At 35.0% G+C, this 72,089-nt stretch overlaps 1 protein-coding gene across 1 annotated transcript; it reads right to left on the bottom strand.

The window, feature by feature from the left end:
- Positions 1–16,001: 16,001 nt before the first annotated feature.
- On the bottom strand, positions 16,002–67,099 carry LOC145694151 (uncharacterized). Its single transcript, XM_081770262.1, has 2 exons — positions 67,014–67,099; positions 16,002–16,291 (listed from the first exon to the last, which is right to left on the bottom strand). Exons 1-2 carry the CDS (start codon positions 67,053–67,055, stop codon positions 16,025–16,027), a joined length of 309 nt encoding a protein of 102 aa, XP_081626388.1. The 5' UTR covers positions 67,056–67,099; the 3' UTR covers positions 16,002–16,024.
- Between the last annotated feature and the right edge of the window lie 4,990 nt (positions 67,100–72,089).

Genomic DNA, 72,089 nt, shown 5'->3' with positions numbered 1-72,089 from the left:
GTTTAATCATATAAATAATAATACATTATCGAAATACATATTTGCTTTTGGCCTTTATCACTGAATATCTACACATTAAGCCTGTTTCATAATGACACAATAACCTTTTCTTGCACTCTATGTGAGAATTACATTGTGTGATCAATGTTCTCCTACAGGAGTAATGATTGAAGTAGTCACGCGACTTCTTCCTAGAATAGGAGAGTCATGTACAGTTGTGTGGAATCCAGGAGAATCAGGAGTTGCTGTTCTTCCAAAGGTGATTCTTCTGGTAGGAGGCAGTACAACGGGAATGACAGGAGCAGCAACAGGAAGAGGAGCAGCGACTGCAAGAGGTGCTGCTACAATGCTTGGTGCAGCATAACCTACTAGTCCTGCGTTAACTGAGGATAGGACACATACACAGATGAATGCCAGCAAGTACACCTGAAATATAATATTAATAGATCAAATTTATAATTGCCTTTTCGAAATTTCATGTATTCTATGAGCAGAAGGTTATATAAGATAAAGAGTTAAACTCTACATAAGAGAGAACCACGTTTGCATTAATTCTTTTACAGCAAATGTAGAAACTGCGATGATTAGCCCCAAGAGAGTTCCTTCATATATTTATTTGCATGGTATGAGAATGTATGATATGAATATTTCGTAGTCTTTGCATAATGTAAATAGACTACTAAAGAAATGTGTTATGAAATTTAACTCAAATGAAAACAACTTTCCATTTTCATCTTCTGTTTTTCTTTTCCTTTTTCTGGAACGATTGTCACTTTTAAAGCCAGGCTCATTAAATTATTGCCTATACTATGATGTGACATCTTAAAATAAATTAGAAATGATATAAAATCGTGCAATTGTGGTTGCCAAAGTTAAATTTATTTCCTGTTTCTCTTCAAATTTGAAGCTGTAAATTTTCCTATAGAGAAAAAAACTATCCTTATTACATTTTATTTCTAATGCACACTGAATTTACTTAATATTTAAATGACTAGTTTTAATCCAATTCCCAATTTTTTAATTGCTAATAACTCAGGAACAAGAAGCCTTTACTTGATTTAAATTGAAATGATAGTACAACTTGGTGAGCTCAGTAAGCACAATGTATGGAAAATGAAAAGTTTTGATTTACAAGTAATTATTGATCAAATTAGGGTTCTGGAGTTTTCTGAACAATTATTTCACACTCCAACTTTGGTGGCTACTAATTACAAAAACAAAGTACACAGTAGTAATTCATGTGTTTCCTAAGCTTACCAAGAGAAATAGCTACACATTTGGTCATCGATTGCGTAAGACATACATATATTATAGTTGTGCTTCACCTTCTTTTTCCAAGAAGTAAATTAAAAGAACATATTTTATACTTCCAAATAAGTGCTTCTCAAATACAAAATTAATCTTCCAATGTGCTGATTTGTTATATTACTAAATAATATATTCTATTTTCACCAGTTTTTAGTAAAGCACATTTTCTGAACGACAATATTCAGTATTTTAGCAGAAGTTTCATACGTATGTGAAGTATATCCACGCAGGAATCAAATTAGACTATTTTAGGAAGACAATGGGTCTACAGATATTTATGTTGAACTTATCTCAGCGTACAAGATTTCTGATCTATATATTTTATGTTGGAAGTAAAATATTAAATATCATCCTATTCTCCCATTAAACGAGCAATTTCCAATATCTTCAAACGAAAGTGAAGAGAATTCACTTTATAATCATTCTAATATAAAGGCAAGTAACAAAAATCATATGAATTATGTCATACTTACAAACTTCATTCTGCTCACTTTATCTGTTTGTCTGTATGTGAGACAAAATTGGACAACGCTGTGGTTATTGAGGAAGGTTTCTATATTTATACTTTTGAAAGATCTACGTAACAACTTATTTTAATTCCTCTTTAGTCTAATAAGGAAGCTTTTACACTATCAAAAAGGAAATAGATTTCTAAATATTAATATGTAGTAAATTGTGTAATAAAATAGTCTAAGCATAATAACAACATGAAGATACATTGCATTATATTATAAATGAAATAATATTTAAATTTGCATATGCTGCATATGAAAATACAAAAGAAATTCTGTGATCTGTCAAAGTAAGTAAAAGATTCCATTGTCAATTGAAGATTGTGGAAACACCTTACACACGAACCATGACATAACTAACAATTATTAGTAATTCTTAAACCTGATGAGAGAATCAAACCATTTTCATCATATCGGATATACTGGTATTAGTGGTTTACCACAGACCTTTGCTGATGCAATTAATTCATTTAGTAAGACATATATATAGATATAGAAATTACACACACACACACACACACATATATATATATATATATATATATATATATATATATATATATATATATATATATATATATATATATATATATAGATGGATAGATATATAGATATAGAAATAAATATAGATATAGATAGATAGATATATAAAATAGATAAGAAGCTGGAGTTATCTTACAGGGTGTCTAAAAATGTACTCTCTTGTTACTTCCAACAGAATGGAGTTCCTCCTTACTTCCACTGTGATGTAACGGACTATCTCGATGCAACATTTGCACAAAGATTCATATGTCGAAGGCATTTTGTCGAATTCCCTGCTCGTTTCCCTGGACCTCCGCAATCGGAAATAAAGAAGTACATTGATTATGAGCGAATGCATTCTTTGAGGTGTCTTGTACACAATATTCTTAAAGCTGTGGTAGAGTTTCTACTAATTTCAACTCCGAGCAAAAGCACTATTCAGAAGCTACGGAAAAAAAGCATACGCCATACTTTAAACATGTTGGGCCTTATGCAGAATCGCTCTGACACGTGATTAGACCATACTAAAGAGTTCGACTAACATGTTTCCTGCAGTAGTCAGGCTTTAAGTATGACGCTAATCATACTTCAAAACGATTCTGCATAGGGCGGATAGGGTCCAGCAGATCCTAGGATCGTTACTTCTCAATATGAGGAGAATTTTTCAGGTTTACTCGGATTGATGTTAAATTTCAGCTTATGAAAATAATTTAATATTTTGCTGCCGTTATCGTTAAAAGCGCAAGCTGCTAAAGTTAAAAACTAATGGTTATATATTTGGGAGAATTTAGTATCATTCCTTAGACTGTGTTCAATCTCATACAGTCGGCGTATGTATTAAGTCTCAAACAAAATACATACTATGTCTCACAAAAATCGTAGACGTTTTAAGAAGCGTATTCTGGAACATATTATTTTAATAATAAAGTACGTTAGTAATTAGTGACTTCTTTCGTGAAGATTTTATCACAGGTAGAAAGTGTAGTCTATATCGAATGAGTTCTAGAGCGCGTTCGGTATATAGAATTTTTGAGGTTGACTGTTTGCGAAAGAGGAAATCAAATGAACTAGACAGGTTAGAATCATAATTCAGAAATTTCTAAATTACAGTATATTTGTCATATAGAGTGTGGTAAATGATGAATATACATTTGATTTAATTTAATAGGAACAATCTGTATGTTCCATAATGCTTTTCACATCTATTTCAAATTATAAAATAGCTGGCAAAATGTCTGTTTTTGATTTAGAAGGAACAATGTTGGTGGAAAGTATATAACTGGGTAAAAATCTTTTGGGCTTCAAGATAGTTGTTGATGACGATTAGATTTCACACGGGTTACGAAAACTCTCCCAACCATTTTATTCCTTAGGGGCCATATTTCGTAAAGCTTTGAGTTATCCATCAACCGAGGTTACAAAAGGAATAATTATATAAAATGTTAAAGTTATACCCATAAACGTTTAGGAGACTTGCAGTAAAGTAACATAACTTTTAATAAGTTACTTTTTCTTTTTATAGCTTCCATCTTCCAAAATCCAAGTATTATTTCAACTTAGGGTACGAGAATATTATTTCTTTAAACTTTCAGTTCTGCTCCTAATAGTTTCGGAGCTCTGGAGAAAGTCAGCGAAAAAGACTTTCAAATCCATTTTCCACTTTTTAGAAATAGTGTCAAAAACTTCCATCTTGCATGTAATCTACATATAAAGGAGATTGTTTCTGCAAAATTTAAAGTCTTTACTTATAATAGTTTTGAAGGTCTATAAATGATCGAATAAGTGAGTGGTTCATTAGATTTATTTTTAAAGATTTAAAAATTAAACAAAATCATTTATTCTTCATTCAAAACTATTACTATTGGTTAGGGGCATTATATTGATCATCATTTTCGATTTTAAAGCAAGAAACTTTATAGATAATTAAACGAAATGTTGAAGAAAAATTTGAGTACCTAAGAGGCAACAAGGAAATATAATAAACTAGTCAAATTGATTAAGAATATGAAAGATATGTGCAAAATAGAATTGTTTCGATTCTGGAATGAAATATATAAAACAGGGGAAAAAACATTTTTCAAAAAGACGATCATATTGTTGGCTAAGAAATCGAATCAAGAGATAAATATGAGGATTATAGAACTGTTAATCTCATATCGCATGCAGTAAAAAATAATGCTTCGAATACTAAATATAAAGGTAACCAAGAAAGTTTTATCGCTTTTTCACCCACCGACTGCGAACATCAATATGTCACCTAAGACGTACCTGGATGATCAGAAATAGTCCCCAACAGAATCGACGACCTTCTGCCAATGTTCTGGAAGGCCATGGATTCCATCACGATAGAACTTGGTGGGCCGTGAAGCGAAGAAGGTATCAAGTGCATTTTGCACATCTACTAGGAATTTGAGCTGGTTTCTTCAAAGGTCCAAGAAATGGAACAGGGGATATCGGATAGCGGAATGTTCAGGGAGTAAAGTAGATGGAATAGTGTCATCCATTCAAGGCATAGAATGGTGCCCCGGGTTATCCTAGCCACGTAAGGCTTAGGGTTGTTCTTTAACAGTAGGACCCCTCTGCGATTCAGAAGTTCTGGTTCCAAAGTTTTGAGCTTTTCTTTAACACTGCTTAACTGCTGACAGTACACAATTGCATTGACGCTCTGAAAATCTGGTAGAAGTTCCCAGTGCACGATGCAGTCCAGTGCTGGTTTCGGCTGTTTTGAAAAAGGTTCATGGGATGCTAACCAATGATAACAGCGCCGTAGAGTTTTGAACAGGACTCACTTTCCAACACATGTCAATACCCTGTCCAGATTGGTTCCTTCTTCAGACGAGACACCAAAGAAACACTAGTGTCTGCTCGCGTTGCCTTCTGGCCTGGAGTCAAATCATGTGGGACCCATCGACCCAATTTGTAGTGCTTCTCAAGTTGTTGGAGTTGGTGCCGAAAGGTTTCTCCACTGACACTGAATTGCAGTCCCAGTTCCTTACATGTCTGGCCAGTGTTTGCCTGAATTGCTGCCTAAAGATCTTCATTTTGTACATGTGTTGATCTTCCTGCAGGTGTTGCGTCTTCCAGTGTTTCGTCACCGTCCTTAAATTTGTTAAACCACCGCTGCACTGTCCGCGCAGTCACGACACCCTCACCAAAGGCCAGACATATCTTCCGCCCCGCTGCAGCGGCGTTTGACCCCACTTTGAACTCGTATAGCTTACACGCTGTTATGATGTTGTGTGGAGGTCCCATGTTCACTCTGTCGTTACGTAAGTTCACGGTGTAACTGAACTACGACAAGCAGATAGTATGTTAGATAACACCACCACAACAACTGACCTTCGCTTTGTCTCCATTTGCATTCAACTCATGGTGTGGGGGCCAATTGAACAAAGACCTCTTCAAAAAGCGACATAACTTTCTTGGTAACCTTTACAGAAGATTGTCTGAAGAATAAGTTAAAAAGTTGAGAAGTAGTAGTGAGAGTTTAGGAGAGGTAATGGCCCAAGTGATCCAATTTCAGTGTTACGGGTAATCAGTAAAAGGTTCATAGAAAAAGGAAAAGATGTGTATGTTTTCTTTATTGATCTTTCGACTAAGGAACTAAGCATTGTTGTAGGGATTAGTGAAGAAGGTTGGATCGGAATAGAAAAAATTGAAGACTCATAAGAAACTTATATATGAGCAGATATCTTTAATATAGTGATAATATAACAAATATAAAAGTATGAGTGCAGAAAATGGAAGAAGTGACTAGTTTTCGATACTTGGGTAGTATTATTAGTGATGATATGAATTGCGAACTCGAAATAAAAGCAACGATAACAATAACGGTAGTAACATTTAAAAGGAAGAAAAGTCTCTTTTGTGGGATCTGGAATAAAGAGTTAATCTAATTTTATTAACACGTTTGTGTTTGGCAGAACCTTAAAAAATTTCTTATTGATAGTAGAAGTAAATTAATTTCTCCTTTCGAATGTTTTATTAGGATTACTGTCTACTTTCTAACGCTTTTACTACCTTTTTTCCCTTTTAGTGCCTTTTTGAAGTTAGTTCATATTTTCTTCAATACAGTTTTTAATATTTGCTTTTTAGTGCGTTTTGAGTTTATTTTTATTTTTATTTTGGTTTCTGCTTTTAATGCTTTTTTGAGATCACTCATTTTTCTTCTAAGATTTAACTTTTAATTTTTACATTTTTTCTGTTCCCCAGTAGTTTAGTTAGATGCCAAAACTAAATGTAGGGTACAAACGTATTATAAAATGAGTATTCTTACGAAACATGTGTAAATATATACATAATAATTAATTATCAGATTATTGGAACATTTGTTTATATATATATATAACAGCCTTCTTTGGGAATACAGCTCAGTACATTAGTAAAAACCCCAACAAAGTATCACATAGTCTAAACTTTTGTCACATTTTGTACATGAGATGGCGTTGGTGCCCAAAATAGCATGGTATATCAGTTGCAGTGTATACTGCTTAACGTTATTTGACAGCTTATAGTTGAGGTTAGTGGATGTGCGAAACGTACTAAATTCTTAGAACGGTACGTAAAGTATTGCGCCTTGAAGATGAGTATACTTGCCGCAAAACTATGTCACATTTTACTGTTTTATTTCAAGAAAGATTCAAACTGTTTGAAGGTGAGGACCGTGGAGCATAAGGTCTTTTCAGTTACGTCAAGCGACCTGCCCATTATGGCACAATATCAATGATAAGAATTTGATTATTATTATTGTTGAAGGTTATATATATATATATATATATATATATATATATATATATATATATAAGTTATATGAATATTTTTAAAAGAATCCAATCTTTTAAGGATAAAACAGGAAAAACAAGTTTTTCGAGATTGTTCGAAATTTCCGGAAGTTTTATGACATTAATTTCAAAGTACAATTTGTAATAACCCCAAAAAATGTTCTTGGAACTTACAGAATGAATTTGTGTAAATTATTCCGAAGAAATTTCTAATTGTAATTGTATCATAGAGAAACGTCGGACGGACGTATTGTTTCAAGTTTCACGCCGTTTTAGAATGTCGTCAAAAGTGAATATATAACCCCTAATATCATATTCTATTATTACTTTATAACTGAAAGTCAAATTCCATGTCAGTCGCGCAGAAACAAAGTGAATATCTATGAGTTAGGAAACAGCCAATGCTGATATGTTTTATCAGAGTTATTATTAGAGAGACTGCAAGTGCACTTTTAGAACTGTTGTCTCATTTTGCTAGATACGAAACAAATTGTTTCCCTCTAAACCAGGAAAAGTAACTAAAATTGATTTTTAAATAAAAAGTTTATTAATATATTCTATTTAAAATACAGTACAAATTCACTGGAAAATATTTCCATTCACTGGAAAACACAATACAACATACAAGACACTTTGAAGTTTTAAATTAGTAACATTAGTAATGATCCCCTACAGGAGTAATGATAGATGTTGTTACATGACTTCTTCCAAGGATAGGAGAGTCATGTACAGTTGTATGGAATCCAGGAGAATGTGGTGTGGCTGTTCTTCCAAAGGTGATTCTTCTGGTAGGAGGCAATGCAACAGGAATCACTGGAGCAGCAACAGCAACGGGAGCAGCAACTGCGACAGGAGCTGCTACAATACTTGGTGTAGCATAACTAATGTACCCAGCCGTGGTCATGGAAACAGCAAAGAGAACAAAAATAGCCACGAGGAAAAACTGCAAAAAAGATAAGATTTTATTGTATTAGGTATTAATTTTTATTAAATATAAATTTGGAGATATTATGAAGATTACTAGATTTAAATCATTAAATTGTAAACAAATAATGATTTTGGAAATCGTGACTCTTATTAGCATTTTATAAGCTACATTTGTTCCTAATGGCGTACACAAGCAACAAAAAATATTACACAGGGTCGTGTACCGAGTTACCCTTCATACTTTGTTCCGTTTTGTGCAGAATATCTTGTCACTATTTAAAATCATATTTCACAATCCTACTTTGGATAGTTTTCATGACCATAATAATCATATATCATATCTCATAATACTTTCATTTGAAATAAATTAAATTTGGCAAAGAAAATATACATTTCTTCAACTTAACTCCAACTATGAATTGCAATATAAGACTTCTCAAAGAGAAGTTAGTTACCAGATTTCTTAAAACAAGGCTATTCTTTCTTTAGATAGACATGCGGCTCTACTATTACTGGCTAATAAGCACCAAGTAAAGAATTGTTTCAGTATGCAATGTTTTGGAATATACTGTATAATGATGCTTTTCCCATATTCTTACAATAATAATAAAAATCTTGGATTTAAGTTATTTTATCTAATGAATAAAGACACTTATATTTTTATACGTACTTGTTTCATCATGAAACTTGGTTACTTGTTACAGCTCACGAATGATACTTGTGCTATTTCGTCGAAGCCATACATCTTTTATACAGATCATCCATGTAAAAGTCGTAACTATGACTTAAATTCATCCTCATACTTTTTGCTTTCTACAAAAGGAAACAATAAATTTATTGTAGGAAATCCTATTTAATAATTTAAGGAAATGTGAATAAAGAAATGAGTGCTGAATATATTTATTTACATATTAAAATAAAAAAATAAATAATGTCGTCACAATACGTATTTATTTGTAGATACTGTGTTCCTGTTTGCTACAAACGAGTATTTAATTAAAGATCCTTTATTATGAAATACTTAATGCAAATTGTCGTTGTTGTTGTTTCTAAAGTAATAAAATGAGAAGACCTACTTTAATATTAAACAAGTCAGCGTGGTAATATAATAGTAAGTATATGTTAATGCGGTATCAATTGGTTGTTGCTAAATCCCGCATCCAAATCTAAAGGAAACATCAGTATTACGAAACAGCAGAAAGTAACAGACATGTTTTTTGATAGTATGCTAACTTTAAAACATGTTTTATGGTATGAGATTTCAGTTACTTTGTAAACAAATCCAAGTAAAATTTACCAAAATCTGACTGAATATGATCGCGTTTTTTTTTAAAAAAAAATCTTATATTAAAATGTTGTAGGAGTTTATTCTGATGCATTATTTAACTTTAACACAACTCACACTGATAGATTTTCACGAAATTTGTATCTAATGAAAGCATTGTATGTAATGGGTCATTACTTGGTATTTGCAAATAAAGCATTTATTTTATTTTTCCAGATTCCAAGACGAGAACAAAACTATTGCGCATATACAGAGAGTTAAAACAAATCATTATCAATATCGATAAAGGGGAATTAAATTCAGAAGCATTTTCTTTCCAGTTTCTAATTCACTATATATATATATATATATATATATATATATATATATATATATATATATATATATATATATATATATATATATATGAGTGTGTGTGTGTGTCTTGCTGTTTGCACTTTCATATTTTCTCCCAACGCACATCAAACTGAATAAAACCAAACAATTGCATATTGCTCCGAACAGTAACAAAGTTACTTCAGAAGAAATATGGACAAGTAGAAAATCAATGTCATATTCATGTAATAAATATGTATAGGTTCTAGTTTTCTGTGAAGATTTAATTGTTAGAAGGTTCTTCTGAGGCAAACAAAAAAATCATAATTCGAATAACAGTGACCACTACGGATTAGCATTACACAAACTGACGAAGTTCAATATATTTTGCAGTAAACAATTAAGTAGCAAATTTGGATGGTAAGTACTAGATTTCGCAAACAAATCTGTTTTCTATTTATATTATACACTTAAACTGTAATGCAGACAACCTAAGTTTGAAGCAGTTCATATCCTTCGAGATACAGAAATATGGAATCCAGAAGAGAATTTAAAGGACATTTTGCATCAAGGGAAAAATATATTGTATGTAGTATTTTAAAGTAGAGACTAAAATAGTAATTCCTGAAAATGAAGTAACAAAGGGTGAAATATAATTTATTTTATCTATCAATTAAACTAATAAGTGCAATCTATTAATGAAACTAATAAGTGCCATTCTTAACTACTGCTTACGAAACAGGATATAGGAACAGAAAGAGCAAGGGTTAAAAGTAGAGAAAGCGAAATTTTTTCATACTTTCATATATTGGTATATTCTTGTAAATACTTCTTTTTGGAATGGTCTAATGGGTAGGTGCACGGCTGTGGTGCACGTAGTACCGAATTCGATTCCGCATGGAAAAGCATTCATTGCATTATGCTTGATCGGATCGCATACTTGAAACTTTAAGTCCACTCTCATATAGCCTCGCTGTTGAAAAGGAACACTATACTTCAACAAACAATATCTATATTCTTAATTAGAGACACTAAGTTAGAAATAATACACAGTATCGTTATTAACTCCTCACACCGAAACAATTCCCTCGTAGCTATGCAGTTAGCTTACGCACCTTTGACGTGGAGACCGGGTTCTATTCCTGGTGAGAGTCCATGTTTTTTTGGATTCCAGGTTAAGCTGTAAGTTCACATCTCATATAGCCTCAATATGAAAGGGACGCTAAAAATCAAATTCAAATCATTTCGTATTGAATGTACTAACGAAGAAACTAATGCGAGAGGGACAATGAATCTGAAAGAAATGTAGGTAGTACAATGAGAAAACTTCTAAGTTTCTTTTCAGATTGTTACACTATGATAAATTTCCGAATTATGCAAATTTAATACTGAACCCGGAAGTAGTAGGTCTCTAGTTCTCTGTTGGAATAGAAGAAAAACAATGCTTCGATTATATCGCTGAATAGATATAAAGACAATTTTTCGCTACCTCCTACAAGTATAACTATACAGAAAGTAGAAAGTTCGGTGAATGTGTATATATTTTGAATGGTGACCACCCTTTTCGTCCAAAGATATTTCGTCTAAAGAACATTTCGTCCAGAGACGTTTAGTCCAAAGACATTTGGTCCAAAGGACAATTCGTCCAAAAGACAATTGGTCCAAAGGACATTTCGTCCAAAGGACAATTGGTCCAAAGAACAATTCTTCCAAAAGACATTTGGTCCAAAGGACATTTCGTCCAAAAGACAATTGGTCCAAATGACATTTCGTCCAAAGACATTTGGTCCAAATGACATTTCGTCCAAAATACAATTGGTCCAAAGGACATTTCGTCCAAAATACAATTGGTCCAAAGGACATTTCGTCCAAAAGACAATTGGTCCAAAGGACATTTCGTCCAAAGACATTTGGTCCAAAGGACATTTCGTTCAAAAGACAATTGGTCCAAAGGACATTTCGTCCAAAGACAATCGGTACAAGAAACATTTCGTCCAGGGATGTTTAGTTCAAAGCATATTTCGTCCAAAGGACATTGGGATCCGGGGTTTGCTTGGGAGTCCGGGGTTTGTTTCTATTAGAAGAGTAAAAAGTGATATCTATAACATTATGACTCAGTAGCTTCTTATTTTTAAAGGAAATTAGAAATAGATATTATTCCGTAATTTTCATTTCGATAGAACAAATATATGCTGAGATATTCGGAAAAACGTAAACGCCTGAAACCAAATGGCCAAACAACAAGAATGAGGGAAAGGTTGGAGTGTGAAGTATGTTGCTGCAATAACTGCTAACGTGACATCTAAAATTTTAATGTTGTAAATGAAATAGTTTTAAAATAAGCTCCGATAACTAAAATTAATGGAGTTTAAAAGTTAAATATTAGGTATTCAAACTTTTGTGTTAGAAAAGTAAAAAATAATGTGTCAAGTTTCTTTCAAGAAATACTGACTAGGGATGATTCCATATCGGGACCAAGTACCTGGGGAAAACCTATATATCGTCTGAAAGCTCTTGTCATGAGAAGTACGAAACCGCTTTCAAATCACGAACAAACCCACAACTTGACCCTATAAGTGTCCGATTTGTTGTTGTTTGTGACCCTATGTATGGCATATTCGATAGAATAGAAATGAATGTATCACGCGTAAGCGCCTGAGCCCATCATGTTCTTTTCCGGCTCATTGCTAGAACGTGACTTGGGCAAAAGTTTGATAATATATCTTTGATCCCTGACGTATCCATTTAGTCAATGTTGCCAAGGAACTGTAAATACAATCCGGAAGATGGTTTCTGTACCACTCGATGTATATTCATAAAACGGGGAATAAACATCGTTAGTCATTGAAGAAAATATACTGTAGACGTATTCCTCTCCCAAGTGCTCCATTTTTCAATATTGCCAACCAATTGTAAAAATGAGAAGTTGTAAAACAGGTTCCGTACGATGAGACGTTTATACACCAAGCTTGGCAGAAACATCACACGACACTATAGCAAAAAGACGTTGAGTATTACAGTCTCCCAACCATCCTAGGTTATCATTGTTTTCAACCATTCTAAAATACAATTTCTCGAAAGGTTGCCTCACAATGTCATGACGAAGCTCCTATGACGAGATGTATGCATGACTCATCTAATCCTTTCTTTCTACATGAGCTTCTAACCAGTACCGATCGTTGCTGCATGATCAACAGTCATGTTCCATGATATATGTTCAGCCACATGGTCACATTATTAGACAATATAAAAATACCGCCAAGCTCGTATATTGCTATTTGAAGAACTTTCATATTGAAAACGTTAGCAATACTGACAGACAGGTGCTTGGGGAATGGTACCAACCTCAGTATGTTTGCTGTTGTGTCAAATGATGTTTATTTCAAGTTGTCTCTATGCTTGCAATGGTCAGGCAACCTTTCGAGAAAATGTATTTTAGAATTTTTGGAAACACTGACACTATGAATGCTTATGGGTTTACACTAACATACTACAAACTACTATGGGTTGCAGTCTAATTATGTCCGCCAATGCTGTCGACTTCATGTGAAAATATTGAATGTTCGTATTGGTTGGCAATACTGCCAAACTGTTTTTTTTTTCTGCTAGACGGAGACATTCATTCACACTATATTTTCCATTGTCCAATACTGCAGCTGTCGCATTTATTCTATGTTCGTTCAATGGCACACTATTTGCATCATTATGATGTTTACACTTAGTTGGCAACACTGACAACCTAGGATGGTCGGGAGACAGTAATACTCAAGGTCTCTTGCTATAGTGTTGTGTGATATTTCTACCAAGTTTGGCGTATAAACGTTTCATTGTAGTGAACCTGTTTTACACCTTCTCATTCTTTATGGATGAGACCTCCAGAGTAAAAGAATACCACGAGCATTGTTTTGATGCGGGATTTCTCACTTCGCACTTCCTGTTTTTCGGCGAACCTGGACCTCACTACTCCATACTTTGACTTATCCTTCCAAGTCGTATCTCAGGCACCACGTCTAGTCGTCAGTGACAATAGTCTCTACAAATTCGAGTCTCTATCTGCTTTGTCGATGAGGGTTGCACAGGTGTCAATCCGAAGTTGCATTTTTTTTCCGGCTTCAAAATGTAGGGTATGAGAAAATCTTGAAAAGAAGGAAGGAAAGCTTACACTTACACAAATACTGGGTGATTATATGGTGAACCGTCTCATGACAATTTCTCACTCTCTCTGTTATTTTTTGAACTATACTCTCAGACGACAATCCTGGGACAAACAGTTCCTTCACTTTGTTCCTCGTTGTAGAAAATGATTGCAGTTGCAGACCGGCGAATTCGGGAGATAGCTTCTACGTGTCATGGTGTCACAAGTCTTCTCAGACAAGTTTAAATTACTCATAAACACGTTTCAAGATAAGAGGACGTTCTTCGTAAACTCTTGTCATCATTTCATGATTCATTTTTCGTTGATTTTCCAAGTTTGACACAGAATAACATACAGTATTCGTTCGCCTCTCCATTTTGGTTATCATTTTTTGTTTCGACCGAGCTCATACATTTTTACTCTACAATGAGCTGTTTACCTACGATAAGCACATTCGTAATGCCGCCGCCCGAGAGCTTGTTCAGAAATGTCTTGACGAATCGTAACTTCACGTAAAACGTTTGCTGATATTTATTATCATTTCTACTCTTCAATGTTGGTCATTAATTTGAAACGGTAAGACAAGTGTAAAAACAAAACAAAACAAAAACTAGAATGTATGAAAGGAAAAAAGAAATATTCCAGTTTCAACTGCAGGATTCCAGACGGGGTCCAACTCAAAAGTTTCAAGTGCCAAGAGAGGTAAATAGGCACATCATGTGAAAGCTCGTGTTAAATAATACAGAATTGGACATTGGACAAGTCTCGACTGTCGATAAGTATTGCAAAAAGGCACAAGTCATTTCCTTTGATACATTCTAGTTTTTGTTTTGTTTTGTTTTTACACCTGTCTTACCGTTTCAGATTAATAGGAGTGGCAATAGACTTTTCATCAAGAGTAGAGACTTGTTTCCTCTTCTTTCACTTAACATAAGCTTTCATACGATATCCAACTTGTCTCTTTCCATTTCAACATTTTGAGTTGGATCCCGTCTGGGACCCTGCGGGGGACCGTGGGACAATTTATTTTACTTTGATACGTTATACTTTTGAAATGATGAAAGACATGTTTTTCTGTTTTCATATTTGTCTCACCGTTTCAGATTTTTCGGGCTTGAAATGGACTTTAAGACACGCTTAAAGGTCTTAATAAAAATGAGTAACGTGCTGCCCTCAATCTAAATGCTTGAGACCTCCCAATTTTGGTAACCGGTTTTGATCTTACCTTGACCCATGCTTTCAGGAAATATATACATCACCCTCACTTTGTGGGTTCAGGTTCAAGTACATCCTGTGTTAGTATATTTTTCTAATAGCTCTACAAACATTTAATTTAAACTAGAAAATCCCTGCATCCACTAATTTCCCCTTTTTCTATCCTACCAAATGATTATTTATTCTTAATTATTGAACTTCTTCAGGATAAATAAGTGGTTACTGGTGTTATAATGGGGAAAAAAGACGGAACATACTGTTGTTTTTTCATTAAAATATTCAAGAGAATTGAAATTTTACCAGACAAAAAGCTCTGAAAAAAGCTTCTATTAAAAAAAATGTTGTTTCCCAGCCTTAGCATCTCTCGTTTTGATGACGTATACTAACAGATAAACAGAGTGATATCCAATGCGGTTGAGTGGAAAAGTAGAATCGAATGTTGCAAACTTAAATTGTATCTAATGCTGCAAAAAGTTACATTTATGAATGTAGTGGTCAACGCTGAAACTGTAACATTAACTAATAACATTTCTTACACGTAACAAGTATATATTTTATCTTTCCACGAAATATATTCGATAACACAAAGTTTGAATACATAAGGTGAATTACGTCTAATTATCGTGCCAAGAACGGAATAGTTTAGTATTCGACTTCATATGAAATACTACGGTTCTGATTTCAACGTCAGGTGGAAGTGAACCAATATAGCTTTATGAATAAGGAAAGGATACAAAAAGGTTTCTCTACTGCAGTTTAGAAGTAAGAAGAAACAGAAAGTAGTAAGTGTCCCCCTTGTAATATACTGGTGAAGGTAAGTACAATTGAACGGCAACGTTAGTGGGAGTAATATAATAAAATCTCTCTGTATGATCCATGGGTTTAAAGTGGATACAAATTCCAATTAAACAGGGAGAAAAAATATCCTGAGCACTTTGTTATTTATAGATAAAATGTCAGTGAAAAATCGACTCTGAATAAATTAAATTTTTATTGTGTAAAGCTAATACAGTAAATGAATTACTTAATATTCTTCTACAGGAGTAATGATAGATGTTCTTACATGACTTCTTCCTATGATAGGAGAGTCATACACAGTTGTGTGGAATCCAGGGGAATGTGGAGTTGCAGTTCTTCCAAAAGTAATTTTTCTGGTGGGAGGCAACGCCACTGGAATCACAGGAGCTGCAACTGCAACAGGAGCTGCTACAATACTTGGTGCAGCATAGCCAACTAATCCTCCACTAGCCACAGAAGCAAGCAAGACAATTAAAGTAACCGATACGAAGAACTGTAATGAAAACAAAAATTCGAGTTCAGTATCATTTGAAACTATTAGAAAGTAAATTAATTTAGTAATTTTAACGTTTTTACTATATTTTCAGGATTGGCTTCATTTAGAGAAAAATAAATTTATTGTTACATACTTACACGATTCATTGTGTACTTTTCTTCTAGTACTGGTAAAATCCAATATTATGTTTAAATTACAGTACTTTATGTTATATACTACATTTGTGTGGCGGTATATATAAGAAATATTCATTGACTTCCTTGTTCCGGCAAAATTTTAAGCAGCATAAAAATGTTAAGTAAAAATTGTTTTACTATTTTATTGAATGCCTGTTTTGAATACATTAAAAATAAATGCTGATCCGTGATTGTGATTTATTCAAAATAAACCACTGATTATTTGAAATAGGGAAATATTACTACGTAAATGGTTTCCTTCCACTAATATAAAACATCATTATTACTTGAATGATAAGGCGCAAAGAAATAGCAAATAATTAAACATATATTCGTTTATTTCATTAGAATATAGAAACAAAACAACATTCTTATTATTGTCAAATACATATTTAAAAACCTTATAAGAGTTAAATGCCAGAATTTAAATAGTGTACAAATTATCTGATATTATGGCAGTAATCATATTTGCATTACAAATCCGTGAAGCACGAAGTATTCTAAAATGCATTGTTTTCATGAAAAAGAAATTGTCATAGAGGAATTATTTTTCCTGTATTATAGGAGGTGATACACAGTCACTTCTATGATTGTTTCCTTATGTGGTAACTATATATATAAGATGCAAGGCGAGTTTACTTATTAAATTGGTACTTAGGTTCCAAAGCAAACGAACTTACAAATATCTACAATGAATACCGTAAGTATAGTACATTTTAAATTATATAGAGATATGATATTTGAATGTGTAGAGGGATTATCCTATAATTATACTAACTGAAATACTAGGCGTTGCACGGGAAGGATAATGCTTTTATACAATATTTGGAATTAAAAAAAATAGTTGAGTAAATAACTACGATCAACGCCTTTGGCGTTGCCTCCATTAATACTTGTTTAATTTACATGCGCAACTCCTTTGGCGTTGCCCCTGTAAGTTCCCAGGCCAGTCGTAATACACGTTTTTGCCTAAATTTGGAATTAAATGTCATAGAAAGTGTCACCTATCATCTTAGCAATCTCGAAAACTACAGATTGAATACTAGTCTCGGTTATTTTGGATATTTATTTTCACACATAGAAAATTTAAATATTGATTTAATGTGAAGATCTGTCTTCTTAAGACTGAACAATTACCTTTTTTTGAAATATGGTTTATGTCTAGGGAACACGAAACTTCTAAATCCTTCGTTTTGTTCTAAATCCTAATCCGGTCTCAAAATATGATGAAGATGGATGGCATCCGAATATTAAAATACCAAAGAGCTCGAATCATACTTATTGCTATAAAAACACATTTCCAACACTGACCGTCATTCTCAACAGAAACGAAGTATCGATTTTCTGACTTACACAATATACGTTCTAGTTGCATTGTGTTAGCGGAGAAAATACTTTCTGGAATTACAAAGTAATTGTAAGGACGGTTCAGTAGACATAATACTCCCCATTGAATGCCTTCCTCAGAAGTCAATTACTTGGTAAGCCACAAATAAGAAAATTTGGGAAGTGAAATTGAAAGTCTTCTTTTCTCCGTCAAATGTAAATATTTAATGTTTAATAGTAAAGTTGAATATTCTCATAGCGTTATATGCAATACAGTCAGTGTGTGAATTCAGCGGTTTCTATAGGGTGGATAACATGAATATAAGAACAGATTTTCTTCCAAAAGACTTTGTGTAGAGAAGGGCTAAGTCGAATTCTGAGGGGTTACCTTGAAACGTTATTTTGCTGGAAAACCTCGAATACCGTAGATTCAAATTTTTCTCTAACACTTATTTTATTATTACGTGTTTTTACGAGGTAGTGAACAGTTTATCGTATTCGCTTTTTTTAAAAAAATAATCAAATATCTTTTTAGTAGTTGCTGGTTAACAGCATATTTTGCTATATATAGAGTACAAATATGGATTATTACTACACATGAAAATTTACCCTCAAATATTTTTTTCTTCTTTAGTTCGATGTCTATTCGATTCACGTATTACATTTAAACCTTATTTTACTTCAACAGATGTCCAAATTAAAGACTTAATGATAATTTCAGGCTATATATCACTAACCGTATTCCATATTGCTGTTTTCTCTGTATCTAATGAAGATCTTAATGAGTATGTACTTAAATATGTTTCACCTAAATAAGTGGCATCCTTCTCGTAGAACAGCAGTTTTTAAGTATACAAATTAATTGTTCCTTTCTCCATGTCCTCGAAGATTTCGCTTTTATATGCATGTACATCATTACGTTTAGTTGAATTAGATCTATCAAATGCCATATGTCTCATCATTTGAATAGTTATTTTCCATTAAATGATACTAATAATGTAGAATTATTGTTGAATACGCCTCAAAAGTGATATTTTGCATCAAAATCAACTAAATGCCTTATGCAAACATTCCTTCATATCCATTTTGGTCATTAGAGCTCCTGGGATTTGATGTACACGGGACACTTCTTCGTTCGCTACTTCTTGTTTCTATATAATATTGCATGAACTATGAGTAATCTGAATTTGTATATTTTTCGTTGCATGTGATGCCTCCTTCCTGACGTCAAGATACGTCACTTCCGTGCATGTAATTTGCAGACGACACGATGGCTTTTGAAGAAGCAAATAGTTATTATAAATACGGGACAAGACATTTAACATAATAAGTGATTTTATTAATTTTTAAAACATAAATAAGAAAGATAACTTAGCAGTCACTTTGTTGCACATATTAATATGAAACTTCCTTCAAAAATATATTCGTAGTTCACACTTAACGTATAAGTTAATTAAGATATAATCTATGCATAAGATATACATCTAACTGGGATATACTTTACAATTATATATCCATTCACTTTGAATCCATCAATTTTTACGTACCATGTCTGTCTGTGTGTCCGTCTGTTTAGGACACAAAATAGTTCAAGAACTATTTTTTGGTACACTATCAATTTTGACCAGGATGAAGAGGATCAAAAGTTCGGAGTGTAAATAGTTGATGAAAGTATCCATCCAGTTGATCCAAAGATATGGTGTCATGCGCATTCCTATAGGGAATTATTATAGATTAATTGTTCGTTAGTAGTACGTATTGAACCCAACTGGCAACTTGATTGCAGAACATTCAGTCATTTTGAATAATCTAACCAAACTCCATCACTTGTTGTACATGCTACATGTGGTGCTGCTACTTTCTTTTACGCTCCTAGTGTCTAAAATAAACATTTCTGGTCCCATGTTACGTATTATTATTATTTTCCCACAGGAACTCCTATATGTGTTATTATGTAGGGGTTTCCCTGGCGGTATTTTGGCTTGCGGTTATTGGCCTAACAAGATGTAGTCCAAGGCGTAATTTTCACCTCGTGGTTTCGATCGGCTAGGTTTCAACCAGAAGAGACTTTGCCCCGCTGGATCGAGGACAACGATGTATCGCCATGTGTCTTTATTCGTATACATCAATCCGTATTTTGTTATATCATTCAATTATTTCTACATATTTCATTTTTTTTAAAGCAATCTTATTACATATGGAGATGTTTTGAAACAAACGCTTTGTGCTATGATAAACTTTTTGCTTTTCCACGAGAAGTAAGAACACATAAATAAGTTCTGATAATATTAAAGGTACAAAAAAGAGAAAGCTTATGATGAGAATATTATTATATGTAGATTAGTTAGTATTAAATATTATAGAAATATATATTTATTTGCTCATTTTTTCTTTCTTTTTTGTTTCAGATAATTTTACTAACTACTTTGGTTCTCGTTGCCACTTCTATTGTTGCTGGAAGCCTTGTTGGCTATGCTGCACCAAGTATTGTAGCAGCTCCTGTTGCAGTTGCTGCCCCTGTTGCTATTGCTGCTCCTGTGATCCCGGTTGCATTACCTCCTACCAGAAGAATCACCTTCGGAAGAACAGCCACACCACATTCTCCTGGATTCCACACAACTGTACATGACTCTCCTATTCTTGGAAGAAGTCATGTAACAACATCTATCATTACTCCCGTCGGAGAACATTGAGGGACGCTAATCTTATTAAAAATGAGAACATACAGTTTTGTATAAGTAACTATGTTTATTTCATACTGAAATACATTGTATCAATATGATTTGTTAATTAAAACAATACTAAAATTTCACATAATCTCTACTGTTTGATCAGCGCCTAGGCCAAAACCCCTTAAGCTAGAAGCTTGAAATTTAGAAAGGACATAGGATTTGTGAAAAAATGTTCTACTAAAGAAAGATCTTTGGGAATTCGACAGGAAGTGGGAAATAGGGGTACTTTCATTATCTTAAAATTACCATATCTCGCAATCTCTAAATGACAGAGACATGGAATTTTGTATATGGACTTCATCTTTCAACGTTCTTTGATATTTAATTTAGAAGGGCAGAGAAGGGGAAGAGATCAAAAAGAGAGTGAGATTTACAATTAATGTAATAAAATGTCCATATCTCGGTATCTCTTAAGGTTATAGATATGAAATTCGGTACTTACATTCCTCGTATAAAATAACTAGACACGTGTTTCACCATTGTTTAAAAAATATTTGCCCTGAAACAGACGGGAATAAAGAAAGTTGGGTTTAAAATTCTTATAATTGGAAAGCTATATCTCGAAATTCGTAAAGGATAGAGACATGAAATTTGGTATATAGACTTTCAATTTCCCCTAAAAGGAAACGAAAATGTGGAAAGCAAAAAGGTGGAAAGAAAAACTTCGGATTGCGATTGGGAAAAGATGGCCATATCTCGAAATCAGTTATGGTTAAAAGCATGGAAATTGGTCTTCAGGCTTTTAATCGAAAATGATCAAAGCGTTTTTTTATGTTTCGCTTAGGCGAAAAAATCAAAATTAATTTGATTCAACTTTTTTGGTTTAGCGTCCCTTTCAGCAGAGAGGTATATAAGACGTGGACCGACAGCTTAATGTGGAATTCGAACCACATGAGCTCCAGCCAGACATCGAACACGGGTCTGCCACGCCAGAGGCATGTACGAAAACCACTTAGTCATGACGAGGCTGAAAACGCAGGAAGAAAGAAATATGTGGGGTTGTAATTGTTAAAATAAGATTACCATATTTAAATATCCCTTAAGAGTAGAGACATGGTAATTAAAAACGTGATTTAGCGTTTCTTGATATTTTTCTTAGAATGATGAAAAGAGGAGGGAAGAGAAGAGAGTGTAGGTTGCATTTGTTATAATGAGGTGGATATATCTCGAAATCTCTTAAGATTACATATATGCCAGGGATATGAGAGGTGGTGAGCAAATACGAGGGCTGGTGTGAAGTCGTCAACTAGCCGAAGGATAGTTTTAATATAAAATTACATTTCGTTGAGCATTATTGATAAAATATTGTAATTGCAAATATTTCATCCTTGATAGAATTTGATGCTAATAATGAAATGGAATGTGTATGAGAGCGGAAGATAATATAAGAACTGCTATAAAACGAAGTACATGATGCGTTCACCTTAAGCAAACATTTTCTGAGGTTGATCAAGGAATCCTTCTCTGCAGAGGGGAGAAGAATACGGATAAACAACAGACTTCCTATTGAACAAGCTAAACCCATATTCTTTTTTTATTACAGAAAATAAATTTAATACGTAATAAAATCAATAATATTAAGACAGTTTACGAAACTTACGAAAATTAGAGATTGATTTTACACTTAAATATTCAAACATTGAACGAGTTTAATTGAATTTATCACCTCAGTTAATTTCGTACAACTATCCTCTGGATACAAGTGTTATTAAGTTAGTAACATAATGAAAATTTTGAGTTGAATAAAGGTAAGAAGTTTTACAGTCAGGTTTTATGTTTAATTACTCTACATGACTTTATTTGAATAAAAGGATGTACTACATAAAACATTAAGAAAGTTTTGTCAAACTGTATGTTACTTTTGAATATTGGGGGATACATTTAAATGCCCTGTTATATGAACTTTTACCGCCAAGAAAGATTTTTCCGTAGAAACGAAAAGTATATATTCGTTTATTTTATGTATATTGTCTTTTGTGCAGTATTGTTATTATCCTGTATATATTTTACACACTTCTGAATTAACTTCATTATCAATTTCGACATTTTATGATTAAAACTTCAGACGGGCCTCTGCCCATCCGACCGTTTTATCAAGGAAAATATGAAATAGATATAATATGTCTGCCATAGCAGATGAAAAAAGAAATGTTCTCATTCCTATCTCTTTAACTTTGTGAGCAGTAGTCTTCCAGAGCTTTGGTGCTACTGTCGACTGTTATCAGTTTTTCGTGGAGTCTGTGAGAAGCAGTGGTGAAATATTTCAAATTAAGTTGGTTATTAAGTAATTTTGTGCGTTACTTGTAGTAATTTTCCACAGTGCTTATGCTGGGTTGTAAAGCGGAATACGGCGGGAAGATTGCCGATAAACATTATTTTACCACGAAAGAACAATGATGAATTTTGAAATGGGTGCAAGCTATTTCAAGGAAATACAGATCAGTCGCAAGACAGGTGGAATTTATGACACATTTCTCTGCCTTTTCTTACACAAGGCAAAACAAGACACAGTTCTGCTCATTTTCGCAGATCTTAACCAGTATTATCGACACTATCAGTCGTGGGAAACACCAAAATATTGCAAAAAGAAAAATCTTATGCAGAAAGGAAGAGAAATAGTGCCTCATCAAACAAAAACATGACCCATTCCTGAATAGCTGAACAATATCAAGAAGCAGAGGAATGTGCCAAGACAAGTTCTCTGGCTGGAGCCGTCGTATTTATATTTACATAAAGCATTTTAGACATTTTTGAACATCCATAATTTCGTTTTGCGTGAAGATGTATAACAAATATTGACTGTTCACTATCCTGCACCATGACATGTACTACAGAGAATTTCAATGTTTTATCTCAAACCGTTTACGCGATAGAGGGTAACGAAATCCACAAAAATACTTCAAATTTTGGCACTTCCTGCAGGGCACTTGTGGAAACTTGAAACTTCGCACAAGTATAGGGTTTATGGTTCAAGTAAAGGAAACATATCGAGATTGAAAAAAAGTTCTCCCTCTAAGGAGGAAATTAGGGGGCACGCAAAGCCTATAAGGTACTTCCTATATACATAGAAATTTGAAATTTGACATAAATAAAGAAATTGTAATACTAGTAAAGGAAAAAAAATCGGGAAAGTAGAAATTCATACCTCCAAGGGGGAAATTAGGAAGCAAGGGCAAAATTAGGTCTCTTGATTCAAAGCCTATAGGGTACTTCTTGTAGAAATAGAAACCTAAAATTTGGTACAAATGTATAATATGTAAAACAAGTAAAGGCTAAAATCCGACAATTGGAAATTGCCCCAACCAATGAGAACAATTAGGGGGTATGGGCAAAATTACGTCACTTGATTCCATGGTTATTGGATGCTTCTTATAGACATGGAAACTTGAAATTTAGCACAAATGTAGAATTTGTGATACAAGTCCGAAAACTGTAAATTTTCCCCTTCAAGAAGAAAAATTAGAGTGAAGGGGAAAATTACATATAATTACGTTATTTGACTCAAAACCTGTAGGGAACTTCCAGTAGACATGGGCATTTGAAATTTGGCACAAACGTAGTGTTGTTGATACAAATAATGAAAAAATCCGAAAGTTGAAAATTTTCCCGTCTCAGAAGAAATGAAGAGGGAAGAGCAGAATTATATAGAGTTACGTTGCTTGATTCAAAGGATATAAGGTACTTTCAGTAAAGATTAAAATTTGAAATCTGACAAAAATATAGGACTTGTAATACCGAACATAGGGAAATTCCAAAAACTCGAAATTTCTCCCTCCAAGGAGGAAGATTACGAAGCAAAACTATATATAGTTAGTTGAATCAAAGCCTATATGGTACTACCTGTAGACACGAAAACCAGAAATTTGGCACAAGTGTAGATTTGTAGTACAGGGAAAGGAAAATGTCCGAAAACTAAAATTTTCCTCTCTAAAAAGGAAACTTTCGGGTATATTCAAAATCACATATGGTTTCGTCACTTTTTGGAAACAATTCAAATCTATAGGATATTTCTTGCAAATACGCACACTTTAAATTCAGCTCAAATCAAAGACTAAAGCTGTAAGTAATTTTTTTAATCCAAAAGTTCTGAATGTCTCTCTAAGGTAGGAGATTAAGGGGCAAGAGCTAAATTACATATTAAGACATCTTTCCTGTAAATATGGGAATATTTTTACCTGAGTCATTCAAAAATATTAACTTAAATACATGCAAAAAACATTTCCTCTAAACAAAGAATTTATAACAACTTTACCAGATCATAGGTCATGATAGGGTCGCAAGCAGGGGTAAAAGTGATGAGTAACACGGGGGACGCCGTCCTCCCGCTTCCAGAAATTATCCATGGCGTCCCCTCAGTTTCTAAATAAATACAATGGGTAAAGATAGGTACTGGTGACAGCGTGACGTCATGTGTCCCCTTACCTTTTTAAATCCATTTTTCTCCTAATGGCAAGTACGTTAAAATTTAATATTGGGTCCCTGAGTTGCTGTCACTGAAACCCAATGAAAACTTATAAAGTGTTTCCTATAAACGAAAAAATCTGGAACTTTATAAGGAAATATAGGTATTAAATATTTATCACTATCACTAATTAATACACGTTATTTACTGTAATACACGGTATTATCAATTCTCCGCTTTAGATACTAGATAAATCATTGTAAAATCTTAACAGAAAGTTAAGTAGTGATATCCTACCGAATCATAAATATAAAAAAATAGGTGTAGGATGAAGCTCTAGTGCATTCACCACTGAAACGATTCACCTCAAGTGAATGATACAGGAAATAAAGTTTCACTTCTGTACAGAAAAACTCTTAAACGTATTCATAAAGTGATAGAAGTGTGTGTAGTAGATTTTAGATTAGCGTCCCTTTCAGCAGCGAGGCTATATGAGACGTGGACCTACTGATTAACGTGGAATCCGAACCACAGGAGCTCCCGCTAGAAGTGTGTGATTTCGTACATTGATTATGTAGTTAACTCACAAGATCATCAGAACGTTTTAAGGAAATTTAGCAAAATAGAAGTCCTTTCTATCTGAAATGCCAACAGTCTTGCAGTACTTAGTAACAAATGATTTCCATATCGCCAAAAACTACTGAATTATTGTAAACGGATATTTCTATCTTGTATTTTACGCACTAATTGCTGTTTTTGTAACATCATTAGTTATATTAAAACTTGATTTCATAGTGAAAAGAGAAATAATATAAATGGAGTTGTAAAAATTACAACAATCTAACTTAAGCTCATTGGAAATGTAACCCATAGAATATTACTCCCGGTTACTTACTTTGAATGTGGTAAACATGTTGGTTCCCAAAGACCTCATGTATATTAGCGGGTTGTATCTTTTTGCTGATATTTTACATATACATTTGAATAAAATGTGTATATTACATTAACATTTAACATGACTTTGATTATAATTATACTATTTTTCTTCTGACTGCTTACAACATTCATAATTCCTAGTGGCGTATTCTTGTGAATCTACATGTTTCCATTAATGAATTTACTTAAATAAAATACCTTTTCACTTATATGGAGATATTTATATCCTCTAATTCAATTGTTGTGTTTTCCACCATAAACAAATTATTTACACATATTTGAAACTGTTCTATTTGCCTTGTATTGAGTAATAACATTTAAATAGGGTGCTTTCAAAAGTCGATGTTATTATTCCATACTCCACTCTAGTTCTTCCCAATAGGTATATCGGGCAGCCCCAAGAAGCATGTCGCAAAATTTTAAAATAAAATAAAATATAAGATAATTCGTGTCATCCAGAAAATGTACACTTTTATTTCCACCTTTAAATGTAAGTTAAAATAAATATTGTGAAAAGCTGTTCCATATTTTTACCTTTAAAGGTAAGTGAAAATAAGTGCTGAGACAAACTGTACCACATTTTATCTTTACAAATTACTTAAAATAAATTTTGGGTCAATCTGTACCATATTTTTACCTTTAAAAGTAAGTAGTAATGAGTTTTGGGACAAGCTCTACTATATTTTTATCTTTAAAAGTAGTTAGAATAATATTTGGGACAAGCTATACCGTATTTTCACCTTTAAAAGTAAGTTAAAATAAATTTTGGGACAAGCTGTATCAGTCAATGTTTTCAACGGTTAAAACGCATCTCAATTCTAACTTGACATACCAAATTCGTGATGTCGCAGACATACAGAAAATGTTGTTGTCAGTATAAAGAGGGTTTAGAATCACTGCTGTAGTCAATTCCTTTTAAAGCATTTTATTTACCAATTTTCTTATTACTTTGCAAATATTATAAAAGGTCATTTGAAAACTTCTAGTGAATAATTCTTCCATTTATCTTAATAGATTTGTTGTACTTTAATCATTTCGCGACTTATTTAATATTATTAGTTTTGATTATTATGTATTTAACCTCCTTATTTCTTAAGAGCGATGACATTAAAAAAATCCTTGAGTAATTTCGTTCACTTTTATTTCCTTCTCGCCAACGATCTTTCTCCTCTTTAATTCTTTAAATCCACATTTACAAAGACATGAAAAAGATGATGAAATCGTATAAAAATTTAAAAAATTAGATATATAATTCCGTTTTCATTTCAATACTAGTCTTAATATATTTTATTATTTTCAGTGAATATACGTTATATTAGTAGTTTAAATCAAGTATAGTAACGTAATTAAAATTATATTATCATAATTTATCTTTGGCGTGATTCTAATTTCCTTTGTGCAACTTGTGCCTTCCCTTTCTAGAAGGAAGGTATTATTTAAATATATATAATGCGATCCCTTGCTAGAATATATATAGGTTAAAATTTCAAAGAAACAGTACTGAGTTTGCGTGTAGATCTCCAAGTGAAACGAAGACTTGGACACAATGAAGTTTGTAAGTATAATACAAATTTGATTAAATTCTAAAAAAAAAAAAAAAAAAAAAAAAAAAAAAATCTTTTTAACCAGAACCACCATATCTAATTTCGTACTATTCTTAGTTACGAGGATTCGATCTGTAGGCTACGAGGCCTACAACCTTAATCAGCGTTGATCTGAAAACTTTGTATCTCAATACTAAATATATAAAAGTCAGTTATTGGTATTACTTTATTATGTAATAAACGTAAGTTAGAACCTGTAGTAAGGAGTAGCGGACACAGAATAGTGATATTAGTTGTTGTTTTCCAATCGAAATTTTCTGGACTCAGTTCTCACCCACCCATACATTCACTCTTCCAGAATTGTTTGTCATTTCTTCCTAACGAGCACTGGTAATACTTTTGAATATACCTGAACGATTGTTTCTCTTTCTTTACCGTTCGTATTCTTATTATCGTCTGAATGAACGACTCTCGATTTACCAACAATGGAACATGTGAATAACACCATAACCAAAACAAGTATTAAATTTCAATCTTTACTTTATCTTGAACTAGGTAACTCGCGAGAAAACAATTCTTTAAGGCTGTCCAGTCTAGAAAAGACGTTCTGAACGGTCTATTTGGATACGGAAATGTATCTTTTTCGACTGAAAGAGATTTTTCTCGCCTCGTACCTTCTGACTAAAATTCTGTCTTGTCTTCTGTAGTAGGTAACCTTACTTTCAATTTACAATAAGACTGGATGATAACATTGTAAAACAAATGAAATGCAGTTAAAATGCAATATACGCGGAACACAACGTTAGGTTTCCATAAGTGAACATATTCTAATATCTGTATTTCTATTATTCACTTTCAGGTATTTGTATTTGCTCTTTTTACCCTTTTCATTGCTTCGGCTGTTAACGGAGGACTTGTTGGGTATGCTGCACCAAGTCTTCTTGCATCTCCAGTCGCAGTTGCTGCTCCTGTAATTCCAGTGGCATTGCCTCCTACCAGAAGAATTTCTTTTGGAAGAACAGCAACTCCACACTCACCTGGATTCCATACAACTATCCACGATTCACCTATCCCAGGAGAAAGCCATGTCACAACTTCCATTATCACCCCTCACTTTTAACTTTTTCTAATACAAAATAGAGTGTAGCATTGAATAGTTTGTGGAAGCATGAACTTAAATATTCCAAAGACAATTATTGCATTTATTACTTTTTGTACGTTTGATATATAATTTCTAATAAATAAGAAAAAAGGAAAAGAAATGTATTTAATATTGTAAGTCCTGCTGACATTCATAAACAATATCAACCAATAACATTATGTGCACGTGACCGCGGATTGAATTTCTGCCGGAAAAGCATTGAAAATTGAATTTGTGATGATGGTAAAGATTCCACCTGAACATGAAACTGTAGCTTCACGTCCCATACAGCCTCAGTGCTAAAAAGTAAAGGTAAGATTCAATTAAATTCAATAGCATCATCGATCAAATTCAATCACGTCATCAACCATTATCCTCAACATCGTCCCTTTATGAAATTGTTCTTAATCCTATGAAGAGACTGTGTTGAAGAAGGTTCAAACTACACATTTCTTTACTTCTTCAGTGAATGTTCATCAGTGTCGTACAAACTGAAGGTTGTGATTGGAGAAATTTAAGAAAATAGGTCCATCTCGAAGGCAAAAGAATGCACAAGAACAAAGATGTAGAAAAACTGTTATAATCCCTTCAGTTACTATAATCTTTGCGATGAGAATAATTCTTAGCAAATGGTACTGTAGAATTGAGTCACTACTCTCAAGAGTCTGTTAGGAGAGGTAATTCGAATTGGCGTCCAACATTTAAACAACTATTTACTGAGACATGTATAAGAACTGACGGAAGGAAATGGTTTGTGTATTGTAAAACACAGTAAAATAAATATTTTAAAAACTCTCTAGGTTTACAACTTTTTTGAAACTATGATTCTTAACTTTCAATTGCCTAAAAAAAGTGATAATTTCGATGACATCAACCTCTTACTTGCACACAATTAATTTGCATCTTAAATTAATTCTATTTCCAGTTTTTAAACTGTGTAAATGCTTCTTAATATTTTATTTTTGAACTTCATTTAAAAGAATACGTAAGAAAACCAGATTCAAGGAATTATTAAGAAAATCGCAAGTAACTTACAGACATAATGATTTAGAATACTCAATTTTAAATATACAGGTACAATAGCTAGATATACATATATGGAAAACATTTGTGCAAGTGCATAACAAACGTTTAGTATGACCATGGTTATTGAAATATAAACTTTGGTGCAAAATTGATCCATAATTACCAAAAAAGTATGTTCAACATACGACATAATGTTTTTGTTCTATATTTTCTTTTCAGTATTTATTTTCTCAGTCTACAAATATCGATATTAGAATGATTATACCAGTATCAGTACTTAGTATGAAATATCAATATTTGTAAAGAACATTATGTATTTCTGAGTAAAGCCCCTCTCAAATTTATTTTCTGGATCCGCCACTGCTTGTAATTTATTTTCAAACAAAAAGTCCATTCCGGTATCCACATAGATGGTGCATTTACTTAAAATTAGAAGGCAGGAGGTACCAGAAGTAGTATTTTCCTATCTACATTATCTTCGGTAAAGATTCCCCACTGACTGAAGACGCCCCTGCTTTAATTGCTCAAGCCCTGTGACTCGTGGTGAAAGTGTACACAGTATTAAGCAAATATATATGGAAGTTGAACCGGAGAAAGAAGCTGCTTTTGTTCAGGCCCAGAGATGGGCACCCTCACTCATTTTTGCCCACAAGAGAGCCGCCCTCACCCTCACTCACCCTCATTTCGGTAGATGAGGGTGAGGGTGTCTGAGGGTGAGTGTGACAGATTCCATTGAGGGTGAGGGTGTCTGAGGGTGAGGGTGATGGGGTCGACTGAGGGTGAGGTGTCTGAAGGTGAGGGTGGGAGAGTCGGTTGAGGGTGAGGGTGGTTGAGGGTGAGGGTGAAGGCGTCGAATGAGGGTGAGGGTGGCTGAGGGTGGCGGTGAGGAAGTCGATTGAGGGTGAGGGTGGTTGAGGGTGAGGGTGTAGGAGTCGACTGAGGGTGAGGGTGGTTGAGGGTGAGGGTGAAGGATTCAACTGAGGGTGAGGGTGGCTGAGGGCGAGTATGAGGAAATCAACTGACGGTGAGGGTGGCTGAGGGTGAGGGAGTCAACTGAGGGTGGCTGAGGGTGAGGGTGAGGCAGTCGATTGAGGGTGAAGGTGAATGAGGGTAATGTTGAGGGAATTGATTGAGGGTGGGGGTGAGTGAGGCTAAGCGAAAATTCCCATTACCAGAATGAATTCCTGAAGGATGTTTGCTTGAAAGTTATTTATTTGGGAAATGATTGAAGAAATAGCAGTTTCCTGCGAACTTCAAATAGAGTAGGGCCGCGCTGGCTCAGTGGTAGAGCGTTCACTTCTGGTGCTTGGGGTCCCGGGTTCGATCCCAGCCTCCGCCAAGTTAACTTTGTGGTGGACAATCACCGTGTGCGTGGGTTTCCTCGGGGTTCTCTCGTTTCCTCCCACTTTCTTCATTCCACCATTTCATTCATATCTCATCATCAACGTCTCCTTTAGGCTAACCGGCATAATCGTGGGACGTAAAACTCAAAGATTTTATTTCATTTTTCAAATAGAGTAGCAACCTGTTTGGCACAGAGTCACGTAATTAGGCCACAAAACATCAGTTGGTGCAGTGTACGAATTAATGGGGATGGTGAAAGGGATATTCCGTGTGACAAAAATTTAATTCCCTCCCAGAAGAACATTTTAATTTTTTCCCCTCTCTAGTATTTTTTTCGAGTGGTCATATAGCTAGAAAAGAAAACATATTTTATGTAACCAAACAAAAACATAGTATTTATGTCTGACTTAAAAGAGGTTATTAACATTTTCGCAGTCGTTAGAATCACATATTTTGTTTCTTGGAATAGTTACTTACTCATGCGGAAAACACATTCTTTTTGTCAGAAGCAAATTATAAAGGCTCGAGAGGGGTGGAAAAGTCACGAAAATTCTGTAATTCTTGGAAAAGCATTCCTTGTAAGACGTGTCATAGTCACAGGTTCTCATAACATTCGTTGTAACGGATGATCTATAATTTAATAGAATGACGTATTAGCTTCTACATGCCTGCTTAGCAGTATATATATATATATCGTTTTCACCACTGAACTTAAAGTATTTTAAAATTAATTGATAAGTTTGAGATTTGGTTGCCTGCTTAAATGTACAGTACACATCATGTTTTGCCCCTCCCATACAGAAACATAATTAGTGGTTAGTTCAACTTTAAATAATACAAATTTAAACTACTGTTACTTATTTTCTAACTTTCCCCATCACAAGTCTAGTGGTTAGCGTGTGCGCCAGTGATGCACAGGGTCACGGGTTCAATTCTCGGTGAGCGAACAGAAGGACTTAATTTTACCTTTATTCATTTGCATTAGTCGCCTGTCTCCTTTAGAATAAAGGGCATAGCCGTGGAACCTTAAACTACTCATTCTAATTTCGTATTTAAGGAGCTTGGCTTACCAACACTTCTTGAGGGTAAAGGATGGTGCATGAGCGTGGCTGAGGGTGAGGGAGACGATTGAGTCGGGAGTCGGCCGAGAGAGTAGATGTACTATTTGTAATGTGTTATAATTATCCACTTGAAGAGTGTGAGACATTTGAGGCTGGTTTTGGAAATGGAAATGTTTTTTCCATAGATTTTCATGAGTGATGTTTGAGGCTGGCATTTGTATTTGTTGTCTAACTAACAAATTCCATTGCATCTTCTTTTTTTTAACATAAACATCATAGAGTAAGGAAATCTCTTGAATTTACAAGGTAGGAAATTTATATAAAGTCTTTTTTCGAAAGCTACTCTGAAACAACGGTATGTCGTTTCCCACAAATCGATTTTGGTGTAGTTTGTCACAATATTTTTATTCAGGATATAACAGTTCCTATTCCAGTACAGATTAGCACATATCTGACGAAACAGCTAAATGTTGCCGGGAACTTATATTCGTATTGATCCCTTGCAAAAAAGTGGTGAGTGTTCTTGCCTTCGGGACGAGATAAGTCTCATACAATCTTGCTGCTGAAAAAATATTTAGCTCCAAATAAACACGAAACATCCTAAATTTCACGATAACTTCTCTTTTAACGGAGTCATTTATATTAACTCATTTTATATAGTGTACTTTTATATACTTAAAGTAATGTATAGATGAATCGAAAAGTAGAACCACATTATGCTTATCATTCTCAAATGTATTACACATAACTTTTAGACTCAATGTGGTGTTATAACGTAAATTTCATACTCACAAACATCTTACTTGAGCTTTCATTAACTTTAATATTTGTTCTTTTAGCAAAATACAGGCTATAAAATTGTAAATCAACTGTTGTAAAAGATCCTATAATTGGGGATGATCGTCCCTGTTGGAGTTAGATTGTTAAATAAATAAAATAAAATAAAATAAAAATATAATCAACTCGCCCTTTCAAATTTTCTATTCTTATATTCGGATTTAATAAAGAATTGTTTATATTTAACGTATTCTAGCAGGACAATGTGTTCTCAAGCACATAATTAAAAATAGAGGCTGCTCTTGAGGGAAGTCACACTGGTAAAAAAAATAGTTTTCTTGCCTCAAAGTACGAGAAAGAAGATAATCTGATCCAGTTAGAAAGTGCAGAACACAATTCGGAACAATATTGCGGTGTCTCAGGTTCCCAAATATATATAAGGAAGGCTTGGTGCAATATAGTGCGAAAACCTTTATTGTTCTCAGAAGAAAATAAAAATTCCAACTGTACTACCATACTAATTAATGAAGGCAATAACAGCACTTATGGTATTTATTGGCATCTCATCATCATCATCACAGGTATTCTGCCTTTATTGGCAGGTCACTTGCCGCAGCTGAGAAGCTTCCATGCTCCACGGTCCTCCGCTAACCTTTTCGTCTTCGCGTATGATCTTTCTGTTTTAATATCATCCATTAATTGTAATCTCCTTCGCCCCCCTCCCTCTCTTTCCCGCCACCATACCCTCTAGGACGTCCCTCATGATACAATCTCTTCTTAGGCAATGTCCCAACCAGTTTCTCTTCCTCTTCCTAATAATATCTAAAAAGTGTTCTTTTCCCACCCACCATTTCTAACACTCTCTCATTCGTTTTCCGCTCGACCCAGCTAATTCTTTCCATTCTTCTCCACACCAACATTATTGGCATCTAGTCTCCTTTTTTAAAAACTTGTCAACAGCAACGGGTCATATGATATCCAAGAATACTTTTTTTTTTTTTTTTTTTTTTTTTTTTACAAATTTGGCTTAGCACATAGGTAACCAAACTTTCGAGCAAGCCACTCGCGCTCAACTGAGCTCGGGTTCAATAATTAAGAGCGAGCCCGAATCCTAATAAAATAAGTCAGAGCAAGCCGAAATGAGTGCGAGCACAACTGACCGAAGTGAGTCCGAGCGAGTACAATATAACATAAAATGACTATCTATTTAATATATATATATATATATATATATATATATATATATATATATATATATATATATGTAATATAAATAATAATATACCGAAGATATAATGTATTCCTATCTATATTATAATATATAAATTTCAATCACTTGAATGAGAATCATATTTAACCTTACTTATTGTTTATTAAATACATGAAGGTAACTGTATGAGGGAGACGATTGACGGTGAGAGTGGCTGAGGGTGAGGGTGTTCGATTGAAGGTCAGGGTGAGGGTGGGTGACGGAGTCGATTGAGTCGGGAGTCGGGCGAGAGAGTCGATGTACTATTTGTAATGTGTGATATTTATTCACTTGAAGAGTGTGTGACATTTGAGGCTGGTTTTGGAAATAGAAATGTCTTTTTCATAGATTTTCATGAGTAGTGTTTGAGGCTGGCATTTGTATTTGTTGTTTTAGTAACAAATTCCATTGCTTTTTTTTTTTTTTTCATAAACATCATACAGTACGGAAACCGGTTGAGTTTCCAAGGTAGGAAATTTATATACTAACAACTAATGAACCCTTGCGTTCATAGAAATATCTAGCGAAATAGGTATTATTTTAATTGTAGGTTTTATAAATCCCAACAAACAAGAGTAGCACTTAAGTGTGTTGAATGTCGACAGCATCATGGTTTCTCAGCCCATTAACTTGTATGATTAAACATTCTATTTATTCTTTGAAATAAACGAAAATTTTAGCAAGTTAATTTTACTGATTTCTTCTTGACATCTTTAAATGTATACTACGCAAAATGTTACTACTGTATGATGTAATTTTAATATTTATGAACAGGAACGTACGCAGGAATTTATTTCGGGATGGTTCCAGAGCTTCTCGGGGAGGGTCCAAAAATAATTTCAGGCTAAATTATATTAAAAATTGTAAAATTGCCCCTAAAATAACACTAAATTTACAAAAAAGTCAGATTTCGGGGGCTCCGGACCCCCAGGACCCACCCCCTGCGTAAGTCCCTGTTTATAAATAAAAATTAAAGCAACCTAACATTATATATAAGAATACTTTTAAAGCAAGGGACACCAAAATAGGCCAGAAGGAGAAATTAAAAATAAAAAAATTTAAATCACGAACATTAAAAAAGAATACTTTCCCTTAAAACAATGGGCTAGAAAAAAACAGAAAGTGGCAAGTGGACATCCTAGAAAACACACACACACACCCTTTGTTTTATTAAAGTATTTTTTCGAAAGCTACTCTGAACCAACGCTGTGTCGTTTGCCACAACTCGAGTTTGGTGTTGTTTACCACAATACTTTTATTGAGGATATATCAGTTCCTTTTCCAGTAAAGACTCTCACATACCTGAAGAAACAGCTAAGTGTTCCCAGGCACATATATTCGTATTGATTCCTTGCGAATGAGTGGTGAGTGTTCTCGCGTTCAGGACGAGAGAAGTCCCATACAATCTCGCTGCTGAAAAAAATGTTTAGCTCCAAATGAACACAAAACATCCTAAGTTACACGATAGCTTCGTAAATTGAAAATTGCATTTCTCTTTTAACGGAGTCCTTTATATTAACTCATTTTATATAGTGTACTATTTTTTCGTTATATTATGTTACTTTAGAACCGGTTTTTATATACTTAAAGAAATGTATAGATGAATCGAAAACTAGAACCACACTATGCTTATCATTCTCAAATGTATTACACATAACTTCTAGACTCAATGTGGTGTTATGACGTAAATTTCATAGTCACAAACATCTTACTTGAGCTTTCATTCACTTTAATTGGTGTTGTTTTAGCAAAATACAGGCTATAATCAACTCGCCCTTTTAATTTTTTTTAATAATTAAATTTGGATTTAATAAAGAAATGTTTATATTGAATGTGTTCTAGCAGGACAATATGTTCCCAAGCACAAAATTAAAAGTAGAGGCTGCTCTTGAGGGAAGTCACACTGTTAAAAATATTAGTTTTCTTGCTTCAAAGTAAGGAAAAGAAGGTAATCTGATCCAGTTAGAAAGTGTGGGGCACGATTGGTAACACCATTGCGGAGTCTCAGATTCCCGGTGCAATATAGTGCGAAGCCACTTATTGTTCCAAAAAAAAAAATTCAACTCCACTACCATAACATTTTTTTAAAGGGGAGAAAAGCAGTTATGATATTCATTGGCATCAAAAAAAAAAAGAAAAAGAAAAGAAAAGAAAGAGAGAGAGAGAGAGAGAAATATTCGAAGGTGCACACACACTTGATGCAAAATTTTAATCTTGCTATCTTGAAAACTAAGGTTTTTTTTATTTACCTCACCCCTCCGCCCCCACTTGGCACCGGCAAGTTTACCATCCGGTTCCGAAACGCATCTGGGGTCCTCTTTGGTCCATGCTTGACTTGACTAATTAAAAAAACGGGTTCAATACGTGTTATATGAGCTTAATAAGCGTTTAAACACAGCACTATTCCATGGTACCGATTCGTACCATAAATTCCCAAAGGGTTAAACACTACTAAGCAAATACCTGTATTTTCGAAGTGACGGCTGTATCGAAATGATTAAAGATTGGTGTGACATGCTCATACGCTACAAGTCTTTCCTGGCTTTTGTTTTCTACCTCTTCCTGTTAACAAATTTTCTTCAATTTTCTTTTTTATCTGAAAGAAAATGAAATAACGAAGAAATATGTTTACTTTTACCCCGTCCCTTTTTTTTCTTCAGTAGGTTGAGGAAAAACTACTACTAGTACTAGCTGCTGAGTATTTATCGAAATCAATCGCTCCTTTCTTTCATGTCAGCTGCGGCTACAAATGAACACTACTAATCCGAGGTTCGCTGTTGTATTCGGTGGTATTCGGAACGACGGTGAATGCTTCAAACTAGACCAACGATAGGTCAGATGTTTTGTTATTTTTGTGGAGGCCAACGATTTCTTGGCGCAGATACATTCATTTAATTTCCTCTTAACTCTCAAAGGAAAGGCCACATTTTTTTCGGAACCTCCTTCCGCGTTAAGAAAGGAACTTTTTCTATTCCATATTGGCTTGCTTAAATTGTATCCAATCGACAGATTTTGAATTGAATTTGGAATTTGGAAGGTAGGAACAACGCATGTGACATCTTGAGGAAAAATCACTGCATGTTCAGAGCGCTGCTTTCCATTATAGAAGAGATTCTAAGAAAATTTGATTCCCACACCCCGAAAACGCAAATATTTTAAAAGAATTTAGACATCATTCGCGGTAACAGCCTGACGACCAGCTGTTTAGTGAGATATTTTTGTTTTGAAAATTTCGTGAAAAGCAGTTGTTGTTTGTTCCAATGAAGTGAGTATACTATTGATCGAATGTAGCGTATACCGGCGTACTTCCTAAATTTTAGGTGGCTATGCGATAGTTTCCAAAAATTAGAGGTGGGTATACGCCGTATACCGCGTATACCCTCCATTACATCCTTGAAACTAATACGCTCATTTATCCTCAAAGTTGAGTTTTTAATAAATCCTACGGTCTACTACAACGAATCTTTCTTGACACCTAACATTCCCCACACCGAGTTTTCCGTACACCGAAGTTTCCTGCTCCCGAAGGCTTGGTGCAATATAATGCGAAGCCACGTATTGTTCCCAGAAAAAAAGGAAAAAATTTCAACTGCACTACCATACTAATTAATGAAGGCAAGAACAGCACTTCTGGTATTTATTGGCATCTTGTCTCCTGTTTTTAAAACTTGTCAACAGCAACGGGTCATATGATATCCAAAAATCCTAAAAATAGTAAAATCTGTTTTTCTTTTTTTTACTTTACTTGAATGAGAATGATATTTACCCTTACTTATTGTTTAGTAAGTACATGTAGATAACTGTGAGTGTAAGGGAGTCGATTGATGGTGAAGGTGGCTGAGGGTGACCAGAGTGACTGACGGTGGTTGAGGGTGAGTGTGAGGGAGTTGATTGAGGGTAAGGGTGAGTGAGGGTTAGCAAAAATGCCCATCTCTGGTATGGACCATGATCCTGCGATAAAGTCTCGACGAAATAACTGCTTGACTGAAAGTCTAAAATTTACCTAAAAAAAGCGTAAGTCTCAAACGGTTTAATAGAAAATATGTATTATGCAGTAATTCGACAAAGCTGCTGCAATTGAGTATTTTAATATATTTAATGGCAATAATGTATTTTGAACTGTGTACAATACAAAATAATGTATACACATATTGTGGAGTGTGTACTCTCTATCATTTTATTGTAAATTAATAATATTTAAAAAACACTATTGCCTTTGTTTGGCATGCTGTTTTCTATGACATGCTGAGATTTGCCACCACGATAGATTTTTCAGAAGGTTTAGAGGTTCAGACCCTCTGTAGCAACGGCGCTGATTATTATTAGGTTATTACAAACATAATTTTTATCATTGTTATAACATAGTTTGTTGTAACATAATTGTGTTATTTACTGTGAGTTTATGTCCGGCTAGCTTTTGTCCGCTTCTGCATCAACATAGGTGAGCTTATGTCCACGATCCGCCACTACACGCAAGAACCACGTCAGGATGGAAAACTTGCTAACTTAATTTCAAAAATGTATATGTTAAGGTCCTTCAATAGGCACTCACGCATCTGGAGAATTTTGTTGATGGACGAATGCGCCACGTAGTGGCACTTCGTGTAACTCACACAAATACAGCAAACACAGCAAGAGTGCAGGTCAAAACTCATCCGGCCTTACCCCCTGGAGTCACAGATCTTGTCCCTGTGCAGAGAATGGTGGTAAAACAAAAATTCTTGTCCATTATAAAGCCTCTGCTCGATGTGTAGCCTCTCTGTCTGTAAACATCGTTCTCTTGCGATGATTTACACTACAAATCAGATGTTATTGGCTCTATATGTAACACGGGTCATAGGAAAAATTTCAATGTATATAGACTTATTCAATATAAAAACTAATAGCAAAACGCTCATCTTTCAAGGTAAATCACATTACACAGAGTTATACCTACGTATATGTGCAATTTTTATGTAAAAATGACTAGAGTAGCAAAGGACCGAAGCACATGAAAGGCTCCAGCCAGTGGCGTAGCCAGAAAACTCGTCAAGGGGAGATTCAGAAAGCATTGCTGGAACGCAATTCTTGTATTCATATGAAATAACCAATAGTTTTTACTTTTACTACAGATAAGCTTTCCATTTTATTCTCGTATAGTCTCCTTCTTCCCAACTATGTTAACTACATAAAATACATTACCCAAGGTTTGTATTATTATTGTTATTATTATTATTTTTATTATTATTATTATTATTATTATTATTATTATTATTATTATTATTATTATTATTATTATTATTATTATTATTATTATTATTATTATTATTATTCAAGAAAGCGTTGTATGTAATGTCAACCTCCAAATTATCCTTACATACCTTATTCAAAATAGTAGTACCAACTACCAACTCGTAAACTTACCACTGGCGTATTTGGAGGGCTATCGGGCTCCAGTCCCCTCCCCGGCCCGAAAATCGTTAAAATTTGCTGGCACCCATAAGGAAAAATTAAGTGCTTATTGACATATTGTGCATAGCCCTACGTCTCTTAAACAAAATCCTAAATATGCCACTGAAACTTACTCAATATTTCTGATAAAATATCCTATTGTATAAAGTATACTCTTTTACTTTATGAGTTTAATATTTCGACTTTTTTCCCCTCTTCCCTCTTCCCTTTTCCCTCTTGCATCCCTCTTCTAAAATTCACAACGACGCATAATTGCAACCTGTATGTACAAAATTTAACAAAAGTAATAAATAAACTTATCCGTAAGGAAAATAAATTAAAATACAATAAAACTGTTCATTTGGCTATATAAACTCTTCTATGTGAGGGGAAAATCGTTAGTAAAATTACTGTGGCAATAACAATTTCGTACTTTCAGTGTTCTAGAACTAAGCAGATCATAGTGTCTTATCGATACCAAGAAAATTAATATGAGATCCAAGTATACCTAAAGTTGTTCTTTTCTCCAAGATCATGAACCTTAGATTACCCTTTTTCTTTCTTTCCTTTTGTTTTCAAAACGTGACATTTCTAGTAACCAGAAGGAAAAGTACAATCCCAACGTTAGATTTTGTTGTACAAAAATCTTTGGAATAGATCGATCAATTCAAATGCTAGTTCCATCTCGATTTCTCTAAGCGAGGAAAATCACCCAAATTGGTCTAGAATAAAATCTTGCGGTGGCGATGAAGTTCTACTTATTGTCGTGCCGTGGAAAATTAGCACCCGGAACGAGAGTATACGACGGCGCCCTCCGTACATATGAGTGAGGTCGACAGACCAGCCGTGAAGCGCCATGTTTGGCGGGAAGCGTAAGAAAATTTTCAAAAATAAACCCTGCTTTTCAATGGTTTTGAGCACTTTTTATTATTTTCTTTTCTTCCATTTTATATATGTGCACGCGATGCGGACTGGTAGTTCACAGTCTCTGTCCTTGGTTAGCTGCCAGTCCTGATGGGCTTATCCACGACGATGGATTGTTGGAAGTGAAGTGTCCAAGTTCAGCTCGTGATTATACCCCAACAGAAGCGGCTACAAAATTGAAGAAGTTTTACTTACACATAGACTCTCTCACAAAGGAGCTGAAACTGGAAAGTAACCATAATTATTACTATCAAATTCAGGGACAGTTACGAGTGACAGGTAGACAGTGGCAAGGGTGCCGGTTTCTCCGTAAATTTGGGAGGGGGGGGGTATTCAGATGCAGAAGGTATATTTTTTCTATATATGAAGATTTTAATACAAATTGCACTCAAATTTACGCCAAAATATTGTATATTTTACAAATATAATAGGGGACCTACATGAGCTTTGGGGGCCCGGGCCCCCAGGATCGGCGCCTTTGGACAGTAGTGTGACTTTGCTGTTTGGACACCAAAGGGACTATCCATTGAACGTATCCGAAGAGATTATCATTTTTTGAATAAAGTGTTTCCAAAATTACAAACATTTTATATGTGTTATATTTTACCAGAGTTGCTGGATCCTCGAGTAAGATGAAGTCAGAAGATACATTTCGTGATAGGAGGGATAATCTCAAATCGTAGAAGGAAACGTTGTAGGAGTACTAAATACACCCATGTAACTATGGGAAACTCATGCATTCTGCTGTGCATTTCTTCATATTTCTTTTTTTTACAAATTATAATATACCCGTCTGCCTCAAATAAGATTTTAAAAGGTGAAAAATAAACAACATAAAACTTTACAATTCTTAAAAAGTTATATCTAAATTTTCCACCACAAAACAGTTTACATTTTTCAAAAAAAAAAAAAAAAAAAAAAAAGAGTTGGTAGGAATATTTAATGTAATATTATTTGAATATCACATGTAGAAACGTTTGAACAATATTTTCATTTGAGAAACAAGTGAGTTTCCTTTCAAAGTGAAAAACTACAATAAGTAGCTTCCGAACTATGGGAATTCAATAATAAAACCGGAAGTAGTACATCTATAACTTTTGTTTTCAATAGAATGATCCTCGTGTTCTCGTTTGGCAGAATCCTGTTTCGCAGATAGGAATTCCAACTGGTTTTCAACGTTCAGTGTTGCCATGTTTCGAAGAACAAAAAATACGCAATGAGTGTACATTCCCGTTTTGCAGAATGAGAGATGTAGGTTTTTGGAAAATCTGTACTGCACCTGAAGCATTCCGATATCTTTATTATACGCTGAGAAACGCCGATACTTGTAATACATGTTGAGAAATTGATCCTTCGTTTGGAAATTGATTCCATGGAAGCAAACGTCACGAGTGAAAGATATTTGCTCATTGATGACAGACAAAGGCAAACTCTATTCCGAGTCGCACCTCTTTCTTAGATGTACATTCGATTTGTTTTCCTTTCACGCGAAAGAGGAGGAAATTGAGGTGAATTACTCGTTGACATTTAGCTGCTAAGACACTTCTTCACAACGTGAATGAGTAAACTTGGCAACGCTGTACACTGATTCTGCAAAAACACCGAGTAACCAGAGTGATAAGATAAAAGATAGAACCTGTTCCTCCGACTCTGTATCCAAATCAAATCGCAATTACTTACCCGCTATCTTGCACTTCCGGTTTGAGTAAAAGAATATGCGTGAAAGTCGAATAAACTATTGGGACATCGAATCGGTTCCCAAACAATGCTTTTAGCTATTTTACCGTTTCTGTTCTATAGCGATGAAATGGGGGACCGTAAATGACAATTTCTAAAACTACTTGTTGAATAGAGTTTACCTTAAGAGAACCTATTCTTTCGACAATGAGTACATTCAAAAAAAAAAAAAAGCTTCTTTCTTTCCGTTTTTGCACTATGACGACCAATATTAAAGCCGGAAAAGGTTATTATTTATTTATTTATTACTATTTACAATTTGAGCAGAGGGTTAATGGAGAAGTTGATACCTACTGCAGGGATACTGAATCAAAGGCAAAAATAAACTGCTTGCCGTTGTCTCGTAACAAGTTTTGCTCTTTAGTCAATAGAAAACGGAAGAAATTGGTAATATATTACTATTTACGGTTGTCGTAGGGAGCTGTCGTTCTTTCAGAAAAAATGTTCCGGGGGGCACTTCTGGTACTATTTTATTTATTATTATATTATAGACGTATTATTTTGGTTTCGTCCGGGGGGCACTCTCAGAGTTCCGGGAGGGGCAGTGTTCCCCATAAAACATGTCTGGAAGAAACACTGGTAGGGAGATGCGAGTGAAATTTTATCTTTTCTTGAGACGAAGAATCAATTCTACAAAACCGCTTCTTGCTATGTTACCATTTCTGTTCTATGTCGATCAAATTTGAAATCGGAAATTGTTAATTTCTACCACTTCTTTGAATAGAGAATGAACAAAGAAGTTGAAACCTATTGCTGAGACACTGACTCAATTCCAAGAAACCGCTTATCGATATTTCTTACGGTTCTTGCTCTGATACCTGTTGACAGGTGGACGGATAGTCATTCTATAATACCCATTCTTATGCATAGCATAATTCGGAAGTCTAAACCGTATTTTCGGTTGGGAGGTGGGTGTGGCTTCGAAGACATTTGAGCGAAGGGACATGAATAATTCAAACAAAGCCTCCGTAACGCTATTATTTCAAAGGTGAGCAGATTTTTAAAATAATAATAACTCACTTCTGTATGTTCTCTACTCTTCACTATTTACTTGTCGAATGAAGAAATGATAAAAGAAAAAAGGATTTTCAGATTGCCGTAGACGTGAAAAATGAGTAAATGTACTAAACTTCCTCGGAACAAACACATGACAGACAGTGTCTTGACCTGTTTCTCCTAAAAACAGCCCACCAGCTGTGACATCCCTCGACAAAGAAGGAAGTTTCATTCCCAGACAGGCCCATGCGACTTCTGTGAACTCCCACTGTTTGCAAGCTATGAACAGAACATCTCGATAACAGTAAAAGAGAATTTGTTGAAAACATGTCAAACAACTGTTTGCAGACACTAGCATCATATTATATTTTACTTGATGGTAAGTGCGAGGAATGACTCCTATACAACTTGTGTAGATTTTTATACTGTTTTTATATTATTGAATGTGACCATGTCCCACAATGAGATAATCGAAATTCCATGTGGATCATGCACTCAGCAGCGTATCTAGGATGTTTTTGTGTGTCTGTGTGGGTTCTTAGTACCGGATATACACAAAAATAACCAACATAAAAAAATATAAACAATTACAAGCATCAGAGTACATAATCGGAAATCTTTGAGGGGGCGGCGCCGCTGAGCCTCCTTTCCCTACGCCACTGCATGCACCAGATAGTGTAGTAAACGAGCATGGTTTTCGCTTTCAATATGAAGTGTATACAAAAATGAACTTCACAATCCCGTATCAATAATGCAATAGATATTCTAGTAGGATAAGCGCGTAAGTACTGTAACTTTCAACAAATTGCCAACAAAAATAATATAGTTCATTTTTCAACTATAGAAGCTTCTAAAAATGGTAATAATGAAGTAATCGCAATTTCGTATGAACCATGTACTAGATGTTGTAGCAGTCAATGGACGTGTGTAGTGTGCCAACATTTTATATCGTAGCCTCCTTTTTACTAATAGAATCCTCACAACAATGGAATAAATACGAAATGGCAATTTTCTCGTACATCATGCAATAAATATTGCACTAGTGTGCATGACTTAACACTAATTGAAAAAATTACAACGGAGATATCCTGCATCATATTGTAAACAATGAAATCAAAACAGCAATGGAAATAATGCGGAAATCAAAATTTCATATGGAACTAGTACATACGTCTACGTGATTTGACATCCATTGGTGAATTACTGACTGAGATATAGTGTCCAGCGTTTTCAACAATGGAGTGCTCACAACAATGGAAATAATTAGGAAATCAAAATTCTCCACAGAAAATGCACTAAATGTAGTACTAGTAGATATGTCTGCGTGATTTGAGATCTGTTGATGAATTACTGACCGAGATATCGCGTCCTGCGTTTTCAACAATGGATTTCTCACAACAATGGAAATAATAAGGAAATCAAAATTTTCAACGGATAATGCACTAGATGATGTATTAGTACATACGCGTGCGTGATTTGAGATCCATTGGTGCATTACTGACGGAGATCTAGTGTCCAGCGTTTTCAACAATGGAGTGCTCACAACAATGGAAATAATAAGGAAATCAAAATTTTGCGCGGATAATGCACTAGAAGTTGTATTAGTACATATGTCTGCGTGACTTGAGATCCATAGGTGAATTACTGACGGAGATATCGTGTCCAACGTTTTCAACACTGGGGTGCTCACAACAATATAAATAATAACGAAATCAAATTTTTGCACGGATAATGCACTAGACGTTGCATTAGTACATATGTCTGCTTGATTTCACATCCATTGGTGAATTACTGACTGAGATATCGTGTCCAGTGTTTTCAACAATGGAGTGCTCACAACACTGGAAATAAGGAAATCAAAATTTTGCGAGGATAATGCACTAGAAGTTGTATTAGTACATATGTCTGCGTGATTTCACATCCACAGGTGAATTACTGACTGAGATATAGTGTCCAGCATTTTCAACAATGAAGTGCTCACAACAATGGAAATAATTAGGAAATCAAAATTCTGCACGGATAATGCACTAAATGTTGTACTAGTAGATTTTCACGCTATACATTATTCGTGTGCCTGTTCGCAGCGCCAAGCTTTACCGGGGTTTTAGTCCGACTGGAGTCGAACCTCGGTTCAGCTGAAAACGCTACAGATGCGAGGATTCGTCCGCTGGGCCGCCTGAATATTACTCCCCCTCCTACTTCACTCCTAGACCAACCCCTCAGTATCTGTGAATGCTACGTAGCTTGGTGTAGTCCTGTTTCCTTGGTCATTTGCAATAATTTCTATCTTCCCATTCTGGAAGACTCCAACACAGGAATATGTGGTCCCAAGATCGATGCCTACAGCTGGTGCTTTTGCCATGTTTATTCTCTTTGGTATGTATTACAGACAAAACTCGATGATAGTTTTCTCACGTTCCACACACAACAACATCTTGTGACTGAATATTCCTGTGTTGGAATCTTCCAGCATGGGAAGGTAGAAATCAAGTTTATTTTCCTTTGCAATTAAATTAGTTAACCTATAAATGTATTTAATTATTATTATTGTATTCTTTATTGCATTAATTATTATAATATAATTAAGTCCCGGGTTCGATTCCCGGTGTGAACGCCTTGGAAAATTTGAACGGTTACGGTAGTTGGGGTTCACTGCATTAATTGTGATCGCAAGAATCCAAGTTTGAAAAAGTGAACAAATGATAATAATGTGTAAGGTCCACAATTCTTTTTTTCTCTAATTTTTATTCATTGTTTACAAATGGATTTAGAAAATATACATGGAGAATATTTGTCATTTTGTTGAAAATTTTCTTTATAATTAGATAGTTAGTAAAAATGAAGTTAGCAATATTAGTGGTACAAAAGCATAATTCTGTTTCCTGTTTCTATGATGTTTATAAACACATTTTGAAAAAATGTGAAACTGGGGCATCTTTCCTTCACATGCATGACGAAGATGCACCACTTGAAGTTTTTTGTAAATGATTTATTTTAAGTTCTTAAATTTACTGAAATAAAATTGTCTTTCGAAATATTACAAGCAAGACGTCAATCTTCTAATTGATCATAAATTCAAAAACCTCACCTCAATTGCAGGAGGGTAAAATAATGAAAAAGTGGAGCATCCTTACCCAAGTTACTGTATTTGGTTACTTTAGACTGATGCAAAGTAACCCGATTAGAGGCTGAAACCACCTTCTCCCAATTTTTGATTTCTTATGACTTTAAAACGTTTCACACTTCTACTCCAACTATTGCTTCGAAGTTCCATTACACACAGTAGTATTCAAAGAAACTGACTTAACTATGACGGAAATTCTTGTATGTGATTTCTTTCAAATTTTCTTGGCCTTTACAGTGACTGCTTTCCACAGATCTACAACAACAAAATCTCCGGGTAATTAGAACTGAAGTTAACGGAAAAGATTGTAGGCAAACACTGTTACATATTCTATCTTACGAGAGAATGTTAAATACGTTTTCAAATCCTTTTCAAAAATCTTTATTTTCATGTTCTCATTATCCAGCAAGTTAAAACGATATTTAGATATTTTCTTTCTAAATACAAGGAAATTACATCAAAGACCCAAATTGATTGCCCCTTCCTCCAGAAACCGAAGTTGCCACTTGTCTTTTTCAGGTTTAATTTTCTACAGTCATCACTTCAATATATTTTCTCGCTATTAGTTTCATATCAGTGCTTTGATTCTTTGATATGTTGTATTATGAAAATTACTAATAAGTTACGTTAAAAGTTAAATGTCAACTACGCAAATTTCACATCAATTTTCATCTTATAATACAAAGTATTTAAATAGCCAAAGTTTCAATAAGTCATTTTTTCATCATTTCAAAATCATTTGAAGTTTCTTCATGTTGGTTGATCGACTTAAGCGGCTCGTACCAGAGAGTAAAGTTTAGTTTATAAGCAAATCTTAATGGTAACGGAAATGTATTAATGTGCAGCAAAACGAAGACACTTCGAAAACACACACGAGCCCGTTTGGTTCTATGCGATTGTGCTTCATCAAATGACATCACGTTAATTCAGTACATGTTTCTATAACTCAGTTTGCACTAACTGCGTCTTCAATGTTGCCCGTTTTAGCAATTTGGCCTGCTGAACCTTTCCTGACCGACTTACAGGAGATTTGACTGTTTCGAAAGTTGCCCTTTTATATATATATATATATATATTTAGTTTTGCTACTATAGTGCGTCCGTACATTACGAAGATTGCATTACATGTGGCGTCCAGGTACATATGACGTCCGTATACCGGACGCCAAATGACAATCCTCAATAATTTTCTTCCTGTGTGTGTTTCATGGAAAATTATGCTTTTTCTGATTGTTGGTTGGAAAAAATAATATATTTTATTTACCGAAAATGTTCTTCGACGAGTAATAACTTCGATATTTAAAGTTCGTCGGACGTCGAATGGATAGCATATTGTAAACCTATATTCTGCTTTTAGTTCGGCCGTTTACCACCTTGGCGCTCGAGTCACAAAGTTTGTGTATTTTATTTGTATACTTCCTTTGAAATTACTGACTATATGGCGTCCGAAGTGTGGCAACAGCGCAAAGTGCCTGAATGCTTGTATCACTTGCGTTTACATGCATTCCTTTGTAACGCTCTGGCGCTTGGGAGTGGAAGTGATGGTTTAAATGTTTGGTAGCCGTTTCAACAACTGTCTTGAGTTGCGTTTTATAATCTTTCTTTGAATTGCAATAAACAAAACCTTAAAATTTGTTTTTCGTAAATAGACAATGCTTTGATAATTTCTGATAGAAAATAAGAAACAAGTTTATGATTTCACTGCCCATAACTCGTGTTTGTTATTTGGTCCCCCACGATTTTCTTTTATACTTTTGAAGCGATTTTGATATGTCAGATCAGATAGATGGATCGATGTAGGCTTGTCGTTTTGTATTTTTTTAAATTTTCAGTTTCTGAAAACAAAGTGACGATCTTAAAAGCTTCCAAATTTACTAACGCATAGGTTTCTTTCTCTTCGAGTAACTTCTTTGCATCTCAATCAATTTTATCGAAACTTGCACGATAGCTACATAAATTAAAATCCTTTTGTATGAATGTCGTCCCATTAACATGACTTTGAAACAAAACGACAATTGTTAGAAAATTAAATGTTAATAATTGTCCTGCAGAAACTAATTATCCTACCGGACTAATTTCGTACGAAAACAAGTCTTTCAGATTATATGTAAATCTAAATTTGTCATAAATACTAAAAGTTTGTTTGACATTTAAATGTCAGTCGTGTTGTTCACTATTTTGATTCAAAACCGTGAATAGCATTTTCTATCATTTTTCAGGTCTTCTGTGCGAATTGAACAAAATTTTTAGAATATGTCAAGAACTTTGGAAAATAACGTAATATGCACAAGTACATAACAGAGATATGAGTAGGCTGGGGCAATCGGGGTAGTGTTCCTGGGCTCACTAGTTGAATCCCGAATAAGTGCAAATCATAATTATATAATCTACAGTTTAATGTGTTTAGAGGCTCAATTCAACTTCTGCTCGGTTCCCTGCTGGGCCTAATTATGCCATTGTGACAATTATCATTCTCTATGGGTTCTTAAACCAAAATGGTGGTTATCATAATATCATAAATATTCACTATTGTATATCCCGTAACTCGGATAATAATTGTTATATGAAAATCAAATTGCAGAATGTATACAGATAGATGAAATAACCTATAGCAATGTCAGTAATGTTCGTCATTTTGATTAAAAATGGTAAACAGTATTTTCTGTCATAATTGATTAGTGATTAGGATCCAATTGAAATCAACTTTTTAGAACATGTGCACCATTTCAATTTAAGTTTTATAAGTATTGATGCGCACGAGTCGAGACATGTCTCGAATCTCAACTCAACTCGACTGGAATTCGAGTAGAGATTCGAGTCTAGGCACATTTTGTAAAATTCGAGACGAGTCGAGACAAATTTATTTCTTGACTCCAATTTCGAGTAGATACTGAACGTAAACATCTCGACTCGACTCGAATGTCCCGAAAATCTTTAATATTATTTTTAATATTATTTTGAAGAAAGTATGTGCATGCAATTAACTCTTCGTAAGTAAATACAACTATATAGTATCTGAAAAGGCTTGAGTTGGATTGAATGAAAAAGTGGACATGTATTCGAACTGCGCCATGTATTGTTAATTATCGTGAATTAGAAAAAGTTAGAAAAGAAAATGGAAGCGTGACTGATTAGCACCAAACAAGGCATGAAATATTTGTTGACATCAAAGCCGCACATGTCAAAAACCTGAAAAATGATTGCCTCATCAACTATTCTTGTCTTGTCGAAGTCAGTTGCTTCTTGCCATAACTTGTGAAATTTCCTGCAAGTTAGTCAGAATGTTGAAAATTTCCTACATTTTAAATTTATTTCTTATACTCCAGCCGGAACATTATGATCATCTACCTACTATCGATATAAACCCATTCAGGCGATAGCAGCGTCACCTGCCGAGGAATGCCTGCTAGTCAGACACACGTACAGTCATGCAGTATCAGTGCGAGTGCTGGCCGTGTGTAGAATGGGAAAGGCGTGCAATCTATCTTAGTTTGAATGAGAGCAGATTGTAATGACCCGAAGACTCGGCACCATTATTTTGGAACTGCAGGATTTGTTGGGTGTTCGAATAGTGCTGTGGTGAGTGCCTTCAACAAGTTGCGATACCAAGGGGAAACAACTTCCAAACGTCGAGGAGTTGCGCGCCACACTTCAATACAGATGTCGGACGTCGTAAGTTAGGCAGACTGGTAAAACAGGCCAGGCAGCGAACTGTGACGGAACTAACATCAGACTTTAATGCTGGGCAAAGTACAAGTGTGTCTGAACAAACAATGCACCGAACACTCCTAATGATGGGCCTCCGCAGCCGACCACACATCATTTGCAAATGTCAACACCACACATTGGCAACTACGAATGAAATGAACACATTGCAATCGCCAAAGGACCTTGGCGCAGTGACAGAGCGATGCATTGTCTGATGAATCCCGATACCTTCTTCATCATGATAATCGAAGGGTGCGAATCCGTCGTGATTCAAGGGAACAGCTCCTTGACACCTGTATTGCGGGACGGAGGCAAGCTGGCAGCGTTTATTTATGCTCTGGGGAACATTCATGTAAGCATCCATGTGTCCAGTGTAGGGATGCGTACGAGTCGAGTCGAGTCGAGATTTAAGCCTGTCTCGACTTGTCTCGAGAAAATGTCTCGACTCGAAAATATGTTTCTCTCTTGACTCGATACTTTTTGTTTCGACCCGCCTCGAATTCGAGACAAGACGTGTCGAAATTCGAGTCGAGACAAAGTATACGAGTTAAAATATACGTACACATCAGCCAGAAGTTTATGTCTACCTACCTAATTGTCAGTATGTCCACCTTTGGCACGGATAAGAAAGGAGACGCGTCTTGACAGGAATGCAGTGATCTTTGGTAGGTCGCTGGAGAGATTTTTCACCACATGTGCACACACAGATCACCTAAATCCCGTAAATTCCGGGGTGGGGGTCGATGCGCTCTGACGTCATGTTCAATCACATCCCAGATATGTTAGATTGAGTTCAAATCCAGCGAGTTGGGGGGCCAGCACATCACTTGGAACTCGCCCCTGTGTTCCTCGAACCACTCCATCACACTCCTGGCCTTGTGACATGGTGCATTATCTTGTCGGAGATGGCCACTACTGTTCGGAAACATTACCGTCATGCTCACGTGAAGGTTCCCCAGTGCATAATTAAGCCGCCAACAGCTTGTCTCGGTCCTTCACAGTACAGGAGTCAAAGTGCTGTTCCCTTGTAACACGATGGATTCGCACCCTCCCATCTTCATGATGAACAAAGTATCGGGATTCATCAAACAATGCAACACTCCGACACTGCGTCAAGGTCCAGTGGCGATAGTCACCTGTTCATTTCAGTCGTAGTTGTGGATGTCGTGATCTTAACATTCGCACATGGATGGGTCGTCGGCTGCGTAAGCAAATCTTTAGGAGTGTTTGGTGCACTGTGTGTTCAGACACACTTGTACTTTGCCCAGCATTAATTCTGAATTATAGAAAGATTTTCGAGACATTCGAGTCGAGTCCAGATTTTTACGAGCAGTCTCAAATCGACTCGTATCCAGAGATGGAGTGGGTCAAGTGGGTCAAGTTTTCTGCGTGGGTCAGTGGATCGTGGGTCAACATGTGACCCACTGTGACCCACTACCCGCCGTGACCCACTGTGACTCACCACTCACCGTGACCCACTGCGTCTCACCACCCACCATGACCCACTGTGACCCACCACCGACCGTGACCCACTGCGACCCACCACCCACCATGACCCACTGAGACCCACCATGACCCGCCACCCACCATGAACCACTCTCATCTACTTTGACCTACTCTGACTCACCAAAAGCCATCGTCATCAACTCTGAACAAGATCCACGGCCTCTTCTGAACTGACTAAAGAGTTTACACTTGTAATAAAACAAGACTGTGAAATCATCACTAATCGGAGTTTGAATTTGTAGTCAATCGCTCAAGCACCACTCTGTTACAATAACAGTGGATCTGATCTTTACCATATAAAATGGTAAAGTGTTTGTCAGTGGGGAAATTGAAACAGTTCGAGGCGGGGGAAATTAGTGTGTGCCTAAAATATACTTGTACTAAGAGAGTATTCTTTCAAGTGTTAATGTCTGAATGCATTCCAAAAGAAACTTCTATTCGCAGGAAAATACCCCTGTACAATATGGAAAAGGTTATGGTTTCTCAGTTCACAGTATTTTTCTCATAAAAGACTTGAAAAATCAGTTGTTCATAGCATATAAAGGTGCTCGGGTACCCTCTGTAAGAGCATCTTCATAAAGTATGCTCGTAATTGTAATTTGTATAATCACTAAAACACCACGTTAAATTTAAGTTACAAATATGCATAATTGCAATTATTATGAATATTCAAAGTAGTTTACCTAAAGCAAAGAAGAGACTTACTAAAAATTAGGTACAAAGTTGAATAACTCAAATAAGGCATTAGTAATACAAGTATACATTTTCCGGAACTCGAAATTTTCCACCTCAAAACACCTGAAATCGGATTTATTTCCTGTTGGTAACTTTTTGGCGGCAAATCATCCGCAGGGGAATGATGTCCATCCTCCAGCCAAGAAATAACTAGCTCGTCTACTTTGAGCTTGTCTAGCGGTGGGCCATTAACATTGATGAGCAACAATTTAGACAATGTTTGAGCACTTAGTGTATTTCTAATATTAGTCATCTGTAAATTCATAAGGTGAAATCCCTGTTCGCACTCTGTCGTGGAAATTGATAATATTTCTACCCGATTTTTGCAACTTCTCATCGACAATCTACTTGCTAGACTTAAGTCTGATAACGATTTTTCTTGGTCAGGTTTGAAATACTCAGCAAGAAGTATCATCTCTCTATCACCATACAACATCTTTTCCATATCGACCATGTCAGTTGGCAATGTCGACCCATGTAGAACAGAAACTTCATCTACCACGCCTTTGATAGGGAATCTTGTGAATAAATTATCAATTAAAGCCTGATAAACTGATGATTTCTCATTTGTTTATAAATTTAATTTTTGTAACTACACATGAAGGTTTGATACCATTACGAAGTTCCCTCCCCTGTCTAGAAAGCGAAAGGGAACGAGGTTCCTGGAAAGTGTTTAGAGGTGAATGGGAATGTCCCTCCTTCAACTTCAATTACCACACTGCTGTTTGCCATGTGCCAAATTACGATGAATTTCAATTAAATTATCATAGTATAATTATTTCCTTGTTGAATTATCAATACTTTTCAGTGGAAAAAAGGATGAAATTTCAAAGTTTCAAATCAAAGTAAGTAGACCAACGTAAAGGGAGAAAAAGTGTAAAAAGTGTACAATCCAAACTTCAAATTTCCGTGTAATTAAGCTTACAGTGCAAATTTTATGCCTATTTTTCTCACAACTTTATGGGTTGATTGCCCTGTGCTGTAAGCGCTCCATATAATAAACATAAGCTTCAGCAATTATTATAGCAGAAAGCAATGGATATATGAACCAAGCACTGTATTTTTTGTTTCTATTTTTTTCTTAAATAATATCGATCGTTTTCGATCATTTTTACAAACAAACTGACTACCAATTTTCCATATATAGAAAGTGCCCTCTCCCCACATAAAGGAGAATTTTAAAAAATGCTAGGACATACTCTGTTTATTTTCAATAAAGAGTTAATACACTGAATTTCATCTCCGTAAGTTTAACGGCTTGCGAGATACTCATTTTTTTTCGCAAAAATTCGGATCCTCACTACCTCCTTAGGATATTATGCATTATAATAAAAGCAATATAACATCCCAATTTGGATTAAGGCCAAACTATATACCAAAATTAATTTCATTTAACTTCGCAATTTGACCGTGATGATCAGACACACATAGTTACTTTCAATTTTTATATAATAATTTATATATTACAGTGATTCAAAAATGTATTTTTTCCAGTAGTTAGCTCTAAAAACTCACAGGTCTCGAAAGCCAAGTAGTAGTGTAAGTCCTATTGCTATTATTACTATTAAAAATATCAATATCCAAAAGTGCCTGAAGTTTTTTTTTTTTCACTTGGTTAGATATACTCACTTCAGGTAAGTAGACAGAAACAAGTGAAAAAGAAAGGGTAATGAAGGTCTTGAAAGTAAAACGGAGACAAATTTACCAGTCCTCAGAAGATTTTGTCTACAATGCAGTGAGCAGAGAGGGTCGGTAGATCATACTGAGTCGGTGGGTCGCAGTGGGTCACGGTGGGTGGCGGGTCGCAGTGGGGCGTGGTGGGTGGTGGGTAGCAGTGGGTCACGGTGGGTGGTTGGTCACAGTGGGTCACATGCTGTTCGACCCACGACCCACTGACCCACCCAGAAAAATTGACCCACTTGACCCACTGACCCACCGACCCACTGACCCACTCCATCTCTGACTGCGACCCACCACCCACCGTGACCCATTGCGACCCACCGACTCAGTATGATCTATCGACCCTCTTCGCTCACTGCAAGCTCTGAAGAATGCGTATGAAAGATGATGTCTACCAATGTCTTTGTATTAGTACACTGCAGACAAGCGTCTGATAGAGGGAGTGATGATAGTGAGTTTGATCAAATAAGGGGGCAGGTAATCCAGGGTTTAGTAGAAGTGGAAAGAAGGTTTCCTTCTAATGATGTCCTAAAGTGCTTTTCAGTGTTTGAAAATAAAGATCGTGATAACATGAGTGGTTTATACGGTAACGTAGACGTATATAAAGAAGCTCAATTGTTTGGATTAAATCCTGCAGTGTTAGAATGGCTTGGTTTGGTTTAGTTTAACGTCCCACGGTTATGCCTGCTAGGCTAAAGGAGACGTGGACCTACTGATTATAATGGAATCCGACCACTTTGGTCGTTCAACTGTATACCACCGGGAATCGAACCAGGGACCACGTTAACCGAAGTCAAGCGTGCTAGCCACTAGACCAAACAGGGGTTCTACAGTGTCAGAATGGAGAGAGTACAAGTCACGTTCTAAGTCGGTAAGTGATTTTCAAGTTCTTAAAGACCGTTCGCGGAAAGTTCGTTCTGTGCCATTATCAACTGCTGCCTGTGAACGTGGATTCAGTTTTGTTCATATTAAAAGTTTCGAAAGAAACCTATGTTGGCGAGTACCTTTCAATCTTTATTAACAATTAAACTCAGTGGATCTCCTTTAAAATTATGGGATGCTGTTACTGTCCTCATACGTGGGTTTCTTCTGGCCGTCACATGTTCAACTCTCGTTACACACGGAAAGAAAGTGAAGTTTAATCTTAAACTTTTTCTCTAAGGTAAGATACGTTATTGCAAACTATATTTTAGGTCTATAAAAACAGTAACACAATCATTCATTACTCGTATTATTGTGGCTCTCTCCGCTGGTCTACTGGCTAGCATTCGCGCACCATCTTCGGTGCAACCGGGGTCCGGGGTCCCGGGTTCGATTCCCGGTGGAAGCGCCCTACAAAAATTTGAACGATTACCGTGGTTCGGATTCCACCTTAAACTGTAAGTCCACATCTCATAGCTTCGCTGTTGAAAAGGGACACTAAATTTAAATAAGCAAATCAATCGTATTGTTGTATTTGTGCTTTCATTTTTTAAGGTTTAACGTCCTACAAATATTCAGTAAAACTAAGGAAGACGGTCATGATGAGATAGATAATAATGATGGATTAAGATAGTGGAAGGAGGCGGGAGGACCCCGAGAAAACCTACACACAATTGTTTGTATACCACAAGCAGAATTTTGCGCGAGCTAGGATCCAGTCAGAGATTCCACACACCTGAGGTGAGCGCTCAACCACTGAGGCAGCACGGCTTTTTGTTGTCTATCAAGTATTTGTATTGAAATCATATCATTATTTATAATATATTCTTGCTAATAATACAATATAAATACATAGTGTTATTTAGACTTCCATATAAGTGACCGGATATCTGAGCGACCAAACTGAAATACTAAATACTTAGCGAAGAAACGGGAATTTCATAAATAATAAAATCTATGCTCTGACTCTACTGCTCATGGAGATCTATGGCTGGCCAAGTGAAGCGCTTCGAGTTAGTAGTTCTAATGCTTGGTTAGGACATCGGTTCTCAGGGACTATTATTTCTGACTTATAGATCTCTACCGCACCATTTTCAAATGATTTCGCACCCTGCTTGGCTGTCTATTTTAATCTCATTATTTTCCTGAAGTTCTCGTTGATAAAAAATCAAAGTTGCATTTATGAGTAAAACGTGGAAGCAATGCCTATGATAAAAGTAACTAGTTATTTTATAGATTCTAATGCTTTGACAATAAAAATTACTGTGTTACTTCTCAAGACTGATGAAATGTGAATTTAATTACCATTTCACCAATTTTTCATCGTCTAATTTTCTGTCACTTAGTTTTCATGTAGTCTTTGTCACCTAATTTCCAGTGTAGTGACACTGACAATGTATTTGTATGTACAGTTTGAACAAAATCTGTTTGATGGAAGGGTGGAATCGATTTCAAGGAAAAGAGGTTATACTCCGTGAAGTTTGTCCCTCGTGAAGTGCGAACCCGAATATATTTTATTATTGTACTGTCACGGACAATGACGTCTTTGGCGTGGGAGACTCGGGTTCGATCCCCAACGAAAGCTCATGTGGTTCAGATTACACGTTAATCCTTAGATTCACGTCTCATATAGCCTAGCTGTTGAAAGGACGTCAAACTCAAATCAACTTAACTCGTCAACAATGAACTTGTGTGCAAATTTTAAACAAAATCGGTTTGATGGAACTGAGTAAAACCAGTTGTTAGAAAGGATGATGACAAACAAATTAACTTAAGCAAAAGCATTCAAATAGTAAAAGAATAAATATATTGGACATAAAATATACTGTTAAACTGGCGGGAGAAAACTGAGATTATGACAAAACTACAATCTCAAACGAAACCAATGTGCTCTCAAGTTTCTTTGTTTATATATTACGGGACGTTTTCGTCTACTATTTGTGCAACAACAGCTTTCTTCCGATAATTCGAGAGCTCGTTGGGTAAGCAGCTTCAATATTTTTATTCATCTAATGGAAAGACATCGCAATGTTTCTAATACTAATAAGAAGTGAGCATTCGAAATCTTTTTTTTTTTAATTAAAATCCTATTTTCTCCACCTACTGAAAAGTATTTTCATTAAACTTTTACGAAGTTAGGCTACTTATTCAATGGCTTTCCGAAGATATAGTAAGTTATTGCTTGCATATACTTCGAATACAAATTCCTGTTGTGCTAACAGGCAATTCAAAAAGTCTTTATCTTTAGAGTAACTGGAAGACAGGCATCAGAACAGAAAATTATCAACATTAAATGCTTTACTGGGCTTGGTTTCTGCTTATACTTTCAAAACTTTAATTAGCTGTTTTTCTTTATTATTTTCGTGATAATTTATCCTTCGTGCACGGGCCTATAGCCAAGTAAAACCTTGAGATTTGAAAGGAAATAGTGTTGCCCAGGAGACGAGACGAGAAATGATGTTTTCTCGTCTCGTACCGTAAATATTTGTTGCCTTTTGTCTTCGTGATCTAAGAAGAAGATAGATCGGTATGAAGCCCTCACATGCCAGCAAACTACTTTCTATACCAATCGGAATATTGTAGTTTTAGGTGTCGAGTCAGCCCATCATTATCTGTATGAATGAATACCATTGATCCATGTTCCGTTACTATTTTCTCGGGTTCGATATTTGCCATTTTCCTCAAATGGCGCACAACAACTATTTTACATCATCCATCATAACAAAAATTTGACATTAATCACAATAATTTAAGTATAAAATGAATAAGTGCATAGCCACAGATCACTGCTGAGCTACATTGAGGAAATCATTACTTTCTGGATTCAAGGAATTAGTTTCACACAAAACTTAGTTTAATAAATTACTTATTGAATATATTAGTGGCTTATTCTACAACTAGATTTCTAAAAATTTAGACTAAAACACGGTAGAACGCTCATCTCTGGTGCGTAGGGTCCCTGGGTCGACTTCTGGCCAAGTAAATTTGTGCTGGACAAGATCTCGCTCTCGCGTTTTCTCGGGATATTCCTGTTTATTCCCAATTTCTCATTCTACCAATTCTTCCATCATCATTCACTTGTTAATCATCGTCTCCCTTAGCCTAACAGGCAAAGCCTTGGGGCAAACTCAAACATTTCATTTTCTATAAATTTGCTCATAGATACAAATCTCATACGTGGTAATTAATATGAAAAAAGTGTAAGCCTTACATGAAGCCAGAGATTAAGAAAAAATAATTTAATGTGTTATATAATCCGTCTTTGATGCTCTCAACTCGTGATAAATTATAAATAATTTACACATGAATATGGAAATTAAACGTGTTAGTCAGAGCTGAGGATGGTAAATGGGGGTGGAAGAAAGGAACTTGTTTTTTTTTTTAAATTGCCCGAGGTATTGGAGAAATGTTATGACTATTTTGTAATCAAGCATATCAGAGTATCTCAACTGAAACATTTGTTCTTTAGTCATTGAGCACTTTGCACTGAGTAATGTAATAAATTATTGTGTATATTAAGGTTCAATAAAGTGTTCACTGTAAGATCGAAATGTCCTGAAATACATAAACAAAGAAACATGAGAAAATATTGGTACATTTAAAATTGTATTTTTTAAAAATAAAATATGCTATTTATATTGTGAAAGCATCGACGAAAAATCATTTTCAACAAACGAAAATCTGGGCCATTTATATAAAACATTAATTTGTTCCTCCATTAATACTACTACTAGTAATAATAATAATAATAATAATAATAATAATAATAATAATAATAATAATAATAATAATAATAATAATAATAATAATAATGTTAATAATAATAATAATAATCGACTTCGTAACATTATTGGATGCCGTTCCAGTTCTGAACAGTTTGCTTATTTTCTGAAGATGGAATGACCGGGCTGAACAGAGTGATTTTCTTTGAAGAATTTTTAGAAGTTAAGTACAGCACTATTGTCTTCGTAAAAATCGCAATATTTCTTTTTATTATAGTTGAAAAGAAGACAAATGCAAGCCTTTTCCCTTTAACTAAATTAAGGTGGAAAGGTAAACACGTACAATGAAAGTGGAGCTTGAAATATGTTGAATGAAATATATATCACTCTTTTTTTGTAGTGACTACCTGGCAGATGTTCGTACATTTCTTTGCATGAATAATCAATTTTATGGCATATCAATCTGCAAGCATATAATCAATCTTTACGCCATTATTGGAGAATAGAGCACTGTAGAATGCATTCGGTTATTATTTAGAAATGAAATGAAATCTTTGAGTTTACGTCTCACAGTTATGTCGGCTAGGCTAAAAGACACGGTAATGATCAGAATGAATGAAATGGTAGAACGAAGAAAGTTTGAGCAAACACAAAATCCCCGAGAAAATCCATACACACGTGTTTCTCCACCACAAAGCCCACTTGGTGCGATCTGGGATCGAACCGGCCACCCCACACACCAGAGATGAGCTGTCAGAGATATCGAGTAATTTTCGGGAATTCATACAGCGTCTCAAGAATAGGTTATCTTTCTTCTGTTAACCTTGCATTCAAACCAGAAGAAATCAACCGTTTTCGGTTAACATTGATCGCCATAAAACTAAATTAGTAGTAGATAACGACAGTTATCGAAAATCGATTGAGCATCTGAAGAAAAATACCATCTTCCCCTGTATCTCTCTTCTGAAACAGGAAATGGCAAAACAATTTCACTCTTCCGGTTTCAGGCTCGATAGAGCCCCTCAGGGCTATGTGGATAGTCTATGCGTCTTGTTGCAGGAGACCCGAGTTGAATTCCCGGCGAGTTGAAGCGAGTTTGCTATTCAGTTCACTATACAGTTCAAAACTATTTTTATAAGATGAACAGTTTCCTCACTTGAAAGCAACACAGAGAGCTTTTCTGAAACTTTCGTACATTGTTAGTTCCAATATGCCTCTACAGGTAACGATTCGCAGAGATGTTTACGCAGAATCAATGAAATCTTTGTGATCTATGAAGAGAGAGAAAACTGGCTTTGCTCTTATCTGCTGTCAATCTGCATTGGTATCTTCGTCTGCGGGGACAACCCAAAGTTCACGCACGTGACCTAGCCGGGGGCAGAGAATGAATGAGACTGCCTGCTTCGCCTCCTATCTGCTGTTCTGCGTTCTTGCAACATAAAGACCATAAATAAAACAGCTTTTAAATGGAAGAAAATTAATTTTTAATTAGCACGTTTTAATATTAAACTAGCAAGAAAAAGTAAAAGTGAACATGCTTATTAATACTAACAAACATTTGGAAGAATTTTGAAATGTTTAAAATAAATAGTTTTCATAATATTTTGGAAAGAAATATACTATGTTATTATATAGGGAAATCCCATCGCATTCCGAGTGTTGAACGCAGCCTTAAGTAATAGATAGCAGAATTTTCAGTTTTCTCTTTTTATACGTACACAAAAACTTACTCTTAAGAATTTCAACTAAATAAGACAAACTTTCGGGCCCAGAGGCTTTATTCATAGGGACCGCGGTGGCTCATCAGTTCACCTCTGGTGCTTCGGGTCCCTGGATCGATTACAGCTCGCGCCAAATGAACTTTGTGGTGGACAAAAACCGTGGATTTTCTCGTGGTTCTCCCGTTTCCTCCCACTTTCTTCATTCCACCATTTCATTCATTTCTCACCATCACCGTCTCCTTTAGCCTAGCCGTCATAACCTGGGACGTAAAACTTACAAATTTCATTTTTCATTTCCAAAGGCTTCATAACGCTTTGAAGAGTGCAATCCGTGCTAAGTTCTGATTTTGTACCTTTCAAAATATAAATAAAACAATCTCCTTGTTGAAATAAGTGTTAAAAATATGTATGCGTTCACTGAACAATTTTTGCGGTTTGCAAAAAATACATGGGATAGATAAGGATAATTCTGATTCCATTTGTTGATACAGGCTCCCACGTTTCGCACAGCTTCAGATTATACTAGCACTCTTTAAATAGTGTTTTATACTTGGACATCTACCACTGATTAGAATTACATGATATTTTATTGTTATAAAAATAAAATCATTTCTGATAACATCGGATGTACGTTTGATTAAAAGAATGACAAGAGTCACAGATAGAATGTTGAATAGTAAGAACAGTAGCAACTTGTGGGGACACCTTATCATCAAATTAACACACAGGTTACCAAATACAATATTTGTGAGGTTACTATAAATTCGCAGAAATCAAACTTTACGTGTCATTCAAGGAGCACTGAAAGAAAAACAAAGCATGTCTTTTTGAGGTTATATTTTCAAAACAATGGAGGTGGAGTAGCTTTACACATTGAAGGACCAACTAACGTAATTCCCTGGCTTTAGATAACGAAAGGGCCATCGCTGGCCACAGCTTTTTGTTGAGGAGTGTGTTCAACACATCGGCTCACTTCATCCTATTTATGCTGCTCTGTTGACCAGAGTTGCAAAGTATTTGTAGAATGATGTTCAATGATAATTGTATTAACAATAACAATTCTCGTTCCCCTTTCTCGAAGAAACACTAAGTTCTTGCTGGTAATAGCTAGCACCGCAGGCAAGTTTACAATATGACCTGTTTGAGTGAATGATGAGGCATTGACACGGGAGCTTTTCCAGGAATTCAGACCTAAACATTTGTTGACTTTTCCACCCCTTCAACCTTCTTCAAATTACTCCTTGCCAAAACATTGTACTTTCCGCATGAATAGATAAATATTTCAAGAAACAAAAGTGTGTGATTCTAACCGCTACAAAAAGGCTGAGAAGTGAAATGTTTAATAAAATGTTTAAATTCAATTAAAAGTGTTTTCTTTATTTTGGCTAGCCAAAATAAGTCATTTAATCTATCTTCGTAACCATTCAAAAAAATGTAGATGATGGAAAGTTATAACTGCCAGAGATGAAAATTTTCTTCTCCAGGGAGATACATTTCTTGAAGGGGGAAATTTCTACCAGCTCAAAGAAGTTGCACAGTGAGGGTGACTTTGAAAAGTCAGAATTAAGTCGTTGACTTATTATCAAAACTATTCTCAGAAACGAGGAAAACGCATTTGCTCTTGACCATCTTTAGATGTTTATTGAAAATAAATAAAAACAGCGATTTTTATTATTGCTTGGAACAATTACCTCAGATTTTTTCAATTTGTAACAGCTTCTGAAAATCGTAAATTGATTACGGCATGAATTTGTAATTCTAACAGTGAATGTAAAGAATTTGGCTGCATTTGAAAGACAATAGCGTCTGGAACCCTCATGAAAGGAAATAAAAAATAGCAGAACATTCAAGCTAACACTATAAATGCAATGCTGTTTCCGATCAAACACGTGAATTCTTTGAAAACTAGAGAAATTTTCTTTCCGTAATAGCAGTACCTCTGAAATCATCACTGAGCCAAAAAAATGGGGTGTATTCAACCCCAACTTTGGAGTTTCCGCATATAATGTGGGAACAGGTGACTTTTCTAATCGCTTTGGTAAAAAGTTTTAATTTTGATGTAACATAGTCTGAGGTTTACCTACCGTCTTCATTGCTTCAAGATGATTAATCATGCGCAAGAGAATTTTCCATGTTTATTTTAAATATTCCTTGTAATACAGTATTGCATTTCACAGACAAGTTCACAGTGTGTTCAGACCTGTATGTTACAAACCGTGTTCTTATAGTTCTTATGTTCTTATAGTGCATTTTTTAAACTTATGTCGAGTAACATTGCTTAAATTAAATGTATTAACATATCATCAACCTGTATCTGTGTTATAAGAGAAGATCGCAAAACTGTCAAAATACTCTTTCAGTTTTACGTCCCAATTTCAGTTTATGTCCTGTAGGTTAAAGGAGACGGATGGTTAATGGAACGAATGATTGCGTAAGAATTAGTAAGAATTGACATTAGTGGAATGTCAATATTGGAGAAAAAGCAAGAACCGAGATAAAATCCACAGACAAGATTTTGTCCTCCATAAATTCACATAAACTGAGATCCAACTTGGAGGGACCCTCGTATGAACACCATATCTCTGAGCCACCATATCCCCAATACCCAGTCATTCCTACCACAAACTGTTGCTAATAGATGAGTTCATTACAAAGCTCCCTAATGACTATATGGTTAGCATGGAGACCTGGGTTCGATTTTCGGTGAGTGCTCATGTAGTTCGGATCACATGTTAAGCTGTAGGCCTACATCTTATATAGCTCCGGTGCTGAAAGGAACGCTCAACTAAAAAAAAATGCCAATCTTAGCCTAACATTTCACACGAAACTATATGAGATTTGATTCTAAATATAGATGTGAAATCATAATCTAATTAACTCCCACGAAAGACAAGAATACTTATCAGTTAACCGCAATGCAGGTCGAGTTAGTATTTCTTAGTATTGGTTTTAGTATTCTATTCATTCTATCTTAGAAAATTTCATGCATTTTTCAAATGTAATAATAATAATAATAATAATAATAATAATAAAATAATAATAATAATAATAATAATAATAATAATAATAATAATAATAATAATAATAATAATAATAATAATAATAATAATAATAATAATATGTTTCATTTCAGATAATGGTAGATTTCCAAACTTGAAAATTTATGCAATTTAATATAAACTTGAAGTAGTACATCTATACTATAACTACTGGTTGTTTATTTATACTTTATTTATACATATTTCTGGGTACTACCGATATCTATGGCCTTAAACTCGTCACTTAGTAGGGATGACGTCCATCGGCGAGCACATTATCGGGGAAAGCAAGGAAATGTCCTGAGGCCTTTATATTAGGTACTATCCCGCTATTTGCTTAGTAGGAATGGGAAAAGCCCAAGGAAAACCTCACTTACAGTCATGATGGCTAGCCTGAGAAACCTTTAGGACCGAGGTCTCTACTATGAATTGAACTCGGGACCGCTCGCCCCAAAATACCAATATTAAGTTGACTGCTATCCTACGCAGGGTAATGTGCTACTGATTGTAATAGAGGAATAAGATCAAAGGTAGAATCTGTTCCTCGAACTCTGAATCTATATGGAAAAGGCCATTACCCGGTATCTCTTACTATTTTTCTCTATGAAAATCAACATTTAAACCAGATGTGTTCATTGATGTTTAACACTTTCGGTGTGTAAGATATGTATATACAATCAGAAACAATATTAAGTATAGGTTGGAGGTATAAGAAATGATGGCTCCAATCTATGCCTAATATTGTTTTTGATTGTACAACGTAACTAATGAAAATAAGTGCTATAGGAGTAAAGTTATATGTAATGTTTAAAAATGCATTATAAAAATTTTTTAAAAGAACGAATCGCGTTTAGACTCCAGAGCCGAAAAGAATATAGGTTTAAACACTTCTGGACAGGGGCGTCATTTGGGGAGGAAAGGGGCATTTGCATCCTTCTGAGTTTAAAGAAACCATATATATTTAATCAATGCGATAAGGATTTCGGAGTGCATTTTCAAATTTACCGGATTGACGTGCTATTGCCTCCTGGAGATGATGTTATTATTTTAATGGCTGTGTAGTTCCGAGGAACTATTTTATTTATTTTATTCAGTTGATTTACAATTTTATGGGCTTGTTTTATTTAGTTGATAAAGCTTAAATTATATTTGGTTTTCATGTAATGTTTATTTATCTTTTTTCCTTAAAGACCTATACTGGTAGCCATATTCTGTTAACTATATACAGCATATAGCAGGTGCACACACGGATTTTTTGTTCGGGGAGGTCAAGTTTTTTTCGGGGGGGGGGTTCCAATACGTTTATGTAGTGTTATACCTGTGGTTTTTGCATCCGAAAAAACGATAAGTAATTGTTAATTATTGCCATCTATATTACCAGAAAATCTGATAAGACTAGATTTATTTTTACGAGGAAAGGAAGAGTACAGATGAGGAGTATAATCAAATCATTTCTTTGTGACAAATGTGTACAAATGATAGTCGAGTTACGAAGTTTAGGTGAGAAACTGAAATGAAATCTGAGTTTTGGGATCTGGACCCGGTGGACACCATGTGGGTGCGCCCCTGGCGTAGGTCTATTGGCCTATAACCATTGAAAATCCGGTATGTTTGCAAATCTGGCACTCCGAAGATCGGAGTGTTTTTTTTTCAACCTGTACTTACAAAATGCACTAATATTTGTTTCCAGGAATGCCTTATAATGCCTTGGAATGCCTTGGAAAACCCGACAATTATGTCATGACTGGCTATCCTTATTGATGCCTATAAGAAAAGACCTACAAATTGTGGTTCTGTGGTCTAATTCCTTATGCCACAATTGGAAGTCCTGTCTGTCATGGTATTGAATCCCGCTCAAAGCATGTTAGCTATGTATTATCATCCTTTCCTTATTCATGTACAGTCCGTTTCGCGGACATAAGCTCACCGGCAAAAAGCTCACCGGGCATAAGACCACCTATGTTAACTAATTACATTTATAGGTTAACTAATTTAATTGCAAAGGAAAATAAACCTGAATAAAATTAATACGCAACGGGAAAATGGCAAGAGGGAAATATGTCAAAAATGAAAACTAGATTTTGAATATTAAAGTGAAGTAGATTTTGAATGTTAAAATATAAATTGAAAACAGATTTGGTCAAACAAAAGAATACTACTTTCTTTTAATGAAGAGAGCAATCCAACCCCCTCCCCTGTGCTGAAACTTTCGGTGCAGGATATTTTGCAGCAAAGAAATGTGGGTAAACGAAATTTTGATGGAAGGGTATCTCCTTGTTATTTTTTTTCTCACCATGGCTGAAAGTATCTGAGATATACAATTGATTTTGCTTTAGAAAAAGTATGATGGGTATGAAGAGGTATTAAAATTATGATTTTGACTAGTAGTAGGCCTAATTCAGTAGAAAATAGAGCTACTAATGCTATATATCAGTTGGTAGACATCAGAAAACAATAATAAGGATGTAGCAGGATTTAATGTGTTAAACGAGGGCAGGCTTTGAGTAACTTGTAATAAAATGCTCCGGATATTTAAATCTGGGCTTTGACTACTAGTAAGCCTAGTTTCTCAATAGAAAATAGGCTATATGACTAACGTCATATAGGAGTTATCAGAATAAAATATTAAGAATGATGCAGAGTTCAAGTCTTAAGGCTGTCATCATACTTTCAGACCAACACTCATCAAATGAATCTCTTTGTTATTTACTGAGAACAAAACAACAACTTATGAAACAAAAAAAAAGCTTGGTGTTAGTAAATAAGAAAGATATTTGTTTGAGTGTTGGTTTGCAAACACGACGACAGCACTAAGAAGCAAGGCCTAAATACATCTGAGTATGATGAATTTGTAAAAAAAAAAAAAAAAAAAAAAAAAGTCGAGTTAGCAAGAAAATTCTATTATGTAAGTATTCATGTTTAATCATGAAATTATTGTCCGGCCTATAAGAAAAATTTGGTTCCAAAATTAGGCCTACTGCCACCTATGCTTAGCACATTAAACTTGCAACATCTCTATTTTATTCTGATATCTGATAAGTGCTATACGACATTAGTAGCTCTACTTTCTACTATTATTAGGCCTACTTGTAATTTTAGTCAATGGTTAGATTTTAATATCAAGGACATTTTATTACAAGTTTCTCAAGGTCTGACTTACGTTTAATACAACGCAGCTCAGCAACGTTTTTATTATTTTTTATATATGATAAGTAATGTAAGATAGTAGCTCCATTTTCTGCTTAGGAAATAGCCAAAGCCTAAATTTCAATATTCGGTGAATTTTATTACAAGTCCCTCAAGGGAGCTTATGTTTGCTATCGGTGAGCTTTTGTCCGCTCCTGTAATATAAGACTGCCAATGAGCTTTTTGCCGGTGAGCTTATGCCCGGTGAGCTTATGTACGACACCCGTATAGTCCCTTTACTGTAAAAAATCGTTTTGTTATTTTAAGGACGTGCCTATGTGTTAACATGATTGTGTTAAAATATAACAGAAACAGGTGGTTAGAACAATTCACTCTCCATTCGGAGTTGTGTATCAAATGCCGATAGTTGAAATGTCACAAAGCTTGTGTGTTAAATTAACACAAATGTAGAAAATCGGTAATGTTTTCTGCGTGATTTTCCAATATGTTGAGCATCTAATTATAAAGGCTTACGTAGAAGATACAGACAAACACAGTAGAACGAAATACTTAAACAAATCCAGGTATTCGCAAAATTTCAACATGCAAATCGCGCGATGTGTTTTCAATTGACTTACATAATGTTTCTGAAGAAATATGTCAACAGCGAGAAACACCATATTACTGTGTCACTTCTTCACTGCACTAGAGCTCACAAGTCAACAACGTAGACTATGTTTCAAAAATGGAGGAAAATAAGTAGAAAAACAATTAAGAGGCAAACACATTATAAGGATATAGATAAGAGTTTCCTATCATTCTTTAACAAGATGTTGTTGAAGGTTGTGTTTCGCACCATCAAAAAATAAAAATAAAATGAAATGAAATCTTTGAGTTGTACGTCCCACGGTTATGCCGGTTAGGTAAAGGAGACGGTGATGATGAGAGATGAGTGAAATGGTGGAATGAAGAAAGTGGAAGGAAAAGGAAGAACCCCGAGAAAACCCACGAGCACAGTGTTTGTCCACCACAAATTTCACTTGGCAGGGGCTGGGATCGAACCCTGGACCCCAAGCACCAGAGGTGAACGCTCTACCACTGAGCCACCGCACCCCCTTCATCAAGAAATACTTCACAATAAATATTGGGGAGGACAACAAGAAATTTTTGATGCTTTTCTAAATGAAACGTTCTGTAGTTTACTATTCTTATTTTAATATTAAAATCCTCGGTAAGCGTAAGCATGCACACCACAAGGCTTTTTGGCCCAACACATGGTTACATCAACACCGCACACGGAGTTATTTCAACGCCGAAATAGGTGTCATAGTAACACAGAAGTAGAGCCGAACTAACACTAAAAACGGTGTTAATCTGGTGGTCTAACTTCGAATTTTAACACAGGGAATGTTGAATTAACACCAGAACGGTGTAACTTATATGGCTTTGACCTTGAATTATAACACAGATTGCGTATTGAAATAAGAAATTGATGTTGAAATAACACAGAGCCCGTGTTATATTGATACATGACATGGTGTAATATTAAAACAAAATAATTAACACACTACACACTGTGTTATTTTCTGCGTGTTGGTGCAACACCGCCACAAGTAACAATCAAAACGTTTCCCCACACTACCGACCCTGACATGATGTCGAATCAATGCCGAAAATACTAACACATAAGAGTTTAACACCGCTCAACACCGGTTGTGTGTTAAAAACGTAATACACCTTCTGTGTTAAACGCCAACCTCGCGGGCTCTGTGTTGAAGTAACATTGCATAGTGATAGGTACGTTGAAACCACTGCCCTGTGTTAAAATTCAGTTGAATTAACACAATCATTTTATTGTGTATAGTCTCGTTTAACCAAAAGGGAACAATCATGAGAAGTCAATTTAATATTATGCAAAGTTAAAAATATCGGCAGTACTTACTTACTCATTTACGTATGTATTTTCTGTTTATGATTGAATCTACATTCATTACGAACCTAGAAATTGCTTGGTTGATCAGTTTAATGCTTGTATTGTCATTAATACATTTGTTTAAATATTACTGAATTTTGCGTTTCACAATTATGCTCTGTAGGCCAAAGCAGATGGATGATTAGTGAAAGTGTGAATCGTATTATGGAAACATCTGTAGAATAATAATCTCAAAGAGAATGTGAGAACACTCATAAAACCATGGAAACGATGTTATCTACCACAATTTTACGTTGCCTATGATCGAACTAATTACTTTTTGCACCAGAATGATAAAAGTACGAAAATACGTAACCATTAAGAAATTAAGAATTATAAAATACTAAATAAATGAAGATTGCTCTAATTTTTCTTTGTTTTCTTTGTAAGTAGGTAGGCGCTATATTCTTAAAAACGGTCAGGAGTCAAAAGTACTCACTACAAATATTAGCATTATAATTCATTTAATTCCAGAAAGCATGCGGTGTCTAAACAAAGTTACTTCCTTATTATTTTTCCGCCTACGACAAAAAAAAAAAAACTTCCAGCTTAAATTCGAAAGAATGAAACGCTAATAAGGCGTTTCAAACAGTTCAAATAAAACTTTGAAGTAGTTTAAAGTTTAAGGCCCAATTCAGCACAAGGGATATGTTAGACATCTACAAAGATCGATAGCTTGTCATGAAATTCGAACACATGGATTCCTATCAGGAACCGAAGCCGATCTCCAGTTGGGAAGGCGCTTACGTACGTTACTATACAGCTACGAGTAACCTATGAAATAATACTTACTGTAGGAGTAATTTACCGATATTTGTCAATGTAATGTTCTATGGTGAATACATCAATCAAAGAAGAAAAAGAAGAAGGAGAAGAATGAATGATAAATTAAAATTTCAAGCGTAAAATTTGCATGGTGCTAGAATTCAAGGAATTTTGCTTCCATCTACAAGTTGTTTATGTGGAATTGAAGAGCATTGATTCATTTTGGTCTCAACAGTGTAGACCTACTGCTTAGAAGGAGATCAGGTCCTAAATTTATATTTTTATTTAAGGTTTTGTATTTTCACAGATGTCGGTGTACATAAGGGTGCTTGAAGCTTTTAACTCATCTTTGACTGAGATAATATGCAAAACTAAAAATTTACCATGTTAAGATATGTTCACAAACACCTTGAATTAAAACTTGGGAGATTGAACTTTTCTTGACGAATTCCTGTGTCCGTCACTACACATGGGATCGAACCTGTAATTACACGCACAGAAAGCAAAAACAGCACTCATTTGATGAAGGGATATATAAACTACAATAATTCTGCAATAAAGAATAATGTAAAAAATAAGTGAAGACGACAGATTATAAAAATTATACTGCTTATTCTATACATTTTTCTTTATTTCACACAAAAATTGTTTTGAGGCTATTGGGACGGGACGGAGACCGAAACGGCTATTTTCGACTCAGGATGTGACAAAGACCAATACAACTATTTGTCAATAAAGACGAGAATCAGAACAAGTAGAAAAAAGACCAGAAATAACAAGTTCACCAGGTTCATATGCGATTGAAGCAGGGATTCTTTGATATGGGTAAACCTTTTACCACTTTCCCCTGATAAGGGGATCGTCTCAAAAGTGGAATGTAATAAAGGGGTGGATAACTTAATTCTATCCACAATATTTGCAATTCATTGTCCGTTTCCGTTTCTTAACCCATTTCTGCACATGGTAAATAACGTTATTAGTCAGCATAACTTCTAAAATGGTATATCTGAATAACGTTATTCGCCGGGATATCCTTTACTTTGGTATTGTAGCTGAGTTGATTTTGAGTTTAACGTCCCTTTCAGCAGCGAGACAATATGAGATGTGTCTGTAGTTAGTCACCAAGGTAATAACGTTATGTTTAAATCTACCTGTGTCTTAATAACGTTATTTGGAAGGCTACCTGTGTCTTGCCTGTTTAAGATTTTTAAGGTACCATCTCTCTCTCGAACCCAAGTTGTTTTGTTCTTTGGTTTAACGCTATGAAACGTATTGGATTTTCCAGACCATTTTTGTGTAAGCAGACATATTTTTGTTATGATGCATACCATTTCTATGTCTTTCTTTTCTTTTTCGATTACCTTTTATAAATGCATTTCTTTTCCTCCAAATTCTGATGCTCTTGGTGTTACGCTTGAATAATGTTTAAACATAAGAATCTCCATTATGATGGTAAACTCTAAGTTTTTTAGTTTGCTTTTTAAATACTGAAGGTTGAATAAGTACACTAGGACCAAGGCACATGTCCTATTCCTTTGAGAATAGAAGAGATTTTCAAACAGGTTAACAGTGAAATTTTTAATTCAAACTTGTTGATAGGACTTTTATTTCTTTCTGATGATAGTGCCGATAAGGCTTGAGTTGACTTAACGCTAGGAATCGAATCCGGAACCACATACGCCAAACGCACACGCGCTAGCCACTAGACAAGCGGCAAGGGCTTTTCATTTGCTTATTCATTTACTTGGTAGCAATTTTATTTATCTTTACAATACTGTCGATATATCAAATATGATCTACAGCTTAATGTGATATCAAAATTACGGAAACCTAACTCGCGTATCATAGTTTGAATACTAGCTATTTAGCCACAAGATAGCCTTCCTCATGATTCGCATAGTTAGGTAAACTGTTCATGTAAAAAAACAAATAGTTATAAACATTCTAGATGAGTGATTTCTAACCTCAAGGTGAAAAGATTTCCCAGTTTTGCCGGTACAGTCCCTTTTTTCCAACAGTTGTCCCGTTTTTTCTGATTCTCGAACGGGACGCCTAAATGTCCCGTTTTAAAGTAAAATTGACCTAGGTGTCCCGTAATAATTATTCAAAATATAAATCGTAAATGGAAATTCTATTCTCTTCCGTACCAACACTCGTTGCCAAGGTTCAACCGTGTCTAGAACTTCTGAAATTTTCAAATGGGAATTAAGTGTTCGAGGTTCAAGTGGGAATTGAGTGGGAATTCTGAGTGTTCAACTAGTTAAAAGAATTGTTGGGTAGAACTTGCAATCGAGAACCACTATTTGTTGTGTGGTACACGTAAAGTTAGAAACGGTGTGTTATCACTCTTACTTGTGTATTTTGTAAATTGAGAACACTGCTGAGTCCCAAAATGCAATCTAGAAGTCAGATACCCCTCCCCCGTAGCCGATTCATATGCGTCCCGTTTTCGAAAGTGAAAATTCTGGTCACCTTGTCTAACCTGGACGACAGTAGTGTGAAAATCGATCAAGGGGATGCAAGCAAGCAATTGACAGAAATGATCTGTTAAAATACTGTATTTAAAAATATATACTGAAAAAATACATAAGCAAAATTTAAACAGTTTATAACTGATTTACAAAGAGCCAAGAATGTAAATTAAAATTAAGCTGTTTCCTATGATTATTCAACTGACAAAAATTACGAATGTTGTGACAAAGAGGTTTTAAATACCGAACACAAAGTAACTACTCAGTAAGAACTGTAGTTTCAACAAAGCTGGTGTATCATAATAATAATAATATTACTAATACTAATAATAATAATGCTGCACTATAGTGGTATGCAGAAGTCTTTATGAAAATAAAATTAAATTGTCCAAAATATTATTATTATTATTATTATTATTATTATTATTATTATTATTATTATTATTATTATTATTATTATTATTATTATTATTATTATTATTTAAGATTCGAGAAATCATGTTCCA

The sequence above is a fragment of the Thermobia domestica genome, chromosome 9 (assembly GCF_964235325.1).
Source record: "Thermobia domestica chromosome 9, izTheDome1.hap1.1, whole genome shotgun sequence".
NCBI classification, from domain to species: Eukaryota; Metazoa; Arthropoda; class Insecta; order Zygentoma; family Lepismatidae; genus Thermobia; species Thermobia domestica.
Note: the sequence above shows the minus strand (reverse complement) of the source record. Positions and strands in the feature narration are given on the sequence as shown.

Bases quoted from the DNA above. Each gene is read 5' to 3' on its own strand.
- LOC145694151 (XM_081770262.1), bottom strand. From the start codon at position 67,055: ATGGTGTTTCTCGCTGTTGACATATTTCTTCAGAAACATTAT. The intron at 16,292-67,013 runs GTAAGTCAATTG...TTTTCATTACAG, and splicing joins TATTTCTTCAGAAACATTAT to TTCTTCGTATCGGTTACTTT.